Source organism: Haliotis asinina, chromosome 11, assembly GCF_037392515.1.
Source record: "Haliotis asinina isolate JCU_RB_2024 chromosome 11, JCU_Hal_asi_v2, whole genome shotgun sequence".
NCBI lineage: Eukaryota > Metazoa > Mollusca > Gastropoda > Lepetellida > Haliotidae > Haliotis > Haliotis asinina.
Genome location: NC_090290.1, coordinates 35240919 through 35309490, shown reverse-complemented (window position 1 = coordinate 35309490; position 68572 = coordinate 35240919). Strand labels below are relative to the sequence as shown.

General features: G+C 40.3%; 5 protein-coding genes across 5 annotated transcripts in view; 1 reads left to right on the top strand and 4 right to left on the bottom strand.

Annotated features, from left to right (window-relative positions):
• The window catches only part of LOC137255619 (uncharacterized), a 17907-nt gene extending 17106 nt beyond the window's left edge, over positions 1-801 (bottom strand). The window contains exon 1 of the mRNA XM_067793071.1: positions 276-801. The gene's annotated coding sequence lies outside the window, so the exon portion shown is untranslated. The remainder of the gene's footprint in view (positions 1-275) is intronic.
• A 9254-nt stretch (positions 802-10055) lies between these two features.
• On the bottom strand, positions 10056-26926 carry LOC137255994 (C-type lectin lectoxin-Lio3-like). Its single transcript, XM_067793630.1, has 4 exons — positions 26836-26926; positions 14980-15742; positions 12604-12789; positions 10056-11301 (listed from the first exon to the last, which is right to left on the bottom strand). Exons 2-4 carry the CDS (start codon positions 15284-15286, stop codon positions 11075-11077), a joined length of 720 nt encoding a protein of 239 aa, XP_067649731.1. The 5' UTR covers positions 15287-15742; positions 26836-26926; the 3' UTR covers positions 10056-11074.
• Positions 26927-32085: 5159 nt separating this feature from the next.
• Positions 32086-51536, bottom strand: LOC137255818 (protein disulfide-isomerase A4-like). The gene is made up of 11 exons (XM_067793373.1): positions 51383-51536; positions 50754-50898; positions 45060-45182; positions 44149-44231; positions 42264-42402; positions 41235-41440; positions 40369-40524; positions 38574-38722; positions 37892-38048; positions 37016-37255; positions 32086-36060 (listed from the first exon to the last, which is right to left on the bottom strand). The coding sequence occupies exons 1-11, from the start codon at positions 51489-51491 to the stop codon at positions 35654-35656; spliced, it is 1914 nt and encodes a 637-aa protein (XP_067649474.1). The 5' UTR covers positions 51492-51536; the 3' UTR covers positions 32086-35653.
• A 9777-nt stretch (positions 51537-61313) lies between these two features.
• Positions 61314-62045, bottom strand: LOC137256541 (uncharacterized). The gene is made up of 2 exons (XM_067794397.1): positions 61708-62045; positions 61314-61503 (listed from the first exon to the last, which is right to left on the bottom strand). Exons 1-2 carry the CDS (start codon positions 62043-62045, stop codon positions 61314-61316), a joined length of 528 nt encoding a protein of 175 aa, XP_067650498.1.
• A 5318-nt stretch (positions 62046-67363) lies between these two features.
• Positions 67364-68093, top strand: LOC137256514 (uncharacterized). The gene is made up of 2 exons (XM_067794356.1): positions 67364-67701; positions 67904-68093. The coding sequence occupies exons 1-2, from the start codon at positions 67364-67366 to the stop codon at positions 68091-68093; spliced, it is 528 nt and encodes a 175-aa protein (XP_067650457.1).
• The last annotated feature ends 479 nt before the right edge of the window (positions 68094-68572 follow it).

Sequence of the window (68572 nt, the reverse complement as noted above, 5' to 3'; positions counted from 1 at the left end):
TATTCTGCAAATAATCGAGTCTGGACCAGACAATCCAGTGATCAACAACATGAGCATCGATCTGCGCAATTGGGAACATGTGTCAACCAAGTCAGCGAGCCTGGCCACCCGATCCCGTTAGTCGCCTCTTACGGCAAGCACGTTCACCTTTTATGGCAAGCATGGTTTGCTGAAGGCCTATTCTACCCCGGGACCTTCACGGGTCTGTGACAATGATATATGCATACTAGCAACGACATAGACGGAGGAAGAATAGATGTAGAGAGGGTGCTTACCTGTGAATTAGCAAGACTGCAACATTATAACATGTTGCACGTCCGACATAGTTGGATGGTGATATGGAGGTGTGACACGTCACATGCATGAACGCACGTGATTTGGCAGGTAGCCAAATACGGGTGGCACGTACAACTTTCTACATATGGACGGTGGAGAAGCAGCCCTCTGGTGAAATGAAAGAGGAATAGAGGGCTGTCGTCGACGTGTAGCTAACCTGTTCCCATATCAGCATGGAGGGTCATGATTTAACGTCCTTTTTGTCAAGCATATGATCCCAGAACGACACTCGCTTTGTCCAATGTCCTGAAGTCTCCGTTCCCTGCTTGCTTTGCCGACTTGTCATGGTCATACAATTTGCGCAACTGACTCAAGTATATTAGACGCGCCAATCTTCTTGCCAGTGACTGAATTTAAGGCACAGTCGACAAATGTCTTTATGTCACAACGTACCTCACCTCCGCCTGAACATCCTGATGATACAACTAAACCCCAGCTGGCATAGAAGCAAAAGTGTCATTACTTCCTGGTTAAAGGTTCATGACAGTGTCACAGTGTTTACATTTGTTATCTCATCTGTGATAAGAGTTAATGAATATTTCATAAGGGGTTTGGGGTTGGGTAATACAGTCAGTTTGGGAGGCAGTTTGTGTGTCCTTACAATAAAACGATAAAATCAATTCATTATTAACTGCAACACTAATAACTGTATTCTTGAAACACATAGGCTTTAATGTCATTTTCGACATGGACGGTGGGGTAGCATAGTGGTTAAAGCGTTCGCTCGTCACGCCGAATAGGTGGATTCGAATCACCACCTTGGTAGAAAGCCCGTTTCTGGTGTCCCCCAAAGTGCAGGAAAACGTGAAAGGGACGTAAAACCGCACTCACTCACTCACTCATGCGCTCACTCCCTCCCTCCCTCCCTCACTCACTCACTGACACACATGAGGCAGGTCTAGATTTCCTCAGGTTCAGGCTCTGAATCTCTGGTCTCCCTTGGACTACTTTTCAGTTTATGTGGAAACATGTTTATGTGCACCGACATCTGATGTTTAACACACAACATTTCAATGGAATGTGGTCAGTGCAACCAGGTTTTCATCGTAGGTTGCACCTTGTGCATGTATGTTGAAGATTCTGAAATCGGGCCCTGTTATTCCAGGGCAGAAATTTCTGGCAGATGTTTGTGTCGACTACATAAATTTCTAGCAGAATGTTTGGTTTCACTGCCAGAATGATCTTAATTGAATAAAATTATGGACAATCTTTGGATAACGTATTATGGATTTTATTTAAATGATGATTTTTATTCTCCTTCAAGTTGGAGGGGAAATGATTCCAGAAGCAGATAGGCGCACAAATTCTACTAGGCTTTGGTTTTGCGAGGACCTAATGAAAGTAAACTTATTCTCAGTACTATTCGTTACCCTCCTCTACAGTAGAAACGTGTAACGAATGGTACTGAGAGTAAGTTTAAACTTAGACTGGCGAGGACCCTGCCCTTGATTCATGGATAGTTTGTACTGTGAGACGTAAGTAGTCAGAATGATTCTGAGTACCTGTGTATTGTTATATGGTTTTATTGTTTTCATTGCAAGAAAGAGAACAAGCCAGAAATGCTTATCGTTACTGTTGTCGTTCTGCATGATTTTGAGTTTCAGTCATTGCACCACGCCGCACAGAAGCTTGACTTTTCGTATTAACACATCACATTCCTGAATTGTATCTGATTTGAATTTCAGTGTATTTCAGCAGTAATTAATATGCTATCTTTGAAAGTCAGTTATCCGATTTTGGTTTCACATCTCCGTCAGGCATCCCTTCCCACATATGGATTATAATGATATTTTACAAATCATCTCAGCAATATGTCTTAATTTCTGTAACATCCATCGATTTTTTTATTGAAGCAAATCATCTTTTAAAAACGTCTTATAAAATTGACGAAATGTTTACTGGCTCTCGCAGCTAGCGTGTAGGCAAATGTGTAGGAAAATACACAAAACATGCATCTTTTACTGTTGTATGTAGGATACTTCGTAGTCACTTTGATTTAAGGTTAGATTTGAATATCGAAACTGTGTTGTCACAACGAATACAACAATATCTCTGTGGTATTGCACGATAATGTTTAAAATCTTGACTTGTTTTATAACAATGTCTGAAGTCAAATGTTATACTCTGATAGGTTCTTATAAGGTATGCAATGACACAATAATATCTCGGCTATGTCGTTACATTTATGAAATAAACATTTATGAAATATAATACATAGTTTCTGCCCTTTAAGATACTGAAAAGAACTATCCATGCATTTTGTGTACTCACTTGAGAACTGATCAGAGGTTCGTCTGATTAATGAGCACACATTCATCTACAATTTAGACGCAGCTTCATGTTTTTCAAGACATATTCCAAGAATATACGTTTGTGAAAACGTTCAGATAATGACGATATTGCAGTATGGTCGGATCATAGATCGATTTTATTCAGCAGTGTTGGCCAATAATGCAATTAAAGGCTGGCCTGCTTGCATGTGGTGCTAGTAACATATTAACGTTCTATTGGCATGGAATGTAAATTTCACTATATAGGTAATGGTGTGAATTTCACGTCTATATTTTTTCATCTGGCAATGTGTGACCGTACGTTAATTTTTTTCACAGACTTACTTAGCAAATAATCAATAAATGACTTGGCCATTCAGTCATGACAGTTTAAGGAGTGAAAAATGAGCGATGGGTCTTATGGGAATTCAAACATTCATTAAGACTGTAGCCGTCTAAACGGTACTCATGTGGGTATTATATTTGTAAATCTTCTATGCACGGACAATATGCTTCTACTGTTAATATATTCTTTTCATATTGTACCTATAGCTGTGCTATATTTTCTCAATGACATTAAAATGTCTTTTCCGATGTCGGAATAGAAGTAAGTCCCGCACAGAGCAGGAAATATATACATGTACTCGACTGGAACTTTGTGTTCCAATACAAAATGTTTGCAGAGCTACGACATTCGCATATGCTCCACAAACGGTGAAGATTGTCACAAACACATGGGAAGGCGAGTCAAATGTCCACCTGGAAACACAAGTGAACACTTGATACACGTAACATTATGCTATAATTGTATCTAAAATTATTTTGAGTATTGTTAATAACGCCTGCCATAACGTTCTCACTCACTCACTCAGGTTTTACTCAGCTTTTAGCAATATTCCAGGAATGTCTTTGCGGGGGACACTTCTTTTTTTTCTCGTATTTATTTGTATCTCAGGTGAGTATACGTATAAATCCACTTGTCTATTTGACCCCGGTCAACGATATCGGATAGACTTGACGCTTAAATTGCACACATAAACATAACCCTGTTTTATTATCATATGTCCTGTTTTATATACCTATCATACAGACATCAAGGTATGAAAAGAAACATTGATGGGAATTATTACAAAATCGGAAACACAGCTGACGAAAGATAAAGGATTATCAAGTAAATCTGACCAATCATTTCCATAACCATAAGAGTACTGCCGCCCTTGATTCTAACTACTTCCGGTGCCGGAGGTCACGACACCAGTCACGTGGTCTGAACAGGTCCGGTAGGTGGTCGACGTGAGGCCTTGGATCCGAGGTTATCAAGCGCCGATCAAGAAGTTCCTGAGAGATCGGGTGAAAGTCGAGCAGAAAATAGCGGCAAGATTGTTTATCCCCCGCTGTGAATGTCATCAGCATGTTGGTTTTATTGGTCTGTCGTGCTGGTGATGTGGTTGTCACTTTCATTAATCTCATCGATCTGAGAGCTGCCCATTGATGGTGGCTATTCGTGTTGTAACGCGTTCATTTCTCCTCGCGTGGGGGGTCGGGTAGCCTAATGTTTAGAGCGTCCACTCGGGTTGGATTCCCCACATGGGTACAACGTGTAAAACCCATTTCATGTATCCCCCGATATTGCAGGAATATAGGTCAAGAGAGCACAGTGGTGTAGTGATTAGCACGCTGGGCTCTCCCGCCAAGGGCCCAGGTTCGAATCCCGGTGGAGACACCAAACATTTTTGACCTTGGTCTCATCCTGTGTTGTGTCCCTGGACAAGGCACTTCGTCCACATTGCACTCAGTCCACCCAGCAGTGTATTATGGGTAACTGAGGAACCGATGTACGGACCTAGACGGTCGCGCTAAGGGCGTAGTAGCGGTTTTGAAAGTGCACTTCCGTAAAGGTAATGATGTACCGCCAGCCAGTAGCATCGCGTTGGATTCTATGTGCAAAAAATAGCATTACTCATCATCAGTTACCCGTGATTTACGTGTTATTAGGTTTGTGTATACGGATAATCTATCGCGTGTGATTATAGAAACATGGATTATTTACTAGGATTCCTAGGATAAAGATTAAATATATAAAAATATAAACGGTAACGACGAGAACCGGGACAGTTCGTAATGTGAAAATGTGTTGTTTTCTCTCATAGGGTTAGTGAATGAACTGTTCTTACTCCGTCTCTTTATGAATATTCTGGCAATATCACCAGCAACGGACTTCAGACATTTACCCATGTGGGGAATCAGAACTGGGACTTTGGTGATATAGTTATCGCTTGAATCTTCAGAATTGGTTTTCACTAACCGATACTCTCGTACACTTGGCTGATGCATGTCATCGTTTCCCTAATGCGTAGATGAATGCTCGTGATGCTGATCACTGGATTGTCTGGTACAGAATAGATTATTTACGGCTGAAAAATTGCTGAATACGGCGTGAAACAACAAACCAACAACAATACAGTCCTATGCATGTATATCGGAAGGCATTCAGTTGGACGTTAACTAAGAGCTTCGTGAGTCATGTGTTGATAGAAAGGTACTGTAATGGCAGCTGTTTCGTCTTGATATATTCCTTTACTGGATGTTTCAAGCTGCTTGATATATTCCTTTACTGGATGTTTCAAGCTGCTTGATATATTCCTCTACTGGATGTTTCAAGCTGCTTGATATATTCCTTTACTGGATGTTTCAAGCTGCTTGATATATTCCTTTACTGGATGTTTCAAGCTGCTTGATATATTCCTCTACTGGATGTTTCAAGCTGCTTGATATATTCCTTTACTGGATGTTTCAAGCTGCTTGATATATTCCTCTACTGGATGTTTCAAGCTGCTTGATATATTCCTCTACTGGATGTTTCAAGCTGCTTGATATATTCCTCTACTGGATGTTTCAAGCTGCTTGATATATTCCTTTACTGGATGTTTCAAGCTGCTTGATATATTCCTTTACTGGATGTTTCAAGCTGCTTGGTATATTCCTTTACTGGATGTTTCAAGCTGCGTCTGAATCTCTTCATCTTTATATACTGATTATCGAAACGCATGAATCCATTTCTAATGCACGATATTATCTGTACATGTCAGTAATTATTGAATTCTCTGCTGGGTAATTAGTCACATTTAATTATTATGCATATGTATTTCAGCTTAACAACTTTACTCACTGACTGGGCTCCTGGCTATCCAGACGAGTACTTACTTTCAGACACAACCAACAACAGCTGAATGAATCCCAATAAGGAAAAACTGTTATCTGTTACTTGAATGTTATAATAGGATGGCATGTCGTCGTAATGGCTCATCATTGAAACGCCCTATGAATTCTTAATCAGCTGATTGATTAGTTTGTATGATAACGTCATAATGGTCTCTGACATATTGATCTCGACATTGATCCGACCGTTAAGTATATCAACCTCCATACAATGGGAGATAATGTTGATAATTACAGCTGGCAAACCCATCTTGTTTATGTCAGAACTCCTACCCTGGAGGTATTTTCTGTAATCCTATCTTCTGGACTCAAACAAAGCATGACTACATCCTTACGATTCTTTAAAGTATTAGATTGTACGATGTGATATAGGTATATTTGATTAAATAAATCGGAGTTTTTACCATTAGTGATTGTAGTGAGAACATAATCAGATTCAGACGCAGGTTAAAACGTCCTAATGGAATAGCTAATGTGATGTTCCCTGTTATCATGAACTGACTGTTTCAACTACTTTGGTCTTTCAGTAAAGAATCGAAAAAACAAATTATGATAGAAATACTTGTAAAGTTCAAGTATAGAAATCATGAAAACAACGACGGTGACATGTAAGTGACAATCAAAAAACATAAATATTCTTTTAACGAATATGAGTGATTTTTTTAAACAACAGTTCAAATACCGAGTAAGTACTTTAATATTCACCCTTAAAGACATGTGAAAAAAGGGTAGACAAAATAGATTTCCACTGAAACACTGGTGCAAGTGTAAGTATCTTATATTTTGCCTTAAAACACCAGTGTAGAAACAGATGACATACCTCAGTTAGGTCCTGAAACATTAGAAGAAATACCTCAATTGAAACATAAACACCCCACAGCAAAAACAGTAATAATACCTGAGTTAAGGAACAGTAGTAATGCCTCAGCTGGAAAAGGAAACACCTATTGCAAAAACACTTCCGCAATTTGATAGTGAGACACTAGTTGAGAAAAAGATGAAATACCTCACTTGGACTATGAAACAGGTGTGCAATAACAAGAGTAATGCCGAATAAAGTTACATGGAACACATTTGCAGAAGAAGTAGAAATACATGGATTTGAACCGGAGACACCTGCTGCAAAAGCAAAGTGTGGAATACTTGAATTTGGAGTTGAAACACCTGTGCGAAAACAGAACAAGTACCTCGATTACAAACAGAACACCAACTGCAAAACCACTGAGTGTTGTACATGAACTTGGGGTTTGAAACGCCAATGCAAGCATTAAAAATAATTCGATTTGAATAGGAAACACGTGCTGCAAAAGCCTTGTGTGGAATACATGAATTTAGAACTGAAACGACGGTACAAAAGCAGTAGAAATACTGGCCGTTGTCAATAGTATTTCAATAGTACTTCATATGTACTTCAACAGTACTTCATATGTACTTCAACAGTACTTCAATAGTACTTCATATGTACTTCAACAGTACTTCATATGTACTTCAACAGTACTTCATATGTACTTCAACAGTACTTCAATAGTACTATAGACGTAACTGACACTGTCGTTTATGGCAAATATCAAAATTATGTCTGAACCTCAAAAGGTCAAAATATAATTGCAGGTTGCAGATATCGCTTATACAATTATCACAGATCACTTAACGTATATTGATCATGTTTCTCATGAAAGGAATAATTGTATTATCACATAAATATTGACACTTCATGTGTAGCAAACGGAAATTGTACCATTTCTCTCTCAACGCCTTAAACTTTGTTGCAAATAGACACTATTGATTTAAACAAACGCTGATTACATAATCTATCCTTTAAGACGATTATCTTCAATTATCAACAGTGTTAAATTTCCTCCTACTAATTTATCACCTATAGCGTTGTGTCTTCGTTGTCCATTTAAAGACTGATTGATGATGTTATAAAAAGTCTGTCACAGTCACCCACGACTACCTCAGCAACATGTCACCAAAACAACTGTTGTCAATGTAATCGCACTCGCTACAAGTTTGTCCTGCATAACTGGAATAAAAACTTCAGCAAGAAAATCTCTCTACAGCGTTTATCTACTCCCACCCTAGTGGAGTGTCAGGCCTCAGTGATGCTTATCTCCATCCATTTCAGTTTGTATATTGAACGAAACTTCTAGGTTTCTGGATGTTTGCCGAAAGAGGCTTTTGTTATCGTATCCCACTTGCGTAGATCGATAATCTCGATGCCAATCACTGGATTGTCTGGTCCAGACTGTTTACTTATAGGTCGCTTCCGCTAGGTAGGTAGGTAGGTAGGTAGGTAGGTAGGTAGGTAGGTAGGTAGGTAGGTAGGTAGGTAGGTAGGTAGGTAGGTAGGTAGGTAGGTCGTTGGGTAGTGGGGTACGCCAGTGGTTATAAAGGTTACAATATGTGCAGCTTTAACTTTTCCTGGTGTCCGTTGCTGTAACATAGCTGGAATATTGCTAAGCGTGGTGTAAAACAAAACTCATTCACTCTAATACTGAGAAATATGTCATGAAATATCGGTCAGTTTGTCTCATTGTTGTGACGAATATTTCTGGTGTCCCCCGCCGTAAACTTTATGAAATATTGGTGAAAGGGGCGTAGATAAATACTCACTCACTCACTCACTCATCCGAATGGTCGTTTGGTCAAAACAAGAGAGTTTGTACAAAGGAAAGGAACTGTACAGGCCATCAACAGTGATCCCTTTAATATGCTGAGCAGTATATACTTAGGCTGTGTGTCTTGGACGACATCAAAGAAAACTCTTATATCTGCAGACGGTTTTATTTTTAGACGTTGCGGTTATATTATTTTTTATTACAATAGCACATACTGTACAATGCATAATATTATTAACTTAGATAATAATAAATACATTTCATTTTTTCTAACTGCTGTTGATTCTAACTACTAAGAATAACATGCAAACGAGGCCACCGACTTTTACATTGCCCTCTATCGATTGTCTAAGCACACACGAAAGTTCCTTAGCTTATAAAATCACCAGAAAACTCGAAGTTACTCAGTGTTATACTTAGATTCCTGGTACTACAATAATATATGTACAATACATATGAATGAATACATTCTAGTTTCTTGCAAAAGAGGCGATCCACGTCAGCTGACCAGAGACCTCTACCGAACGTCGAAGTATAGACACGAAAAAACCCCAAAGTTCATAAGCAATCTTTCAAGAAATAGAGGCAATACTTAGATTCGTATTATATCATAAGAATGTGAATCAACATTAAAGTTGATGATACCAGATGTTCAGTTTAGTCTTTTCGTGGGAGTGTAAATAAAGATAATTAAAATGCATTTACTTCACGATCCCAATTAACCCTAAAAATCACTTCAACAATTCCTTGTTGACGTAACGTCTGAGAGCGGAAGGGATTTTACGTTAGCTGTGAAACTGTTACATGAATGACCTTTGGATCGCTTGTGTCGTGGTCTTCGATACACTGTTTCATCACATGATAGCGTTTCCCTAGCGTTTATCACTAAAGTAGGTGAATGAGTGAATCGAGTCAACTAAGTTGGCGTCCACATCTTTAGACACTGAACTTTGGGGGCATATGCAAAATGTAACGAATTTCAGTTAAATTAAGTCATCGAGTCTCTGGTATGTGTGTGTGTGTGTGTGTGTGTGTGTGTGTGTGTGTGTGTGTGTGTGTGTGTGTGTGTGTGTGTGTGTGTGTGTGTGTGTGTGTAGGTAGGTAGGTAGGTAGGTAGGTAGGTAGGTAGGTAGGTAGGTAGGTAGGTAGGTAGGTAGGTAGGTAGGTAGGTAGGTTGGTAGGTGGGTAATTCGTCGATACACTGGGTAGGTACGTACGTACGTAGGTAGATAGGTATGTGTGTCTGTATGTGTGTGTGTGTGTGTATGCGTGTGTGTGTATGTGTGTATGTTGCTTTTTTAAGCAAAGACCTCAGGAGCCTAACGCGAAAGAATTAAAGAAAGAATGGCGGTTGACGTAATACATAATATTATTATACATAATGGTAAATGATAAATTTCCTTTACGCAGTAGGCTATACATGACAGATATTATCTGGTTAGTAACACTGACTGTGGATGACCAGTTCCAACCTGCGATATTATCTATCACATGACTTAAAACACCTGGTGTCACAGTTCGTCATTATATACTATCCAATATAATAGACGAGAATTCGGTTTCGAAAATTTTGTATTTTCAACCATGTATAACTCGTACACAAATAGACTTTAGTTCATAAACTTTTATACTAAGTTCAGAAGAAGGTTATGTCTATACAACCAAGTGGTTACTTCTAGATAACGGAGACGTGCAGCCCAATCGTGACGACCCAGACGCCGGGTTTCCTGGCTCTCAGACAAATCTCTTTCAACCTGTTCCGTACAGTTTGACCGGATATCCTCTGAAGTCCAGGCACCCTGGCGGCTGTGCTTTCACTCGCAACAGTACGATCACGCAAATATAGTACCCGGTTGTACCAATCATGGGCTGCAGTGGTGACTCGAGGTCTGCCTGTACGGGGACGGTCAGTTGTCATGCCTGTTTGGTTGAAACGAGCTGCAAGCCATGATATGTTGCTCAGACTAACAGTCAGGCTCCTGCCAACAAATGATCCGGTAATCTCCAGCATGCATTCTTTCAATGGCGATATTACCTGTCGCACAGTCAGTACGTGACGCAGTGATTTGACCTTGAAACCCCTTCAAAACGAAAGCTTATTTCTGAACGTAATCTGGAATTTTGTTGCCAGACAGTGAAAGTTCTTGGCGGCATAATTTCAAGTGGAAGGTGATTTTCTGTTGCGTTGTGGCGATTCCTTTCTAATCCTTGTAAGAAATCTCATCAAAAATCACATTTTCAGGTAAAATTGATTCTTTAACTTGTGCAGTTGTGTAAAATCATATTATCAACACTTTTGTTACATATTTTGACGATCATTTGAACACAATAGGTAATTAATAGATTCTTTAAAATACAAATCACCTATGCCTTTCTTTTTTTGGGGGATAGCATAATATTGTATGTCATATTTTGTGTGTCTGGCAAACTGAATGCAACGTTCTTCGTTGTAGGTGCGTGTGCGTGTGCGTGTGCGTCTGTACGGACGTGTGGTGTGTGTTGGGATGGGAGATACCTTGTGCACGTAGGCGCCGTCACATCAAATTCATATATCTCGTACTCCAACTGAATAACATTTTGTTCCTAAACTTGTCTGTTGTGTCTGTCCGACCCTTTGATCAGCCGGATCTAGATGATAGAGTCAATCTGGCAGATGAAGCTCATCAACTCCGTGCACGGGATGTCGTTCCACTTGAAGTAGAAGAACCAGGCTAGAGCGAGGCACCGCTCTGTGGGGGAGCTCGGTTCGGTCGACGCCCAGTTGGTCCACGTAGCAATGTCGCCGTCACCCCATTTGTACTGACCTTGGACGTCAAGGTCGTCGGCGCCAATTGTGAAATGAGTCTCACGAACGCCTGTACAGTAAAACATACAATGAACTTTGAGTAAACAAGATTTAGATACAGTTAACTCATCAACATGACGAGGGTAACAGGAACAGGCCACATGCACCCAACCCACATAGGGAATCGAACCCGACTTTTGATGTTAACGAACAATAGCTTCCTGCACTAGGCTATGCCGCTGCATTTATATCACACTTGGGCACAGTACTCTGTCTCCGAGCCGGCCAATGCATGTTTTATGCCATTAATGAGATTATAACCTCAGGGAGACGCGCTACCCCACGGAGGTGGTCATGGTGACTGTGTTTAAAGTGTCTGTGTTTTAAAATGTACCTCCATTAATTAAAACTGGCCATATTTTTCAATACATCGTGCTGTCCGTTTTCGCACAATGACTTATGCTGAATGTGTGCAGAGATATTTTAGTTGACGACATTCGGTGCAGAACTGGTGTTTTCAGCTTCCTGAACTCATAAAACAAGTATATATGTTTTTTTTAACTCAGAAAAGGAATTGGTTAACATAGCCAATCCTTGTGTGTGTGTGTGTGTGTGTGTTTTGATTTTGTATTTTTTGTTGTTTTTATTTTTATTTTTATTTTATTTATTTATTTTTTATTTTTTTTTGTCTTTTGGGTTTTGGGGTTGTTTTTGTTCTTTTGCTTTGGTTTTGTTTTGTTTTGGTTTTTGGTTTTTGGTTTGTTTGTTTTGTTTGTTTTGTGGCTTTAAGGCGATACTGTGCCTACAGATACCTTTAATACCTCCCGCTGTTAACGGAATGCTTGTTTTTAGTGGATGAGTGAGTATCGTTTTACGACACTTTTAGCAATATTCCAGCAGCATCACATAAATGGGCTTCACATGTTGTATCCATATGGGGAATCAAACTCGTGTCTTTTTGTGACGAGCGAACGCTTTAACCACTAGGGCATCCCACATCCCCTTGTTATTTTAAGACAATATAACGTTACCGTTTAAGTATATCAGAACACATTTGGTTTTGTGTAACTTGCCAAGACATACTTTGGTCTGACACACCATTAATGGTCCTTTCCTTTGAAAATGGTGTATACACCTAATGGAAAAAGGACCCGTTTCTGTGCAAAAACTCACAAACTTTAACAGCATCATTTGATGGTAATTATATACTGATGGTAATTGTATACTGATATTTGAATAAAAATCAAGCTTTTCAAATAATTTCTTAAGTGCGTGACATTTTTCAGCTGCTTACTCTTAATAAATTGCAGTGATGAAATTATATTTTCATTTTGATGTTTATGTACACTTTGGTATGAGGATCATGGCCTACCTGATGAGGCTCTGAGGAACTCGAACATGTGGAATGATATATCTGCGTCCTTGACCTTGAGGAGAGTGCCGCCCTCTGTCTGGCACGTGACCTTGGCCTGGTCGTACGTCTGTTTCTCCATATGGACCTTGTAGCACAGGACAGGCGACCGGTGCATTACGTAGCCAGTGTAATCTAGACAGCGACCTGAGAAATAGAAATTAAATAACATCATCATCATCATCATCATCATCATCTCCATCTCCATCAATGCAATCACTAAATTCCTCTCGTACTTGAGAATAATTTGACTGGATGGCGATTTTAAGCACCGCGTCTTTCGCATTGAACTGCATACCAAAACATAAGTCTCATTAACCTATTCTGTCACTGACCTACTTTTCAGCCGATCCGAATTTTCTCGTGTGAAAGTGTAAATCGACACTTCAAACAATTCTAGTTAAACTGAATTTCGATTCCTTTTTTCATAAGAAAATGATATTTATAAATGAATTGTAATTGTAAACTTTAACAACACCGTCTTTCTATACTTTATGTCGAGGTTCAGCCAGCTTATCTTAACTATGGAATCGCAGATTGCCCCTGCATGATGAGGTCGTAAAATGAGTCACGATGCATCTGGCTCACTGGTTAACCTGATATGTATTTTTTGTGATTATTCACAGTACTCCTGTGACGCACAACGAGGTTGATGTAATATTAGTTCCGTCAGAGACCGCCAAACTTATCTAGCGGCGTAGCCTCGTTTTGAGATTTCCACGATTTCTAGGTTTCCGTTTGTCAGAGCTCGCTTTACGACAGAGCACGCCGTACATGTGTGCTAGGATTAGAAGGAGCTTAGTGTTGCAATATTCAAGTGCATAGTCTTATCAAATCATACTGCTTAATATTTATGCATCCAGTTAAATGATATAGTTTTAAAATTCTGGACTGGTTATCGCACTAAGTTGCGCAATAGGACGGAACCAAGAAAACAGGAAACGAGACTGTTGTCTAGTCTAGGTAGGCCGTGTCTAGACATAAAACCGTGGTTGCAAATGAATGCATTGCGTCTTTTAACAGATGTAATAACCTGCATGAGGGTTATGTCACCTGCGAGTATAAAAGGTGACTAATAAGATCGGGCGATCAGGCTTGCTGACTTGGTTGACACATGTCATCGGATCCCAGTTGCGCTGATCGATGATGATGTTCATCACTGGATTGTCTGGCCCAGACTCGATTATTTTCAAATCGCAGCCATATAGATGGAATACTGCTGAGTAAAACCAAACTCACTGGCTATGTCACCTTCGATGCGTGACAGGTTGGGAAGGTCCCTTTAATGAATCCGGTTGATGCACTGTATGTTACAGTAGATTTGGTGGTCAACCTCGGTGACATTGTTTACTGTGTGTCACCGTGTCACGACATTGACTGGTGCTGATCTATATCAACCACTGGACTGTCTGGTTGAAATTGTATTATTTTTAGGTCGACGTTATATACATATGGATGGGGTAGTATGGAGTGCGCTGCTCAGAACAATCGAAAGGATATCTATAATCTCAAAGTAACGTATTTTGATAACTTATTGCCCAAAAGACATTACGCACCGCAAAGTATTACACAGAAATTAACAAAACTAACAAGAAATACCACACTGAGCCACGTCACACACATACAGACCTATTCTTTCCCGGAACAAACGGCGAGACAAGTTAATGAATCGCTTTACGTTGAAAAAATCCAAAACGACTTGTTACGTAGCCAGTGAGCGTGTCTAAGTGATCACTTTGCATATTTTGTGGTATTTCCGACAAATGTATCATGAACTAAAATACATGTTATGTTTCTCATACCCTCTGCAACAATAAGCGCCATTAGAATCGATTAGTTGGAGGAAAAAATGGGTTTTCACGGTAGCAAAAATGGGTGTTCGGATGTTTTCTGTCTTTCAAATCCTTCCTATTGCCTGGAACGGATATTCTAACCCCGAATCCAGACGAAACATATTTCTGTGCCGGGTACATCTCTCTGCAATGTTTTATGCCAGTAATGAGGCATAAAATCTCCACAATTGTGTCTGGTTTGACTGTAGACGATTGTAGTTTCGATTGATTGTAGAATGTATGTCAATGGTGTAGTAACAAAGTTTCACTGTATGTGAATAGTGTGTAACAAAGTTTCAAAGTTTCACTGTATGTCAGTGGTGACGTAACAAAGCTTCACAGTGTTTGATGTGAATGGTGTTGCATTACAGTATAACTGTACGTGAATAGTGCTGTGACAAAGTTTCACTCTGATGTTAACGGTGATGCAAGAAATGTTTGCTGCGTCAGATGTGAACAGTGCTGAAGCAAGGTTTCACGATGTGAATCCGACTTTCTGTATTACCTTCAGTCATCTTGAAATACCAAAATCCGTGATGAGGCGTGGCGTCAGCAGGCGTGATGAACAAGACGGAGTGAAGCTGACATACCTTTTCTCCCTTGCTGTAAAAGAATGACCCACATTTAGGATCAGTGTAACACTTGACTGCGCACCATGTCAGGCTGAAAGCACCGGTCAAACGGTCAATCAAGTAGGTGGTCATCAGTTTGTTGTCAAACTGATTCTGGCGTAATCCAAACCCGTCTCCTTTCGCCTGACTGGCCAAACACAAGAACAGCAGAACCAATGGACAAGGAGGAGTGGACGACATTTTGAAAGTTCAACTTCGGTGGAATCTCTGGTGCTAAACGTTCAACAACACTTTACAAAATCTGTCGTTCTTGATCACATACAAGATTGTTTGAGAGGCTGATAAGTTCTGTTCCAGTGACTAAAACGTCATCTTTTTGTCAGTCATAGGCTTGCTACGTGCCTTAACCTTCTCAACATCAGTAGATTGACATCGATCTGGACGGAGCGTGACGACACAAGACCCAACGTCGACCTGTCAGTTCATCCCCAGAGAGAGAGAGCTATTTTGAAAGATATTAATGTTTCTTTTAAAACCAACAAATGGCAAAGTTTTTGCTCTTTCTCATCTAAAAATGTATCGATGGGCTTGTCGTTTCAGTTTTGTCCTGACTTGATATTGTTTCCATTCATGATGTTAGTTATGACGCAGAGTAATGGGTCTGTTGTCTCAGCGAACCGTGGAACCAACGCGGATCTGCAATGAGAAGAAAATAGATGAAAGGATGAAATGTGTTCGATATTCACTTTGATCAACGAAAACGTGTTAGCCTTATTCCGATTTATGAGCACATAGCTTCAGTGTCCATGACAGTGTAAATATTTTTGAACAGCTATGTATTCTTCCATACTGTGTTTATACAGAAAGCCGCTTCTGAGATTAGCGGTCGATGACTACCATTAATTTGTCGAGTTCCTTGTCTTACAATATTTCTTTACAGCAAACGTTCAATGCACTGAAGACACGTGTTCCATTACCCACGTGGGTTCAACATGGGAAACCCATTTCATAAACGAGTGTACAAAATATTTAAGAGATTGGTTGCAAATTATGCGATCACTGTAGATTTCAAAACAGCATGTCAAAAATATGAAAATAAAAAATATCAAGGGGAAATTCACTTATTTCTGTCTATGTTCAATGTGGCCTCCATCTCCTTCCACAACCAAGCGAGGCCGAAAGTTTCTTTCGAGCAAAAATGGTTTTACGTATTTCCTCCACCGATTTCTCCTCACATTACATAATTATCCTGTCCTTTAACGCCCGCGCTGTCATTTCTTTCTGTCGATCCTCGTCAAACTTTCACCTTTACGGAAGTCCCACATGGCAAGTCATTTTTGGACATGTCGTTTTGAATTTAACAATACTCCTATGATTTGAAAGCAGTTTCTTAGATATTTTGTCTTGCTGATAATGTCAAAAACCAGTTTGATTCTTTTGGGACACCTAATATACCTCTTAGTTATTTCACGAAATGACTGAATTGTTTAGTCGTTTCATGAAATGTTTGATTTCACAATCTGACTGTTACATATAGACAACTTCCTATTACTACGCGACGCTTAGATGACGATGCAAGCAACGTTAGCTTGAGTTAACTAGGTTCCTTCAGGATGGTAGTTGATCTTTGTCAGCTAGGGGGTTCCTGCATTCGTACTATTGAATTGAAAATACTTTGATATTGTTCTAAGCAACAGATTAAACGCCAGTTTAGAGCAACATAGAGATACAACTGCTTGTGCAGATATATAACATTACTAGTAAACAACTTGGTGTCTCCAGATAGATGATTGCTTGTATATTGTTCCCAAAACGGTTGTTAAGTGGTCGATATTATGAACACTGAAGTTCAGCTTCATTTATTTCATGATTGTACAATGTCCTTTAGAGAGTGATCACATTAACCTATGTTATGTTTAGTATAACGTTGGAAGTCGCGGTGGCAGAGTCACAGGCCCTCGCGTCTTTACGAGGATTAAAGATTTCATATTTTTTTTAAAAAATAGATGTGACCCTACCTTGAAATGCTACACAGCACAATACGTCATGATATACTATTGTGTTGTAAAATATATCAAGTCGGGGTCATCTCAGCATTATTTTTTAAAATCTTTAATCCCCGCAGAGGCTCTGTGGACCGTGGACGGAGCAGATGAGGCGGCTGACCTCTGTGCGCTGGCGATTAAGTGTCTGATTCTGAAGGTGTCGGATTGAATCTAGCACGGGACTCATCCCAACAAAGTACTATAATCTGTGTTTAAAGGTCACATACAACCAAAATACCAAACTTAATTAGAACACAGTTATCACTTATTCATGATACATAAAATTCATTGCTGATAAAGAAACAAACAAAATAATAAGCGTATAATCGCAAATCGAAAGTGCAATATATTGTACTTGCGTTTACCTCCAACGAAACGAAACGAAGCAGCCGCGATACCAAACCGAGAGCTGGTGGATGTGCCCTGAAGTGTAACGCAGTTTTTTCACTGGCCGATACACTTAGCCGGCTCTTTGTTTATAGCGTATAGGCCCGATAGGTGTTAATTGCATGTGGTCAGTGATTGACGTTGTGAATCCCATATTGTCTTTAGCAGACAGACAGGAAGACATATAAGTGTCATTAAACCAGATATTGAGTTTGCTCTGTGACAGAGTCTGTTTGTGACAGTCAACACCGGTTTATTTTCAATGTAAGGAGTATATCATTTATTTGTTTGTGTGCACACCCAAGATTAGACTACAGCTCACGAACTCATACTTTGGCCAAGCATACGGTTATCCAGCTCCGCGAACCTACTCACTGTGCATGCGTTAAGAGCTGTTGAAGTCACTTTTTCCCCAAGTGCTGGGGGGAAAATAGCGAATCGTTTGAACTCCGATGTCGCGGGCTTTTTTCATGGCTTTTTTCTCAACTTTATAGGTTAAATTGGCATTTTTGATTATTTGTTTCGGTAAGTGCATACCGAAAGGTATCTGGAAAGTTGTGTTTTACGTTGCATGTGACCTTTAATTGTAATCCCATGTAGAATATGTTTTACTTGCGTAAACTAAGCCATGTTGGGTAGCTATCGGTTAAACATACAATGGAGATATGATACAGTGGATAATCGAGGGTGCAGTCAGCACAACATCAGTGACTGAACTCACGATGGGACCACATGAACCTCCATCACCTTCATGAGTACGTATAAACAATAATATTATTTATACGACCATACGACCTGAATTCATTTGAATTCTGGCTGCCGGGGTATCATGCAATGCAATCCCCTTCAGTAGTTATAATATTGATTTATTTACCAAATACGAATATAAAATATATAATCAGTCATCTAAAACAAACGATATCCCTCTAGAGAACAGACAGTAATATCATACGCCAGAGCATAGTTGCTGGGACCCATTTAATGAATGTGATAATGGCTCAAATTGACCGTAAGTTTGTCAGTCGGTATTGATGATGCTGAGGTTCATTGATACGGTCTGAACGTCGCGTTCATGATCACTGATATTACATAGCGACGCCCACGTAAACGTGTGTACTTGCTGTCCTTCAGAGAAGAGATGTTGCTATGCCAGAACATTAAGTATGTATTTACTTAACTTCAGGAACATGTTTGCACATTTTCAGTTAACTTACAATGGGCTGTTCCATGACAAAATACAGGATGTTACAATTGTTGTATCAGGGTAAGCGCATCTGCGTATGCAAGGCCGTAGTCAACCTTTATGTAGGAAGGAGTTTGTGTGTGTGTGTCTGTGTGTGTGTGTGTCTGTCTGTGTGTGTGTGTGTGTGTCTGTCTGTGTGTGTGTGTCTCTGTGTGTGTGTTGGGGGGTGGAGGGGTGGGTTGTCGGTGGGGTGGGTTGCGTGGGTGTGTTTCGATGGGGTGGGTGGCGTGAGGGGGGTGTGGGGATGGGGGTTTTGTGTGGGTGGGTGGGGGGTGTAGATAGGGAGGGTGGCGTTTGTGTGTGGATGTGTGTGTGTGTGTTGTCGATGGGGTTGGTGGCGTGTGTGTTTGTGTTGGGTGTGTGCGTGTGTGTGTGGGGGGGGGGGGTTGTTGCATAATTATTTATTTATTGTTGCATAATTATTTAATTCATTACTCATTAAATCTCAAAGTTGATGGTTGGTTCGTTACAAGCGATCAATCATCGAAAATAATCGCTTAGCGCCATTATGGCGTAACTGCCCTAGTTGTTTCTTAATGCACAAAACATAAAGAAAAAAACATTACCTCTCAGTTGGACTGGAGCAAAACTTCAAACTTAACACTGTCGAATGCTTCTGTAAAATCAATGAATATAGAAGGTACCGTTCCATTTATTTTGAACAGAAAGTTCTATATGACAGCTTGCTGTTACAAATCTGATCTACAGTGGAACAATTTGGCTTTCACACAAATATGTTTTGATCACACCAACTTATTTTGTAACTGTGTGCCTCACACCAACCGTCCATGATGGATATTACTAGAGAAGTATCAGGGACATGGACATTGCCACTGAGGTAGACATGAGTGAGTGTAGTTTTACGCCACACTCAGCAATATTCCAGCTATATGGCGGTGGTCTGAAAATAATCGAATCTGGACCAGACGATCCAGTGATCCAGCATTGTTCTGTGCAATCGGGAACCGATGACATGTGTCAACCAAGTCGGCGAGTCTGACCACCCGATCCCGTTAGTCGTCTCTTACGACAAGCATAGTTGCCCATTATGGCAAGCACGGGTTGCCGAAGGCCTATTCCACCCTGGGCATACTGATTATACGTTTTCACTCCTGTCTTGGAAATATTTCCCATGTCAAACGTTTTTATTAAATGATATTGTTAGAATGGGAGTTTATACAGTTCTTAGTTGCTTTCATAATTTTCTGTGGGTCCAGAAAGGTCCAGGTGATTTTTCTGTTTTAGATGTTTTTACTTCTAAACATATTTCATCCTCTGAAAAAAATGTACCTTTAATTTATTTTCTACAACGTTATCTATTATATTGTTCGTAACCTACATGTAGGAATAGAACCTTGACCTTTTGGCGTGACGAGCGACCGCCTTTACCACTGGGCTACCCTACCGCCCTTGCTAAAACTATCTTCCAATTAGGGCATGGATACTGTAATGCAGATGATATGGTTTGCCTTGATAGTTTCACCCCCAAATTCATTTACAGGCTTATATTTGACTTACACTATCTTAATGAGAGGGAGGCTTGACGACAAGAAGTGGTGTAATTAGGACCAACGTTGTCCGTTAACCTATAAAGTCATGTCTGCAGTGACTGTGCAGGGGGGACAAAGGATTTGAAAATGTAAACTTATATAACATATACAGTTCCGGGTTGTTTGCAAATTAATACATGTTTCGTATTTGCATAATAACCCGGTTTTTCAAGTATAACTTCTGATTTGTTAAAGCAGACCACCAGAAGAAACGTCTTCGAACTTTCCTCATTTCTGTTTGAGTATTCTAACAATGAAAATGCATTGTCTGCAATCAAAGAAATGTGCAGTTGAAGCAGTCCTGGATGCAGCTCAATACATCCATCACATTACGTTCCATGTGACGTCCATTTGAAGTCAGCTTCAGTTCAACGTGATGTTGTTTCGGTGGGATGCAAATTTCCTGCCCCACAGAGGTTATTCCAAGACGTCTGTGTTAAAACATTAACGCCATTAGCGGCCCGTAAGCATTTCTGGGTCTTGCTTCAACCAGGAAACTATGTCTTCCTGCTGTCTGGTAAAACGCTGATGACATGAGTGTACCAGAGTTGATTACAAACAGTATTGGCGTACAGTGGGATTTCTGCTTTGGGGGGCCGTTGCAGAGCGATGGGGTCTCGCTTCAACCAGGGTGCCGTTCCACTAACCGATCTTATCTAAAATCAGTAGCAAGCTTAAGTTAGTAGCAAGTTAGACCAATTCTACAATCGTGTGAGTTCCTCTAACCGATCTTAGGCCGATCGTAGCTAAAATCGAGGCTGTTCGTGCTAGAAATAGAAAAATGCAAGTTACCTCCCTTCGTATAGTCTAGCAGACGATGGTAGTAATTTTTGAACCAAGTGTAAACGTAGAGAAGAAACCTCGACCGAAAAAGTGCATTTTTCTGGTTGACGAAGGGTTCCACCATAACTCCACTGCCGCGGTGAAGCATCCTGTGCCTAGCTATAGGCATATCATCTGATAACATATCTGCAATTTGTGAGCGGCCACGAAGAACACCCTCATAGTGTAATGCCCGCTCTTATAATAAAAGCTGCCGTTTTATTTTCTCTACGACTGAAAACAGCGATCCTTCAGTTGGTCATGAGTAACTTAGATATTGGATCTTAACTTTATGGTTGACTTGGGTAAGATGGGATGATGGAACTGTATGACGGTCGTAACGTCACGCTTAGACTGGAATTTTAGGTGTTCACGATTGGCTAAGATCGGTTAGTAGAACGGCACCTAGGAACAATTCTCTTCGTACAGAGAGGTAGAACGCTTTTGCCCACATGCGTATACCAGTGGTGATAACAAACGGTCCCAGTACAACACCTTAACGCCGTTAACGTTCTGTAAGTATTGGGGCGGTGGGGTAGCCTAATGGTTAAAGCGTTCGCTCGTCACGCCAGAAACCCGGGTTCGATTCCCCACATGGGTACAATATGTGAAGCCCATTTTCTGGTGTCCTTCGCCGTGATATTGCTGGAATATTGCTAGAAGCGGGGTAAAACTAAAACTCACTCACACTCTGTAAGTATTTCTGATTCTTGCGGTCTTTATAAAGTGAAGAGATCTTGCTTCAACCAGGACAGATTTCTCTTCCAGTGGCGGGGTTGAACGCTGTCGACCACCCGCATGTCAATGGGTAGCCCGTTCAAGCGTCTGGTATCGATTCCAAGCTTCTCTGTTCCCCTTTGTGGGACACATAAGACGCTTGTAACATGGAGTTGTATTGAAATAGTTACAAGAATGTCTATTGGTAGATCCAACAACCTCTTTAACCCTGAGTGGGTATAAGTGCATTCAGTTGTTCCAGTTTTAACTGGATGATGTAGAAATGGTCTCTGATAATGGTGTGGAATTCTGTCACGATACATCAGCAAACTAATTTCTAAGCACCACGGGGGTTGTGTGCTGGCATGCCTTTAACAATAATATTCCTCGGGTGTTATTTTTTTTAACCAGAATGCTTTCATGTTTATTTCTTGGATGAGGTTTATGTCATCGAAAAAATATCCATAGTTTCAGTGGCATGTCACAGGCATTTGTCTTCAAAAACAGAAAATGTCGATTCCATATCAGAATATACCTCCCCAGGAGACTAATAAGAACTTAGCCAGTCTGTGACACGCTCGGTCGCATACCACAGTTGCGCAGTAGGGTGTTTTTGACGTAGAGTTAATACCATTAAACCCTGAGATATACCCGTTCAATGTGGTGACCGCTGACTGATATGGTCCAACTGCTGGAAGACTGAATCGGCAGACTGGAATCACAATTCCAAGTTTTTTTTCACTGTGTGGAGATGAGATAAAGCACTTCGAATAAAAGTGCCAAGGTATGCTTCATCTTAATTTTGTTTTAGTTGTGAAATGGCTAATTAGATTTAACAACAGTTTACACTTTACTTACACGCCAAAGGTCGATCTTGTCTGGCAGCGTCGGCTATTAAGTGAACGATTTCTAATTTACCTTTGAAAGTGCACTTGTGACAGGGCTCGGTCTAAAAAATGAGAATCGTTTCCTACTCGGTACACTTTCCGCTGGAATCCGGTTAGAACCAAGGCGAATGTAAATCAGCTTATTTTTCTGGACATTAAATTTAAGTGACACTAAGTCATTCAGTACTCTCTGTAGCAGGCTGAAGAAATGGTGTTTTCTTTCCGTGGTAAATTATGGATGCATGTTAGGGCTGTCGCGTTGTGCACTAGTAAACGACTACTTTTGTGCTAAGTCCTATTGGTATTTTAGTTTCTTTGTTTTTCTTCTCATGTTGCTATTTGGTGTGTGTATTTGATAATTTCATAACATCAGATGCTAGTCCAACATCACATTACGGGCCAGGTCCAAACGTCGAGTCAATCTCCTTCACGCCTCAGGGAAATGACTATTGGAATGTGTTTTCCCTACGAAATGTGGGAAATGTGTCGTTGAATACCCCTCTTCAAAGAAACATTTTTTTGTTCTCTGTACTCTTATGCTCTTGCAAGACTTGCGCCAACGAAACCACATACAGGTTGCATAACTTTGTCTCCAGAGGGCATTTCAGTGAAGCGAAAGTGATGTTAAGTTCCCGCCATTCCTTGTTAATAAATCCCTTGTTCGGGAGAGTTCACTAAAACGCATCAGTTAGTGTTTATAGAATTTAAGATATTCATAGAAACGCAGCTTCTTCGCGGAGTTAAACTTCCAAAGACACTACACGATTTTTGCCTGCGAGTGAACTACACATGCTCCCAGATTTCAAGCGTTAGAAGTCAGTCGGTTTTCAACATCTCTCATAGATATTCATAGTTTAGTCTAGTTAATCAGTGGTGTTTAAGTTGATAGAGGAAGTTAGAGGTTAGGTTAGATTAGTTTACAATTAGTCGTGTTTTGAACACTAACCGAGTTAGAATTTAGGGATTCGTAAAATTCGTTACAATCCTAGGAATTCATCAACACAAAAGTTTACATATTTAGATAGTTTTTCACACCTTCGTTTTTCCCCATAAGTGTTACCATATTAAATTCTTCAGTTCTCAGAATTTATCGCGTTTAGTTCCTCCGTTTTACATTTTAGACAATTGGTGTTATCACTAAAAAACGTAACTCAATTACAGTGTTCGCGGTAGGTTTTGTAGAAGTGCGTGCAGAAATAAAATAATAAATATGTAGTCCAGATCTTATACGCGTAGAATTTGCATTACAATGCTGAATCATTTGAAGATTTCTTGTATTTTTTTTAAATATATATGTTGCTGTTTTAAGGTGTCTTTTAAAAATATGTGAATCAGAATTTATGCGTCCAAAACACCCACGCAAAAATATTTTGCTTGCTTTATTATTATTTTTTTTTTGCTTGAAAAAAGCGCAGGTTTTTGCGTTAACGCGAAAACTGTGAGTTGTCATGTTAAGTTGATTAGAATAATTCAGCAAATTTATGTTTTCCACAAAAATCAGAGCATCCTTTGAACCCAGCAAACACTCCCTTGCCTTGTTAGAATTAGAGTACCGCTGTTACATAAATACTACTGTCAGTCATGAATTCTTACGGCCAGCCTAACTGCTTCAAACAAAAACTATGGGAATACTAGAAAATTTGATAGTATCGTATAAATTTAGACGCTGTGAGGTCCATTATATTCTAAGGTAAATCCAACTTCTTGTGGCTTAATGGGCGCCCAAGATATAACTTGCGTTTGGGTGATAGGAAACATGGTCAAAAACGCAAGGGTGGTGAACACATCAGCAACATGTTTGATTCAAATACCCGAAGACAACAGCCTAGCACATGTCGAATGCAGACTTCTCATGTGGCAGATTTTAGGATATCCCCATACTTGTAGTTTGTAGTATATTATTACATTTGTCTGAAAAGCCTTCTACAGTGCCTGGTCACGTAAACCCATGCAGTCATCACTGTTATAGGCCGCATCGGAAGGGTTTGCACGAGTTGTCGGACTTTGAGGAATTCCTTGTCATTCGTCACGCAACGCGTTGGCAAGTTGTGCAAAGGCCTGAGCACGATGGTGACGTCTACGGACGCCTTGATTAGGTTCGTTCCATAGATGCTCGATCGTATTCTGATCTGGCGATTTGGAAGGTTTTGACGTTTACATTTGCCAGATAGTCACACAATGTGTGGAGGTGAGGTCACTGGATTTGGTCGATTGAGCGATTTGTCGTAAGATTGCCCTGAGCCAGCACTAGTTCTGATCTACCTGTGTCGGACATGCCTTCCCACACCATGACGCTTTCAACACCAAAATGTGTTCATTTGTCAAACGCAGTTTGGCGCAAAACGTTCCTATAGACCTCGATTGACACGTTGTCTCCTCACCCGCCGTTTCAGGAAGCAACGCGACTCTTCGCTGAACCAAAGTCAGTTCCCCAAGGTTCCATACCTGTAACATGTTGCACCATTGGGCTCGTCACCGTCGATGGAGCCGTGTCGGGACAGGTCGAATATTGGTCGAAATGCTCAAGTAGCCACTTCTGTCAGACGATTTCTGATGGTTTGTAAATTCTTCGTAGACCAGGCACCTGCCCCACAGTGTCCGTTGCTGCAGCAAATCGGTGACGTAGAAGAAACACCCTTCCCTGATAAGGAGTGGTCGCTGGTGAGCTTCCAGATCTGGGACGATCTTGGGTCGAATTTAAGCGGATATATCGATGCCATCATAATCAAAATGGTGCTGTAATGGACGGTGAAGTGCTGTGCAACGGCAGACTAGGACTCCCAAACATCCATTAGCGGTGACTCTGTCAGCAGCATTCAGTCGTAGTATTTGTTATCTTCTTTTTCGTCGAAAATTTCTTAATAAAGTTATGAATTTGCTCTGACCTTTTATAGCCTATGTCTCTACTCACGTGTCCGACAACATTGCACGTGCATTATGTGGGAAGCGTTGTGGATTAAACAATATTTACTTCCTCTGATCACAGATCTGTCACAGCTCATAGGACAGGGTTTGGTAAACTGGCAAAAATTGCCTAAATTAATGCCTCTTCCAAATTAATGCTTCTCCCCTCTCCAACTCTGTGTCTGCATGCACTTGCCATAACAACCTTTTACGAACACATTTGTGGGTGCGTTTCGCGCAATACACAACGACTAATAGATGATTACTGTGATTCAAACACAGGAATTGTTTTAATGACGATTGCTGTTAAAACATATCTAAATGAACTGCTGAAAACGTCTGTATTTTTCTTTGTCTTTGTCTTTTCTTTTGTAAAGAGTATACACATCTTTGCATATTGATTAATTTACAATGATGTTATTCCAATTCTTCGCGGACTATGGCTTCTTACAATTATAATATTAGAATTCGTCGCAATATGTATATGGCACCAGTACAACTCTTCCCAACTTTGAAATCTTCCAAAGGTCTTATTGCACATTTTCGTCAATTTAACATTGTCATATTGCTCATATTACAATCCTCCATAGATCCTCACTTTTTACTGTTACTACAGTATTCGTGTAAAAAAATGTAATAACAGCTCTTAGCAATTTATTACATTTGACAAAGATTGCACTTAGTAGTTGTTACAGATAGATACATATTGATATGATTTGGTTACAACTCGTCAGATTCTACGTCCTAAAATTCTTTGTTGATTATTACATTACAATGATATCATTACAAATATTCGTAAATGTGACATTATATTATCTTATTATCCTCGCAGATTAAAACATTTTACAACATTTTATAATGTATGATGATCATACACCTTCACACGTACATAAAAATACAACGGCATTTACAATTCCATGTAGATTATATATAACATTTTATGATACTCCCATTGTTTATTCTATTTAAAAGTTCATGTTTAGTCCACATGTGGTCGGTCATTTTGCTGTCAAGATATGCTGTTCTCTCGAATCGTCCTATCTATTGGTGATCTGTCGGAAACCATTCGTCTCAACTCGAAATGACAAATGTTCACGTATGTAAATTTCACTGCATCTCAAAAATATGGCACATCTTCAAATGAATGATACTCGTGTATTGAAATTTTGCGTATATAATTGAAATAACATAATTCATCGCATTATTTACTAAATAAATTTAAAATTTACCTTACCTGTTCCACCTCCTCCGTTAGAAACAACACAATGACAGTAACCGACCGCGTTTTGTTTTCTCATGTGAGACTACAGCGTGACAATCTCACCTGTCAACTTAATTACAGGTAATGGATGTAATGATAGCCGGCAATTTTCTCTACCATTTACGTTTCCACTACCAAGGGTTCAGCCCGACCAACAAGATAGCATCAGTTCACCGCAACCCGGCGTCCTGGTCATCAGGCGTGGTTGGCTCCAGGATTTACCATATTGATCAGAGTCTTGTAGTTCCTTCTGTAACGTTACCTGCAGGAATCGCGATGCCAACCACACCATTGTCAAACACATTGATGCATTGCAACAAAAGTGCCTTAAAACAGTTTTAAAGTGAATATGTCATTGTTAGCTGCGTTTCTGACTTGGTGATGGATCACATGACGACACAAGTGATCAAAGGTGGGAGAAGTCGCGAAGTTGTTTCCCCTCGGGGTGTTTGTGTGCGCACCTGATGGCGTAGACCAGATCGATAGTGACGATGTTTTTGTTGTAAGTGTTCCGTGGTACAGCGGACAGCGCTGTATTGTCCTCCCACACTGAGAGTACATTAATCAAAATGGATTAAAAAAATATCAAACAGGTGTATTGTCTTGAGTAGTTATGATCATAAACATAAATAGATTGATTGAGTGAGTGAGTGAGTTAAGTTTTTGATTGCTTTTTAGCAATATATCACGGCGGGCGACACCTGAAACAGGCTTCACACATTGCAATCATGTTGCAAACACGGGTCTCCAGCGCAACGAACGAACGTTTCAACCAATAGGCTAAAGAGCAGATACCTTGAACAGTTATTTCAAATTGTAAATAATACAGAACCTTCTAAAAATTACTTAGACCAAATACGTGTCTCACATCTTTCATTACAACACTTTTTGGAATATTAGTATTCCAAAATAATAATATTATATGTATAATACGAGTTTCGAAACTGACACATAAAAGACAAATAAACTCTTCATAAAAAGAAACTTTACATTTTGTTTTGGAGTTTTCGTACTAAGTGCGTTTAACTGATTCAAACATGAGGCCATTGCTCAAATACAGTAAAACCATCGCTTTACAAATTTCCGAAGCATGATTATCGAGCAAGTGTTTGGAAAACCACAGGGGAGCGAGCTATTAAGGCCACTTGGTCAGAGTAAAATGTCAGTATCTGGGTGACCGGGTTATTCCCACTTGTCCGACGGGGTGACGGGGCCACCATGAGCATTGATAACAGCTTGGCAGCGGCGATCCACAGAAGAAAGGAGATGCCGAATGCTGTCTTAAGGAATGTTTAATATCTTTTCTGAAGTGCTGTCCGAAGGACTTTTACTTTCCGAGGTAGCGTCGCTAAAGAGTATCCCATAGACTTTTAATGAGGGACAAATCATGTGATCCTGTCAAACACCTGAAACGTGGGGTCGAGCTTTGTCAAAGATCAACCATTGACGTTGATAACGGGAACGACGTGACGTTAAACTGATTTCCAACGTGACATCTGGTCTTGCAAGTCTGAATTTTCATTTGAAAACTGTCTGGTTCGAGATTTGGCGCAGTCTGGCGAGTTGGATTGTTGTGAATAATACAGCCGTTGTGTTTGAACGAAGACTGGATGAAGCGATACTGGGTGATGGTGGTGTTTCTAGGTCGACCTGACCTGGGTCTAGATCTGTCATTAACACTTTCAGTATTGTTGTATTGTGTCCATAGGTTTGAGATGGTCTGTCTGGACACGATGAAGTGCCTTACCACCTCATGCTGCGATGCCCGTCCTTGTAAACGGCCCATGACATAGTGTCGTTGCACTACAGCCAGGCTTTTCATTCTCTTATCGTCTATAATTGCTTAAAGCAGTACATGTGGAGAACCGTTGATGTGCCTTTAAAGCCTTTTCACAGACTTTTGCTCAAGGTGATACATAATTCCATGATGCACGTGCATTTCATGTAGGGTGCGTTTTAGCGACTGCCTACAGATGTGCGGTTACATTTTTGTTCAATGGGTTTTTTCAATTATTTTGTCGTCGGCAAACATTCCCCCACGTTGGGATTTTGTTTTGTTGGGAGTTTGTCTCAAATATTTTCTTTTAAAAAAATCTTTAAAAAATGTCTTTTTGTAAGAGTACATATTATAGTTTTCGAATTAGTTCGCTGTATTCGACACAGTACAATTTCAGGTGCTTCCAAACTATGAAGCTCCGGGCTAAAATTGGTCTTCACCAACCCATGCTCGTTGTAAGAGACCACTAACGGGGTCAGGTGGTCAGTCTCGTTTACCTGATTGACAAAAGTCATCGTATCCCAACTGCACAGATTGATGCTCATGATGTTGATCACTTGATTGTCTGGTCAGGTCTTGATTATTTACAGATGGCAGTCATAAAGCTATCATTCTGCTGAGTGCGAGGTTAAACAACAAACAAATCAGGTGCTCCTTCCAGCCACGACCAATCAATAACATTCAGTCCACAGTAATCTGTCATTAGTAATAACACTTTCTTAATCCGGGGTCTGCCGTTTAGCGTTTAATGCCTGGGCCATAAAGTACGCAACGCGTCCTTTCCAGCTTAGTGCGGCGACAGGCATTACTGGACAAGAATGGCAGTCGAGTTAATCACTTGTGGTTGTTCCGTGACAAGTTTGTAAAGAGCGGTATCACGCTGGCTGAATGTTTCGGATAAAGAACGCCATGATTAGCCAGTGAACTAGTTCATTGTATTGACGCATTTTACTCTCTGCGCAAAGTAGTCAGTCTCACAGTCCCTGAACCACATTATTTTCCCTCCCGCCCAACCGTACCTGCAATGCCAAAGTCCTGGATGAAGTCTAAACTTCCTCGGGGGACACTTAGCAGTTTGAATGGAATTATCTGTATCAGAATTAATTTCAGAGAGTGATTAAGTGTGTATTTTACTTTACATATTTTATTTTACACCGCTTTGGGGAATAGTCCAGCAACCTCACGGCGGGGGGACACCGACAATGGGCTTTACACATTATACCCATGTGGGGAATCGAACACGTGTCTTCGGAGTGACGAGAGAACTCTAGGCTACCTCACCGCGCCTGATTTCCGCGAATAAGCGTTAGGCTTCACACAAGGATCTACACTTGCGGGACGTGTTTGCGGGATGGCCCACTGACTAAAGCTTTCGCTTCCCCAGACCAGTACAGTGTGTGAAGTCCATTTGCGGTCTCCCTTGCAGGGATAATCTACAACCTGTTAAGAGTTTCCCTGTTTGCATATTGCTGGAATGGTGCAAAAAAAAACGGAGTTAAACAAAGCTCACTCTCCTTATTCAGTTTCCTTATCTGAGTGAATAACGGGGGAATTGAATCAGCGTGAGAATGGGCCAAGGAGTGGATGTATTGAAAAAGAATGAAGGTTCCACGATTGTGATAGTCAGGCTACCCGGTCGCGTTCTTCGTTCTTTGGCAATCAAGTCTCTGGAGAACAAATCAGTTTGTGATATGAGTAAATCGACAAGTTACCGGTTACAGAAAATCGTTCCGGATAAAAAATAACCACCCATATTACTTTGTCAATATATTCGCCTTCGAGTTAAATTGATCGGTGAAACTCCATCTCTGTTAAACCTGTCAAACAGACGCCTTCTTCCTGGGTCCCTTAAATACCTCGACGGCATCAATGAAACTGTCAAAGGAAGCCAGGAGAGTTGTCGGTCTGGGGAGGTAATTCAAGCCATATCCTACAGCTCCAACCACTGATAACTTCTGAATCTCCCATCTTCTGACATTAAGGGGCCATCCATAATTTATCGCCGGAGTGATGACTTTGAGGGGAGGTCACCCATTTTGTTCTGGTGAGGTATATGCAGTTCCATAAAAATCATCACTCCCACTAGCCATGAATTATAAACGGTCAATAAATGGAATTATTTGTTTCTAACAGAGACCAATGATAGTTCATATGATAGACACCATTAGTCCAGTCATATTTGCGATGCATCCAAAAGCTCCTTGTCCCTTCTGAAAGAGCAAAAACCTCAACGAAGCTTTCCTTTGAGCGTTCCTTCCCGTCCTTCCTTCTGCTGACGTAGAGCTACTAGTATTGAGTTTTGATAATCTACCTCAGTTGTAGTTTATTGTCTCAGAACTCGAGGTCATCACGTTGTTTATGGTTAGTTGGGGCGATGGCATGTGCGTTTTGACATATTGACTCTATGTTTCAAACAGTGATCTCATTCTGAGTGACATAGAAAGGCCCATGATGCTGACAAGTCAGAAGGTCCTTGGATATGTTCAGTTTAAACGACCAGACCTAGGGTCAACATCGGTACATCTACCCACGGGCAAAATGTAGCGCAAATGGGGTTGCGCAGCATAGAGAATATGACAAGGCTTCATATATGTGAGCGCTTCGCGCGCATGAAAGAAGACTGGTCATTTTCTCTATGCTGCGCCACCCATTTGCGCTACAGTTTACTCGTGTTCTACCGCGCCTTCAGCCAGTAACCTGTTTCTTTATAGATCATTGCACATTGAACAACATGTACTTTTATATCCGAGTATTTAATTCCGTGAAGTTTTTGTTGCCAATGCAGGTACTAAATAGTTTCTCAGTTCTTGCAGTTTCTGAAATTCTAGTTCCCTTTCACTCGGTTTAAAAACAGAACATGCCATCTGATAATTTGGTCCAATGCATGTCTTCCAATATTCCTTCATTCAGACCTGACATTACATCCATCATTATCATTCAAATCGTGAACGTTTGGACTTGAATGTTTATTGTGATCATAATCCATGTATTCAAGGGTCACAATCAGTTTCCTGGATCCGTCGGCTCATAGTTCTGGTCGCCCTGATGATGAACCGGTTTCGAACGACACTGGCAATCATCCTTGATTTGAACAATCCAACAATAGCTTAGAAAACTTTGCCAATGATACCTTTTAACACCTTATGATCTTAGATTCCGACCACTTTGCTAACAACCCTTGGTTTCGATCGTTACAGCAATGAACCCTGATTAAGATCATTTTGTGAACAACCCTCAGTTCGAATCACTGCAATGATACCTGATATCAGTGTGCTAACAACCCATTGTTCGGATTATCACTGCAATGACGCCTGAGTCAATGTGACCCCTGATCATAGGGCCATGTAATCTAATGAATGAAAAGTACAAAAAAAACAATAACTGCACCAACCGACCAACCATATTCATTGTTGTAGTCCCAAAACTCAACAAAAAGGGTACAAATGTTTCAAACAAAAACAATTTATTTCACATTAGTTGAAATAGACATCAACACCTTATTCAACCAAACTGATCACTAAAAATCTACATAAACAGAACTACTGTCCCAAAGCTCTAACAATAAGGCGCCAAGTCTCAATTGCCCATTTCGGATGAATTTGAACATGGTTAAACACTGCTTTCAACAGTTTTTCAGTTATACAGCATACTAACTTCACGTGGGAGAAAACTGATGGGGTCCCGACTCGGAAGGTCATCCCTGCAAGCACAGGCAGTGTGCAGGCAAGTCAGAGAATCTGAGATTCATGCTTTTAGAATGACTTAAGTTTGTTGCAAAGTAACAAGGGATTGTCAAAAGCCCTTTAGTCAGTTGCATGTTATAATGAGTACCAAAAAAAGCAATAACACTGACTTCAAATGTAAGATGGGAGGTTGTTTAACATGGTACATCATGTATGGCGGCAGTCTGAAATAATCAATTATGGGCCAGATAATCCAGTGATTGATGTTACAATTGCTATTGTCAGAGTACGATGGCAAGCCATTGATTCACTGAGCTTGAGCATCTACTTCACAGGTACGGTCCAACAGACTACCACTTAGGGCAAATGTTAAAATGGGTGTCAATTTTAGCCACTGCAGTTTACAGAACTTCACTTCTGAAATGATGATCCACCAATATAACCGTGGTCAATCTATACCTTACATCTACAGGCAATAACAAATGTTTAATCACTATTCATGTAACTACTCAAACCACCAAAATGCTTCCATATTTTCACCCTCCCTGTATTTAAGGAACTGAACATACTGCTTGTCGAGACAAAGCATGAATCTGACAACAGCTGTAAAAATAAGGGTGATGTTTCTCTCGGATCTAATGTCACCTTGGCACTTAAATTATTGTTTTTCCTTATAGGACACAGCACAAAGGATTAGTATAACACATCCAAATGAACTTCAGCTCTACATCCATCAAAGTCATGCAACACATAGTCATTTCAACAAACACACAAGCAATCATCAATGTAGAGACACCGTACATCTTTCAGCTGACAGTTCAAAGCAGAATAATTCTCATGCAGCTCTTTTTTCCCCTGGAAAGAAGAGCCAGCATATGAGGGCATCAGAAAAAAGGCAAAATGCCATTGAATTCTCAGTTTAGTTCAAGACAGAAAGATGTACCATGATATTACGAGGCATTACTGACTTACAAATGTTGCATGTCAAAAATGGAAACTGTTCAATGAATTAAGTACATAAGTTATCACAAGTGATGTGAGTGGGGATCACAAGTGACGAAGTGTCACATGAGTTTCATCACAGATCACATGATGGGTCACATGACTTACTCTAACATGATACTACAGCTGGGACAGGTCAAAATTTTCTACTTGAGTATCTCACCCCCTCCCCAGTTACCCTGCCTGTATACCTGTAACGCTAATTTCTGACATCAAAAATAAAGCTAAAGTTTCAAGTTCTTCAGTACCTTAAACATGTATTATATTCAAAAGTGACTGAAATTATTATGTCTAAATCTTTAATTATGAAAAGAGTCAACACCATCCCAGCCCTATACCACGATGAGACAAGCTCAAATAAATTTCACTACAGTGTTTCCCAGTCAGCGAGTTTTGGCTGACACGACTTTTACCAAAATGCCTGCAAAATCTCTGCAGGGGATATGAGAAATGAGTGAGTGAGTTAGTTTAGTTTTACGCCGCACGCAGCAATATTCCAGCTACATGGTGACAGTCTGTAAATAATCAAGTCTGGACCAGACAATCCAGTGATCAACAACATGAGCATCGATCTGCGCAATTGGGTACCAATGACGTGTCAACCAAGTCAGTGAGCCTGACCACCCGATTCCGTTAGTCGCCTCTTTCGACAATACCAGAAATGGGCTACACACATTGTACTCATGTGTCGAATCGAACCCAGACCTTCAGTATGACACGCCAATTCTTTAACCACTAGGCTACCCTGGGTCAGTGGTGGTGGCAGAGGAAATAAGTAAATTAGTTGTTTTTTCAACATGTCAGCTTTTCAAACATTTTGAAAAAAGTATGGAGAGGGTGTTTCACTGGAAAAGAGGGAGATTTGATCACACTTTCAATTCCAATGAATCCTTCAGTAGCAGCAGTGAGCACAAATATTTCACAAGCAGAGTGAGTAAAAGTTAAGCGTCACTGTCATCAACATTTGACCTACAGACACACACACGTAAGGTATCACTGTTACCAAGGTAACACTCATATGAAGGATTTCAACGCAAACATCACCACAGTTACCAAGATACAAGCATCACCATGGTTATCAAAGTATAAGTGTTACCAAAGTAACATCAAGGTATCAATGTTGGCATGGTTACCAAGATATCCATGTCCCCAATGGAATATTGTAACCTAAGTTACCATGATGTAAGTAAGGCACTTTCAGGAACAATCACCTGCATAATTTCAGTCATGCGACTTTCATTAGATACATACCCTCATTGAGAACTGATAGCATGAGACATCTCGTACCTCAATTTCAAACAATGTAGTTCCTGCCACAGTAATATGAAACCAATCAGACATGAATCTCTCGTAAATAAGGGTAAACAAACTGTCAACACAACAGAATCTCAGTAAGCCATTTCCTCTCTTCCCTGTCCACAGAACTTCTAAACAGCATCCACGTTACATGAATTCAACCAAATTTAAACTGCCATAGAACAAAATTTCATATGATATACACTCGTCTCACATACAACTTGGTTAAAGAACAACACAGAAGACTTTCAAAAGAGAAGACATCAGATGTGCTGGTTTACTCAAAATGTACTGATGCTGATTGTAGGAATAGATAGTTCAAATGACGTAACACAGATCTTCACGCTGAATGTTATCACATCACAGCATGACATCTTGTATTTATCTGATATGAGATAATGATACTCCACGTCTTTTGTACTAACCAGTCAAGTCATTTAATCTGAGTGAGTTTAGTTTTACGCCACTTATACAACAATATTCCAGCAATATCACGATGGGGACACCAGAAATGGTTTTCTCACACTGTACCCATGTGGGTAACTGTAACCTGGTCTTCAACTTGACAATCAAATGCCTTAACAACTAGGCTACCCCATCACCCCTCAATTCAGTTTGGAAGATACTGGTTAACTACACCTGATTTTGTCCAGTTGACAATACTACCCATCAGACATTGTCAAAGCAAACAGTACATGCATGATTTCGTCATCGGTCAAGAAAAGTCAAGAAGTAACAGGAATACTTTTTGTTTTGTACATAAAGTGTGTCTCATGTATCAATAGCACTTCAACATTTCTCACATTGTTTCATTAAGATTCTCACATCAGAATAAAACACATTCGAAGAAATTCAACCTCATTGCCAACAGTCATTAACATCAATTATGTAGCCATGGTAACAAGATAGTTCAACCCAAAACAAAAAATGTAATATTAAAAGAAACTGGTCCCTCACAAAATATGACTCTCACATTTGCAAAATGGTCATGATATGAACTCAATGAATTGAATGAATAAAAATATCTAAAATGTTACAATTCTTCTTTTGTCTTTTTACCAAGAGATGAGGCATTCTCTTCGAGATATTTACTAAAGTCTTCAACCTCACGCCCCTCCTCATACTTCACTGGTTTTGAATCTCCAGACCGAACAAAATATATTGTCGGAAATCCTTCAACCTTGAAGTCGTCCGGGACGTCATTGGCCGTGGCATCCATCTTTGCTATGACCAGCTGTTTTTCAGACTTGTACTTTTTGGCGAGCTGTTTGTACTTTGGTTCCAGAGATTTACAATGGCCACACCAGGGGGCGTAGAACTCAATAAGGACATCTTTACTGTTGTCTCGTACAATCTTGTCGAATGTCTTGCCCACAACAGTGATGACAGGTCCCTGTTTCTTTGGAACAGGTTGAGATTTGATAATTGGGTCAATTTTGCCTGAAAATAAAAACATGCTGTTTAAACATACAAGTTTTATGGTGACAGGTGTTTCACTGTACTGTCCGAAAGACAGAACATAGGGAACCAGACTGATATTTCATCACCAAGATATATACTATGTGGCATTTGGCATTCTCTGATGCCAAGTTCCCTAAAAACCTGGAAAACTTGTGATGTTTTCTACACTGGAATACCCAGTAAGAGAGAAGTACTTCACATCCTGCCCTAGAACACCCACTGTACGATAAGAACTGAGCTGGAAAGTGTAGTCTGGGTACCCGGGACAGATGGGTAATGAGCTGACCCGTCTAAATAGTTGGACTCGTTATGGTCACATGACTAATAGATTAAACAATGTAGTGTTACTCCTTCATGATTGAAATGTTGCATTATCTTTGATGGAATAAACATAATTACAGTCACTTCTTAATATAATACATGATTAATGCATTGAAAAACTGGCAAGTTTAGCCTCCGGGTTGAAGAATATATTGCCATATCTTACCAATTTGAAGTCAGGAATTAACACAACAGGGATCTGGATACAGCGATCCTATTCTCCACTGAAATATGCACTGCCAGGAAATCAAAGGGTACTGGGTACACGTTCCACCCATAGATAACCATCTTGAAGGCAAGGGCTCATTTTCTGATCTAGGGGAAGACATGCTGGGACGCTGGGAGACAAGCACAAGGATAACCACTCTGCCCTAGGAGTAGGATAACCACTCTGCCCTAGGAGTAGGATAACCACTCTGCCCTAGGAGTAGGATAACCACTCTGCCCTAGGAGTAGGATAACCACTAGGAGACAAATACTGTTTACTGAAGTTAAACCAAATGTATCTGGGGACAGTCTAGCAGTAAGAAGGGTAGGAAATGGTCTTGCTCTGATTAAACTTCCTTTCAACAGATCAGAGAGACATCTCTGTCTTCCCTGTACATGGCATTACCTTTCTTGAAGTTGTCCAGGAATTCTCGAATCTCATCAGCATCAAAATCTTCAAATGGTTCCATGCGGTACTTCTTCTGCTTTTCATCGAGAATTCCAATGTTCATCTCTTCGCCAGACTCTTCAAACTGGAAGTCCTTGATTAGTGGTTCATGGCTTTCCTCATTGGCAATCACAAAATGTATTTCATTCTTGTAGTCCTTGGCAATATCAGCAATTTTCCTTCGCCATATCTGTGTAGCTGAAATATCAAGAATTTTTTACACTTGCTGCAAAACAAAGATAGGGACTGATTGTACAGTTTATTCTGCTTTACCTTATCAAGTGAATGGGTCGGCTTGGCATAGCAGAGTACTAGAGATGTGTGTAGACTCTTTGCAGTGAGCTTAACAATCAAGGAAGTCCAGTCAGTGCTGCTGATATTAGATATTTGTAGAAAATCTGAGCAACAATTATGTTTTTTCTGAGTTTTTTTAAATAAATGCACTCAATGCAAAATTTGAAGCACCATAGAAACAAGAAGAAGAATGCATAGTCATCAATCTCCTTCGCGAAAGTTTTCTGTTAGCGTTTGGTTCCTGTTTTCCTGCACAATGTCAAGAAACACAAGACATGGGCCATGACTGTTACAAATTAAAACATGGTTTCTGTTTTGAACTCACGCCATTCAAGTTCTAAAAATAAGTATCTAATTTGGTTTCCATATCTACGACGGTTTCTGAGAAAATCTGTCTCCATCATTTCTGATGGACAGATGGTGTTCAATGTCCCCCTCTCACTTTGTGGCGGGAATGAAACACTTATACTTATCCTCACTCGTACGCCAGAGTGATATTATTGTCCTGCCATTCTTTCTTATAACACCAAGGCAACTTACCCTCTCGGCCATCGAAACTCCAGTCTACTGTGTAGAAGACAAAGCACAGTGGTTTCATTGTGCTATAGCGTCTTTCTGTGGAGCTATCGTAAGTGCCGACTAAAGGAACCTGATGGGCCTTCACAAACTCAGAGATGTCCTCAGATGTGAGCTCATCCTGCAAATAGCAATGATGATAAAGTTAAAACTGGACCAACACTTGACGCCAGGGCCAAGTTTAACTAAACTCTCATAAGTTTAACATCTCATAACTTTTCTCACAGCATTCGTACATCCCATACTGTATAACAGGAGCTACAGATGCTACAAGAAAAGTTACAAGGTCTTAGACTTATGAGTGCTTTGTGAAATTGAGCCCAGAGCCATGACTAATCACCTGCTGACATCACATATACCTTACCAACTGGATCTTACAAGATACCTTGCCCCTTTCCCACGAAGCTATCGTTGAGCTACAATTGTCCAAATCATCCATTTGTTGAACTGTGCTTTCCTAACCATGCAGAGCCATAATCCATCTGCACTATATCTACACAACACAACTAATGGAATACAATGAACTTAAATGAATCACATCTTCCAATTTAGTGATATTCTTTAATTCAAGCTGATGCCTCAGATGTCACACAAACAGTGGTTTTCACACAAGCTTCCTTGTCCATGAAAGACAACTCTTGTTTACCTTGTTCAGAATGTGCCACTTGGGTTCATACTTGGTGTAGCATCGCTCGGCATTGAAAACCACGACAGACCCTGGGTTCACCTTGTACCGATTCCTGGCCTCGCTCGACAACGTGAAGGCGAAGTTGAAGTCATCTCGCATATCATTGGCTGAAACAAAGCAAGCTGAATGTAAACAATGTCTCAATCACATAAATGTTTGCTGGGATTTTGCTAGTTTTAAATTTTCTTGTGTTTCATCATATCATGATTTGATGTCTTGAGGCAAACTGTAACTGTAAGTGAAAGTATGTACTGACTATGTGAATTGTATCATGATTATCTGTACCAATAGTCACAGTTTGTCATGACAAAATGTATTAAGACAATTCTCATTGATTGACTAAGTGTACCATGACCAAGTGTTTCAGGACTAAGTGTACCATGACCAAGTGTATCGGGACTAAGTGTACCATGACCAAGTGTATCGGGACTAAGTGTACCATGACCAAGTGTAACGGGACTAAGTGTACCATGACCAAGTGTATCGGGACTAAGTGTACCATGACCAAGTGTATCGGGACTAAGTGTACCATGACCAAGTGTATCGGGACTAAGTGTACCATGACCAAGTGTTTCAGGACTAAGTGTACCATGACCAAGTGTATCGGGACTAAGTGTACCATGACCAAGTGTATCGGGACTAAGTGTACCATGACCAAGTGTATCCGGACTAAGTGTACCATGACCAAGTGTATCCGGACTAAGTGTACCATGACCAAGTGTATCGGGACTAAGTGTACCATGACCAAGTGTATCGGGACTAAGTGTACCATGACCAAGTGTACCGGGACTAAGTGTACCATGACCAAGTCTATAGGGACTAAGTGTACCATGACCAAGTGCATCGGGACTAAGTGTACCATGACCAAGTGTATCGGGACTAAGTGTACCATGACCAAGTGTATCGGGACTAAGTGTACCATGACCAAGTGTATCGGGACTAAGTGTACCATGACCAAGTGTATCGGGACTAAGTGTACCATGACCAAGTGTATCGGGACTAAGTGTACCATGACCAAGATATCGGGACTAAGTGTACCATGACCAAGTGTATCGGGACTAAGTGTACCATGACCAAGTGTTTCAGGACTAAGTGTACCATGACCAAGTGTATCGGGACTAAGTGTACCATGAGTAGGTGTACCGGAACTAAGTGTATCTTGCGTCTGACCACCCAATCCCGGTAGTTGCCTCTTACGACAAGCATAGTTGCTTTTTATAGCAAGCATGGGTTGCTGAAGGCCTATTCTATTCTGGGACCTTCACGGGTAAGTGCACCATGACTAAGTGTATCGGGACTAAGTGTACCTTGACTGAGTGTATCAGGACTAAGTGTCTTGTGACTAGGTGTACCGGAACTAACTGTATTGTGACTATTTGTACCGGAACTAAGTGTATTGTGTTTAGGTGTACCACGACTAAGTGTGTCTTGACTAAGTGTACCATGACTAAGTGTGTCTTGACTAAGTGTACCACGACTAAGTGTGTCTTGACTAAGTGTACCATGACTAGGTGTACCACAACTAAGTGTATCGGGACAAAGTGTATTGTGACTAAGTGTATTGAGACTAAGTGTACCATGACTAAGTGTATCAGGACAGAGTGTATGGTGACTAAGTGTATCGGAACTAAGTGTATCGTGACTAAGTGTACCACGACTAAGTGTATCAGTACAAAGTGTATTGTGGTTTCATTTACAGGGCAAAAGGAATCATGACTAAGTGTACCATGACAGTACTACAACACGTTCTGACCTGCATCCTTGTATATCTGGAGTCTAGGGTCATCAGTGCTACCGAAGAAGGCCACAATGCTGATGTCATCGTCACTCATGTAGTTGCGAACTGCCTTGTCAGAATCAAGCTGCTTTGCTGCCTCGCCCTGATGCTGGATCATGTATCCCACAATGCCTGGCAGTGGAAACAACAATGTTTCAGCAATGCAGGACCTTAAGTAATACTGAGACTTTATTCACTATGAAATGAACTCTTTTGTCCATACACCTGTTCACAAGTTCCCTGGAGCTGGTCTCACACATAGGTCCATCTACAGACCTGTGCCACTTATATTCTGATGTTTGGTGTAATTTTTATAGACTTACATGTTAATTTAGTGTAGTATAAATAATTTTCATGAATTTGATTTTACTACGATCAAGTAAAATTTTACACATTAGTGGGGAATCATCTTACCTACAATCACATAATTTCTGTTTAATTTTCTGTTGCTGATTTATTGAATTGAAAGATATTAATTAACATATTTCATGTGCTGAGGACTCCTTTAGCATGGCAGCCTATGGGATTGTGCACTGTCTTACCATACACAAGCTGATAAAATATTATCAATGTGATATCATTAGTTAAATCACGAGTGCAGAGCAGAGATGATTTCACATTTGCCTGTTAAATTTTACAAAGATCCATCCTCAAGTCCCTTCATGAAAATCATTTATACTACACTGAAATAACATGCAAGTCTATGGAAATTATGTCAAGAGTCTGAAGACATCTGGCACGGGTCCGCAGTTTCTCTTCCTGATACTTGACACATTTCCTTTCATCAATAACAGGGCATGAACAGGGCATGCACAAGGCCACCCCCAGCCACTCAGCCTTACCTCTCTCCTCACGCTCTCCTTTGTACTCAGACACGCGACCTTTCCGGAATATCTTCAAAGTTGGGTATCCTGTCACTCCGTACTCCTTAGCCAGGTCAGTGCTGACTGTGGCGTCCACCTTGGCCAGGGGTATTGGGGGGTCATGCGCCTTTAGTGACTTGGCAGCCTTCTCATACTGTGGGGCTAGTCGTTTACAATGTCCGCACCTAAATCATCACAAACAAAATGTGAAAAACAGACTAGTCAAAATTCAGTACTGAATCAGTATCACAGCTACCACTGGCAAACAAGGATAAGTTGAACAAGTGCATTACGAGAAGTAGGGCAGTGCAAAACAACGAGCAAACCCGTTTGGTTTGTTGAAAGAAGAGCAGATGTAGGTTAGTGCACTTGCAGTGTATGACGATGAAACTGATTCCAAGCACAGCTGCACATGACTTGAGTGTAGTACTTGATTGCGGACAACCTGGGGCCCCTTCTCTCACAATAGCTAGTGCCCGTGGACGGCACTCGTGCATGCTAATACAAGACTATTGTCAGGTTGGTGCTCAACTTATCCTTGTTTCCCAGCAGTATATAGTATACGTCAACAAGAAAAGACAGTGGCTTACTGCATCCTGTACCAACCCAGCTTCAAACCATTCCACAAAGCGACTTTAGCATTTCGTTGATGCTCAGACGATGCTAAAGAATGGGAGTTAAAGTGACCTTACCACTATAACAGTTTTGTGGAACAGGGCCCTAGGAGAGATACAGACTGAGATCACAATAAAAGAAAGGAAAATCAAGTGATATGGGCTCTTGAAAGCTACCACTTAGCTGATAGCTGAGTATTTAATAACAAACATGGCAAAACTCAGGGCCAAACTACAAGATCTTACAGTTATAATACAAGGGGAGCAACTCCACCAAACAAAATACACTATCTTTGACAACTGATGCCAGTGCTCAAGTAGATGTTCAGGAAATGTTATGCTGATGCTGGTAAGAGGTTTGGAGTTAATCATCAGAGCAGCCTGTTCAACTCACCATGGGGCGTAGAACTCCACGAGGATGAGGTCCTCCCTGTTGACGACCTCGGTGAAGTTGTCGCTAGTCAGTGTGATGACAGCATCTGGTGGGGGCCTCCATAGAGGGTCAGCTCTCTCCTTCATGTAGTTCACAATTTCTGGAAGCAGGAATCAATTTCACTTTCATCATATTTTAAACTCTGCTTCCATGTCAGAGATGAAGTGAAATAGAGCTCAACGTTGCACTTCAACATATTTCGCTCATATGATGTCCATGCGTGTGTGTAAGGCTGCTTGTACTAGACCAGACTTATTCTGTTTTTTCAGTGCTAGCTCACTAAGATACCATCATGCAGTTAAGCATGAATACCAAGCTGACTGGTATCTATTGTATCTAATAAAGCCAAGGCCAGGCAGGGACCAACAAGTACCATATTTTAACATCTGTTGTTACAACACAGCCTTAGGGATCGAACCCGCGACCATCTACTCTCCGGGCAGACATTATAATCACTACACCATGGTAATCGCCTTCGATGTCAGAATCTGATAAACACTCATGTGAGTGAACACTGAATGGAATGGAATTCTTAAAACAAGCTGTGGTAACAAATCTATATTTACAAGTATGAGCACTAGAATATTCTGCTTTTAGCAATATTCCAGAATTATCACTACAGAACATCAAATTTGTGCTCAGAACATTGTACCCTTGAGGTGAATCAAATATGGGGTTTCTGCAGGACATGATAATGTTTACCTAAAATAGGGATGCAATAGTATGCTATGCCACAATTCGGTATGTATTGTGGTACACAGCTCTCAGTTCAGATCATCAACAAGTAAATTTGATAGGATGTATGTTTTCATGGAAAGGCACTGTCTGTTTGGTTAAAGTTCCTAGAAGAAAACTTCTTGGACAAGAAGGAAAGTGTCTTTATACAACCATGTTCGTCCAGTCAAATTAGCATGAGTCGTTGACAATAGCAGGACAGAAATGTCAGAAAGAGTAGAAATGACAGCTAGAAATAAATTTGTGAGGACAATTTCGCCATGAAAACCAAACGTACTGTATTTTCAAAGTGAATTTTGGGATACCAAACCAAATGCAAATGGTATACCATTTCAGCCCTAACCTTGAATGCTAACCCCATAACCCTTATTAAGTAAACAAATCTGAACCATGCTGTTACTGATCATACCAATATGGCCGAAACTGAACCTAACAGAAACACATTGACCCTGACATGAGAACTTGACATGCTCGTAAACTCCACATCACTATTCTAACTGTTTAATCCACCAAACTCTGAGGACTGTTACCATATGTCAAAACATTCAATGTTTTTGAACTTTTGGGGAACAAAAAGGTTTCTTTATTGTAACCAAGGAGAAAAATGGGTGAATATGATATGATTAGTTTTTATGAAGATTTGTTCAGGCTGTGCAAAATATCGCTTCAATGGGGCATTGACTTACAAGTTGTGTTCTTGGGTTCGAAGCTACTTCGAACAGTATTTCACTTCTATTACTTCATGTCTTGTTGGGGAAGAAAATCATACAGAGACTGACTGATAGATTGTATTCGGCAATATTTCAGCTATATGGCAGCAGTACTCAGCGATATTTCATCTACATGGCCATGGTATTCGGCAATATTTTACTTTTAAGGCCATGGAACTCAGCAATATTTCAGCATGGTCTGTAAACAATCAAATCTGGACCAGACAATTCAGTGATCAACAGAAAAAGCTTTGATCTACACAACTGGGATATGATGAATTGTGTCAACCAAGTCAGCAAGCCTGACCACCTGATCCTGTTTGTCTCGTGGGAAAAAAATATAAATGTTGCATTCAAACCCATACCCTACATTACACATCACATCAGAAGTGAGAAATTACCAAACTCAGTCCTTCCACCCTCGTAATCAAACGCCTGGCCATTCTTGAAGAACTTCAGAGTGGGATAGCCAGTCACTTCAAATCTGGAAAGAAAGGTGTTCATACATGAAAAACATATTCAAAAGATCATACTACTGTTTGCAAAGACTATGTGTCTTTTCAACAGTTGCTGCATGGGGACACTTTATCAGGACACAATTAGCCCTAACTGGTGCAATATAAAACTTGAGCACTCCTGCAAAGCCATGTTGCCAAAGGGAGGTAACTCATGACAACCTTACTAAATTATTCAGTTTGTTATTTTCAAATGAATTTCCAGGTACTACGATGCCCAGCTGACAACACAACTGCAATCAACCAAATACTGCTTACTAGTCAAACAGCATACCATATTTCTACCATAAACCGACTAGACAGCCCTTGAATTTACAGCTGAAAGTAAGACTGCAAAGAAGCATCCAGTCAAGGACTAATACTTATGCTAAATCAGTCTGACTACTTCCTTTTCCAAAAAAAACACAAGTGAGCAGTTTAGGCGTTAATAAAGGATATGGTAAGATTCACTGAATATGCAAGAGAATAGTAACAGCCATAGGATGTAACCAAAATGCAAACACAGCCCTCAGCAGTGTATGAAATAGCGTCTGCTCGGTGGCCTGCTGCTAGCAAGTGACACGACGGGCTATTTCATAACCAACTTTGTGGGCCAAAACATTTTCCATGGGCATATATTTCACCATGCCATTGACTGGTGTGATCGTTTAATCAGTTTTTAACACCTAATCTCAGTTTCCTGTTTTTTGATACACGGCTGGTTACATGTTAACAGGGCCAGGATCATTTTTTAGTTATCAGCCCTGTGGGCTTCCTGGCACTTTCATGAGTTTCATAAACTGATCTCAGAAACTCACCTTGTACCCAGATCCTCATTTTCTGTGGCATCCACCTTCGCAAGGGGGATTGGGGGATCATGTTCCTTCAGTGTCTTGGCGGCACTGGCATACTTCGGAGCTAGATTCTTGCAATGTCCACACCTGAAACAGTCAATTAAGACAACATACTGGTGGGTCATATGAAACTGGTCTTACAAAAATATTTCACAGATTACTGCTGTGAGTTATGTGTACTTGGCTCCACATGTTTGCAGAGGCCCAGACACACTGTACATCCGGCTAAAATACACACAGTGAATGAATTTAGTTTTACGCCGCACTCAGTAATATTCCAGCTCAGTAATATTCCAGCTATATGGCGGCTGTCTGTAAATAATCGAGACAATCCAGTGATCAACAACATGAGCATCGATCTGCGCAAGTTGGAACTGATGACATGTGTCAACCAAGTCAGTTAGCCTGACCACCCCATCCCGTTAGTCGCCTCTTGCGACTAAAATACACATAGAAAATTTGAAAAATAATCACAGCATACCAGTTATGCAATAATAAATATCGGATATGCAAAAGATTTAAAATACATCTGTATGGAACATAATTCTACAAAATCATGTGCATAATGAAAAAGACATCGATTGCTATTGGTTGTGGTGACTGACAGGTTATGTTAGTACTTTCAATGAGCAATCCTGTGAATGCAGCTAATGTATTTTGCCAAACGACCACCCATTGGTTAGCTTGAAACTATTTCCCAATCAAATCACTCACCTCATGAATGCCATTGTTGTTATCAACAAACATGGGATATCAGTGTAGTTTAAAAAGGCAACTGTCAAAGAAAACTTTTTTTGCATCTACAACCAAGGCAAGTTGTTGCAAATTCTTGCACAACTGTCAGAAAAATTATTATCTTATTATCTACAGGGATTGACTTGGGCCGCGATATCGCGATTTTCTCGCACCAGTTGCTTTAAAATCGCACTCAAATCTACCTGCAGCGATTTAAAATCGCATCCTGCTTACCTGTATGATAGGAAGTTTTTAAATCTGTTTTACTGAGAAAGGATTTGTCGTTATTTTGTCCTGTCAAAGATATTCCCGTTGCTTTCTACCTAATTTTAATCTTCGAAACATAACTTCTGGTATGGAACACCGAACATCGTTACACAGTGCTGCACAAAATGAGCTGCGCTGCAAGGAGTATGGCAAACTCTGAACCCCGCAGTACTGTGTTGTTTATGCACAGTGCGACGGTGTACAGAGTTCGCATTTGGAAGTTGTGTTCTGCAACGTCACACAAAGGGCAGCTTCTAACGAAACCATCTTATTCGATATAAAAATCTTCAAATTCTTAAAGACTACGAATGAAAACGAAGAAACAACTTGACCCATTCAACACCGTAGGCCGAAAAATTGGCCAAGACATCGCCAGTCCCCAGGAGCTGTAGGTCGAAAAAACGACCAGTCAGTAGTTGCATCAAAATGATTTATACTTTTCGGAACCTAACTAACATATGATTCATTTATCAAATCTATCACTCTTCATAATGCCTGTCAACACTTATTACATTTAAGATAGCCATATTTATCGACAAGGTTAGAATTGAAAACTATTTTCTTTTTCCGTAATGTTATTTTTAAAAAAAACTATTCTCACACACATGCTTCGGCAACGGGTCCACATCCGAGTTCTCAGTGAGCAAATCAACAATGCGTAGAGGATATAATTAAACAAATCACATAAACTGAAGAATAAAAGCAACAACAGTAATCATAAAAATTGTCTAAGAACATTATAACTTACTATTTCAAACGTTATTGTGCGATCGTGTCATGTCATTCTTTCTCGTTGGGGGGGGGGGGGGGGGGGGGGAGGGGGAGGGGAACAGTATCCATTGCTGTTATCTGATTGGCTGACTTAGGTCACTTGTCTGAATTTGACCGATCACGATCCTTACTGCAGGCTGAGGCTAAAAAGCGTCATTAGAAACCAATGTTTATCCAATAAACGCGCTTCTTACAACTATGAAAATACTCTAGGCAAGGATACCGTCATTTTGTTGATGTTCAGAGCTTTCGAATGATACCCGCCATCAAACGAATCGCCTCACATGTTCTTCATTATCAGACAAAGATTTTAAAACGGAGGTTTTTCACGCTGTTGTATCACGTTACCAAGCGAATTGCCACTGATATCGGGAAATACACGACCATACATATTACTTCTGAAATCTTTCTAGAATAATTTTCTGATCGTGTATAAATGAACATATGAAAGAAAAAGTGAAGGGGATGTCATGACTTGTTACAAACAGAAAAAACGCTCCAGGTTTTTGTTCCTCCGTGGTTCATCTAGACATACAAATGTCTATGCCTGCATTTTCATTACAAATTAACTTATTTAAGTTGTAGTCGTATTACGTGAAACATATGATAAAAATAACTTTCAGATTTACAAACAGTAAGATTAGTCCTTTCAACTGGTGTATGATATGCAGTAGCAATAATGATTTATAAGTTGATATTTTCTCTTGATAAACATAAACTTCATCTATGACCTCAGAGTTGCTAGGAACTCGGTGTCATGGCAGTTTATGCCGCTGGTTGACTGGTGTTGAAAGAGTTAAGTCGTTGACCTTGATGACAACCAGAATGCAGACACCAATGGTGATGCTAGTAGATCTACAGACTTTTAATTCATTGCAATTCAGGATTGCTTGACTTGAAATTGATTATGACAATGTTTTATTTGTCTCGTTATCTTTTTCTTCTGAACGATCATGAACAGTTAAATCTCATAAGACTTTAAAAAATCTCATGCTTTTGATCCCATGTGAGATTTTATCTCACATGTTTTCTGAGCCAGGTTTATCCCTGTATCTACCATGGCTAGTTTTCAAAACTCATGAAATTGAGATAAAGTCATGTTGTAAGAGCTATCAATCAGCAAGATCTAAGTTGTCTGTCTATCAAAAGTGTATGGGCTTCAGAAGGGACAATAGTGTAAAGATTTCTGAAGTATCACAGCAATACCGTACATCTGAATACATCTGAATACATCTGAAGTTGGCTAAAATCACTCTGTTATCCTCTGCATGAAAAATGGACTTTGTCCATCTGTCCATGCACATTAGTCTTTTCCGTGGCAGAACTTTACAACCATTCAATATTTCTTTACCGAACTTGTGTCACACAGATGGATCTTGGTGGTGTACTGTGCCTTTTGAGATTTTGGGATTTCCAGATAAAATATTTGTTACGTTTCCATTGCAACAAGTGTGAAATTGATTGAAATTGATGATAGTGCTCTTTTCTGGAGCAGAACTTAAAAACCTTCAGTACTCTCCTTCCACTTTGATATATACATGCCAAATCATTTCACAAAATCATAATTAGTGGACATATTCATGAAGAGTAATTTGCCACTACAGGAGATATTGATGACTTTGTCTTCTTGTTTTTATTAAGTTGTTTAAGATGATCTAATATGTTTTTGGTCACAAAGCAACTTCTCATGAACAAAGCTTACACGTATCAGTGAAGTTTTGGACTCGTGTTTATGTATAAATTACAGACTTTGTCAAAATGCCGACATGATCGACTTGATTGTATATGAGTGACTTTTATTAAATCATTTCACTCATATCTAAGTTGGTTCTGATAAGGTATGACTAAAAGCAGAACATACAAGCTCAGTAAACTTACTCAGTAACATATAGCTAAATGAGTTAAATGAAATACCCACTCAGCAAAGTGGGTACAGCACCAACATGAGCTCCATCCAGAGATACAGATAACTTTCAGGTCATTAAGTTATACATTCATTTGTGTTCCTCTCAATTGGGTATCATAATTTTCTTTTGAATAACCCAATAAACTGTGCCTACCTTATTCACACTCAAATGGGTATTTTACCATTTTCCATTAATCGCAACAATATACTAATGTTTATATGTTGATTTACATATTTGATCTGCAACATAAGAAATCATACCGAAGTCTGCAAATTGCCAAGATCATGAGTTGAAACAGGAGCTTTTATTATACCTCAGATATCTTATCTATTTTTGTTTGTCCACATGTAGATCGAATTTATTGAGCAATTACAAAACTTCTTGTGTACTTGAATGCAATAAACTAAGTAGGCATTAGTTTTCACATGTATATTTTTGCAATTAACACAGACACGCAGCTTATCTGTACATGTAAATATTACCTGGAGTTCTGGATTGTGATGGAAATTGGAAACTAAATCCACTATCTGAGGTCTTCTGGTGAACGATTATCAACTATAATCAAAATATATACAGTTTTAATGTAATCACCAGTTTTAAGGTTTTCTCACTTGTTTATTTTCTAATTAATGTTTTATCACTAACACTGTCATGCAAGGAAATGCATGCCTGCAAGAATAAATATTTATCAGTATACCTCAATAACTTCACAACTGATGCAAAATTTACTTATTGACACGTTACAGTAATATTTATCGCAGTGATGAACACAAAACTATGAATAAAATATACATAGCTTTAAGCTGTTGAGCACCTGAATATTCATCAAATTTAATTATTAGTTTCCTTCATTCATGTGCATTATACTAAAACAACAAAATTCTGATATATGAACACAATAAGACAAGAATCTGTATCAAAACATCGCACTAACGCAATTAAGAAGTTGTTATCCATAAAATATTGTCGTACACCTCAACTTCAAAAACACCACCCAAACAATTTAAAATTCTGATAAATCAAAAATATAGTTTTTACGATCAATAATTATTTTTAATCCTTGTTTCAAGCGATTTTTATATCATTTTCAATCACTGGAACACTAATATCAGGAGTTATGCTTACTCAGGAATCATATTTCATATTTGACACAATCTGGGCAATCTTCCACTGGACTGACTTGATGCTACACTGAGTCAAACACAATAAGAACAGAAACAAACAGACAACTGGATACCAACAGTTTTAAGTCAATTTTGGCATCAAAACAGTCATCCCATGGCCCAAAGTCACTACTTTCCAATGCTGTACTAGAATTTACTAATGCAAGTTGACATGATTTACTTTACAATTTGAAGATTATTACACAATATCACACAAGACATGGGTATGGTTTATAGCTAACTGCTTCTGAGAACCCTTGTTACCAGACATGTGGTAGCCATGGTAACTATATGGTACTCAAATTGTTAAAATCATCTCTACATTCTATGTTGCTTACAATGTTCAGAATGGGTCTTGCAATGAAGGCCACCTCAAACAAAGATAATGGCATATTCTAAACTTCCACAATACAAGGGTTACATATTGATGTTTATAATCTGCAGATTCTCTCTTTGACTTCCAAAAACGTAAAGATAACAGCCCTGTTGGTGAGATAAGATGATCCGGGATGTAACATCATAGAATGACAGAGGCGAATAAAAAAAGTGAAATGTTTTACGGGCATGCATCATTTTCATTTTGTGCGCATAACAAATTTTAATTGCCATTTAAAAACATTTTGACTTGGCAACATCCCAATCTTCCATTTGTCAACTATAAAAATAAGTGTCTGTAAGAACGAGTGTGACTTAATCTACAAAAAAAAACTTGTTTTCCTCCCAAAACTGGCATTACATTTCCGTCTCATGGAGTGCCAGTTTTGACAGGTTTGACCATATTTGTTTCCTGTTGGTAATAATCACCCATTGCTTACCAAGGAGCATAAAACTCGACTAAGATGATGTCTTCTGAATCTATAACTTTATCAAAAGTTGCACTCGTTAACACCATGACATCCTCCTCCTCAACGACACCATGTTTGTTGGTTGCCCCCTCTGTCGAAGCCGCCTCCTCATCTTCTGAAACAATATACAACAGGAATGACATTAAATTAAAGTATCAAAGATAAAAAATTAATCAATGAAATTCCTACTTAGAAACTATGAAATATTATAATCTTCCAAATGATTATGAGAAATAAATACATGAATCTCTAACAATGATTTGCATTTCTAAAAACTGCATGACGTGTACATTCATTCTAGAATAGATGACAAACTCTCACGCAAAATGCATAAATAATGCACGCATAAGTAGTGTATATTTCACACTATATCGACTTAATGAACTGAGTAAATAATTTAACCATTGCACTGTCTCTTACATCGTTACTGAATGTGGAAATACCTGCCTCTTGCAATGAGTCTCCGACTTCGTTGCATTTTAAATGATTTTAAGTTCGTTTAGGCAAGTTTGGGAGGGGGCTTTGAGACGTTCGACTGTGACCATGTAGAAAACAACCCTTGTATGCATTGTCATTATGAATTTGAATGCATAAAGTACCTGGTTCTTTAGTGGCTTCGTCTTCATCCAAGTCATCGCACTTTACAAACAGTGCAGACGTTCCCAAAAGCAGCAAGAACACAAGAGCCAACTTCTCCATCTTTGCCATGTTTGCAAATTTGACATGTGTGCCGGTGGCAGTCCTCTATGACCCGGAAGTACTACTCCGAAAATAGTTCGCCATTAAAATCACGACAAGTCCTGGTAATTACGACAAAACAAATTTGAATAACATACTTTGGTAAGAAAATGTCATATCTATTGTCAAAGCTTTAAAAAAAATGTATATCGTATGTAATTTAACAAAAGTTCAATTTCGGCGTAGTTATACGATCTATAAATAGCATCCAATGGGATGTTGACAGGTTCCCTTGCTTGGGAAATCCAGCTCAGTTGTTATCGCGCTGCCAGGGAACAGCTGAGGTCCGTAGCCCATGAATGATCTTGAACGGCCAAATAAAGATTAAGAGATACATCAAAGCTCATTGTGATTGTTGTTATTTGAGTCACCATTGTTGTTATTTGAACCGGTATAAGTACAATGGCTAATTTAACAACGGGGCACCGCTCAAACATCTAGCTGTAACATGCTTAACAGGTATATAGGTCCTTGTATAAACTCTGTACTTGCGGTAAATATACATACACTCTGATTTATATGAAAAACATATATAGATTGAAAAACACAATATTGAAAAATAAAGTTTGTTTTTGGATTAGCTTAAATATGACTGAGTATAATTTCCAATTCTATCATAATCATTAACAAAACAACTTATTTGCCACTCAAATAAGTCCTTATATCATCAACAATCCATGGGGTTCTGGCGTGGCTAAAAAGGCAATTGTCAAAGCTTTTAATTCGTATCTACAGCCGAGGTCATGTTGTTGCACATTCTCACACAACTGTCAGAAACATTACCGACGATCTCTATGGCTATAGGTTTCAAAACTAAAAAAAAGGTAAATTTTAAAGTTGTGCTGTGAATGGCCCGGGCTTCAAAGGGGACACGTACATACTGATTAGTACCAGGTTTAGGGTGTCGGTTCAGGCTGTTTATATGTATTAAAAATACACAGGCATATATATATATATATACACCTGGAAATTAATCAAGCAACACCCCAATTTTTTCTATTGGAGCAACTTTGAAGTGTTCTGACAATCAAAATATGCCGGGTTGATATAGTTTGACACTTTTTTATTCAACAGACGATCTCTGACAAACAACTTAAAGGGAAAAAGTATCAAGACTTTGCTTTATTGCAACGAAATCCAAATTCTTAAAACTGTCTTAAATTCATGAAAAAATGGACACAATTTACTATTCATCCACAGACGTTGTTGTCAGGTGTATTAACACAAATGTCACATGGAAAGAAAGAACAGTCATCTGAGAGTCTGCACACCGACTTTCATCAATATCTAGTGTGTCCTCCCTGCGCACGCACCACCGATTCCAGACGCCTCCTCATTCCTTGGATGAGTCTCCGGATCTGATTCTGGGGGATCCTGTTCCACTCCTCATGCAGGGCAGCCGTCAATTCGTTGAGATTATGGACTGGTGGGTCTCTCTGCCTCACACGACGGCCAATAAAGTCCCACAAATGTTCAATGGGGTTGAGGTCAGGGCTCATGGCAGGCCATGGAATTCTGTCAATTGCATTTTGCCGCAAAAAATCATTTACAGCATGCGCCCTGTGAGGTCTAGCATTGTCGTCCATAAATATGGGTCTCGTTGCCAGAGGATGGTTCTCAAAATGAGGTACCACAGCCCTGTCAAGAACCTCCTGTTGGTAACGAACACCGTTAAGGTTGCCACGGATGGTAATGATATCCAACTTGCAGTTCATGGAAATGCACCCCCATACCATAACGGAACCTCCCCCAAAGGCCACAGTCTCCTGGATGTTCCGTGGAGCCATTGCTGTGTTCCTCTGCCTCCAGACCCGAGTACGACCGTCCACCATGTGCAGCAAGAACCGGCTCTCATCTGAGAAATGGACCTTCCTCCAAGAGGCAATGTTCCAGTGCAAACGGTCATTACACCAGGCCAGTCGGGCTGCCTCATGGGCTGGAGACAGTCTGGGTCGCTTGATTGGCCTCCTTGCCCGGTATCCTGCAGCTTTCAGACGATTCCGAACAGTCCTGTTCGAGATGGGTCTCCCTGGAAGCCACTCCTGTCTCAACCGAGAGCTCGAGTCGAAGGACCTGCGCCGTACAAGTCTCAGTAAAGCTCTGTCCTCCCGGACTGTGGTCTTCCTGGGTCTTCCTGGGTCTTCCTGGTCTAGGCAGGTCTTTAACTTCATTAGTGGCCCGGTATTTTTTCAAAAGTTTTGAAATTATGGAATGATGTCGTCCGATTTGAGTCCCGATTTGTCTTAGAGACATACCAGCATTCCTCATGCCGATTATTTGCCAACGAGTGGCCTCTGATAATTTCCTACGTGCCATGACATTGAAATGAATGAAAAACCGAATGCAATCGACTACCTGCGCTTGTAAACACCCCAGGGAAAAAGTGCATTTTTCGAAAGTTGAGGTTAAAGCAATGCACGTGCGCTGTGCAAGCTTCACGCGCGTCATATCAACCCATGAAAAGCTCATGCTGTATGTCAATACATCAAAATTGAATAATCAATCATCAAAATTACTTCGTTAAACTTTGTTAAGTTTTTATGTGTCTTTGAATTTGGTGTTGCTTAATTAATTTCCATATGTATATATATATATATATATATAGAGAGAGAGAGAGAGAGAGAGAGAGAGAGAGAGAATAATTGGCATAGAATAATTAAAATAAATACGGGATTTATGTCCTTAATATGTCCTTAATGTCCACAGAAAACAAGAGTTTGGGGACGTTAAAAGAAATACAATGTTAAAAATAAAATGTTAAAAATAAAATCCGCCCTCCCGACCTATTTTTTTCAAAAACCAAGCGATGAGAAACAAGAATATGTTTTTATGTGGCCGTATATACCAAGACGGAGTTGTATTTAAGCAACAATAAGGCGTTTCATTTGTTTCATCCACCAAGTCATACCCTCCAGCCTTTCAACACTATGACGTCTACCATGTAGAGGTAATCGAGTCTGTGCCTGAGAATACCTGACACACGTTCAGTCAAGTCACAAAGCCTGATAACTCCGATCCGGTACAAGTCAGCTTGCACGACAAGCATTTCTTGCTGGGGAGTGGGAGGTGAGGGAGCCTGTCAGGAGGAAATAAACATTGTTACGAGTGGAGAGATCACACAGCAATGTAAAATTAGTCTTAATAATGACAGTGTATTCACATGTACAAATGTGAAAAACAAATATGGTTGTATAGGGTTACGAATCTTACTTCAATTGGTTATATGTTTATTCCTGTCCAACTCATTCCTTAGAATAATAACACATAACTCCATCAACTGTAAATCACACATCCCGCATGATATATGCAGACAGTCAGTTTAAACTTCCCGAAATGGCTAATCTCAGTTCACTCCCGACTTGAGCCTTGTAACTTGAGAGTTACCAGACCGGTTGTCTGGCTTAAAGTTTGGTGAGTTTACAGCACTGGCCAACATTAACTACAACAAAAATAAACATTCTCAAAAGAAATAATTTGTTTCCCAACGCTAGCAATCCTTTTTGAAAGGATTTCGATATCATGAGTGGATATAAATGACACACATATGTAATATAACTAATGTATGGTTTGCTTACCATCTAGGAACACAATCAAGGTTTTTACATTATGTAGGCAATGTAAAACAGTACATTTGGGGTCAATGGGGACCCCAGCCGTAAGTATTCCCTATTATCTAAATGAATTATCATATTTGGTTAATATATTAGCTACTTGTCATTAATCGCATTGCCATAACATGCACAAGGTATCGTTGTGTTGACCTCTCTTCCAAAAATATTAACTTTATTAACTTGAAAAGTTATTTTGGATCCACGCGAACCCTAGCAAAGACTGTCAAACGCGTGTAAGGTTTTCAGGTACTGTCACATGCTATACTTCAGGTTTCTTCTTGGTCAAGTATATTGCATCCTACCAGTACATTTATAGACAACAACAGATTTGATTTCAATTTTAATCTGTATTATATTTGTAACAGTTTGACACCAAGACGACAAGAAATCAAGTGCTATACACACTTGTTCAGGTTCTATAAGTGATTGTTGAAAGTGACTCCGTTCCTTCGGCTTTGGACAGTTCTGGTTTTGATGATGATGATCATCATCATCATCATCATCATATGGTTAGGTGTAATGAGCATTCGGAAAGTAAGAATCATGTGACTGGCCTGGAGTCTTATGGAAGTATTTGAGATAGTGCACGTGGGTAGGAAGAAGAGGGTAGTGACAGAAACAGCAGGATGTACGTAATGTCCTTGGAACAGATGATGAAGATAGGGTGAGAGAGTTAGTTAGTTTCACGCCGCATTCAGCAATATTCCACCTACAAGGCGGGATGAAAATAGTCCAGACGAGGAAAATGGAGGAAGAAAGCAATTAGAGGAAGAAGAGGGGAGAGGGAAGAAAAGGACGAGGAACAAGAGGGCGTGGACGATGAAGAGGACTCAGAAATGTTGTAGACACCACCCACATGACGAAGGAGACAATCATGCCATTTTTCAAGAACAACCTGGCAATTTACGACCCAAGCAAGTGCAATAAGAGCAAGTGATTAGCGGTAGAAATGGTAAAGAATGAAATATGGCTCAGTCGGCAATCCACAGAAGAGGTCCAACCATGGAATGGAACAGAACTGAACGTGAAAGAACGTGAATGTGTGCCTTGGGTGAATGTGTTGCTTGTGTGGAAGATCTGTCAGCTCATCACTTGACCTATGTTGAAAGCATCTTCCCCACTTTGCTTTCACAGACAGGCTGCAATGGGAATCCCGATTATCTGAAAACGATTAGTGCAAAGGTTTGACATGAGCATTATTGGTCAGTATGTCGTTCTTCTGAATGGAATAATTACCACCAGCCGCACAGGTAACTTTCAGTTTGCTCTGGTACGGCAAAATGAAATCGTACACAGACTTTCCAGGGCGTAATTATTCGTGTATAAGCGAATAGATTAGGACACATATATCAAACACGGCAACACCAATCCATGCTGAATCCCAAAATGATGGGTGATGGTTGCCGACGACAAAATGTTTAAAATACAATATCGTCGTCTGTCCAACAGAACGATCCAAAAAGGCCAGAAGACCTAAACAAACGTCCATTGTTATCCTTAGAGCATCCGAGACCAGACCCAAACATCGAACACTGACAAAACACTCTATAACAGTTGTATTCTTACAATTATGCACAGACAACAACACATTCATATGCGATGCATCGTTTTGCTGAATCGGTTTCCAAATGTCTTCTCATCATTTTGTAGTTTAAGCAACAGAATGGTTATATCAACAGACTCGGCGATTTTAATGCACAGGGTTAACACCGCACGTTGCACTTAATCGCCATCGGCCCTCTAAGTCTACCATGCCGCCAGTCTCAGCCAGTCTCAGCTAGCCGGGCACAGACAGTCAACTCATAGACGACGACAAAGACGAATCACTCCACAAATCCACCCTTATCTGAAAGCCGATCTTCAGCTAAGCAAACTCTCCACAAAGGACTACATACCTGTAACCAAGTCGCATGAAATTATCCCAAACCAAACTAAACCAAAGTCCCGGATGGCCATAGTCTTGTAACAGCTCATACTTTCACAACCACAATGTCTAATGAAGCTGAAAAGAGATTTTACGTATGTGTGGCCCTTAAACTTAAGACGTTTCGGGGTTTAAGGGTCCAACACACGTAAATGTACATCGACTTTGTAAGTATTAATCATTATTAACAATGTCTGATTAATCAGTATATGACTGTTTGGCTTTGTTTGAATATTAAACGGGAACGCTTTCATGTAAAAGATTCAAACTGTGGAGGATAAAACGAATTTCTGTCGCAACAAAACTGGATATATGTTCTACACCCCGTAAGCAATTCATTTGGCATGGTCACTCTGTCTTAAGATTGATCGTCTATGATGTCAGGTGATTGTGGAATCTTCATTCAGTTTCCATTCGTCTTGTTGTGTAGACCGGTAGGGATAGGGCACCCATCGCGACTCCCTCTATCAGCTTTTTAAAACAAAAGTACTGCAACGGTATCCGGGCTATGGCTGACAGCTGCTATTTGGTTTTAGTAAAAGTATGTGCATCGTTAGTTGAACGAGGTGTCTCAGAACAGCATTCATACGCCAAACTGGATACCCCTTCAAAACTCGTGGTAAAAGTAAAGCCTATGATATATTCCCCTAAACACATTGTTTTAGATAGGAACACTGCAGACACATCTGGTGCATAGTTCTTCGACTTCCTGTATCGGTTTCCCTACGTAAAGAAACACCTAACAAATATAAAGTAAGCAAGAAGAGGTAAACCTTATTGTCCCACAAGAGCCAATACAATGCATATACGAACACACAGTGTACGGACAGAACAAACTTTCAACTGTGGCTTCAATGTCAAAGACGTTCGTTGCACAAGTTATATTTCCCTTTGATCTATTGCACAGTCTCAGCCAGACACACGCATGGAAGTTGTATAAGACAAACGAACAAAAACCACAAGCAAACAAGCCATTTCTTTCAAAACCAACCTTCAACGTTACTGGTCATGTACTACGTCCATGCTTGCAATACCGTGATGTCTACGCTGCCTGCAATAACAGCTTTCTCTGGACCATCAAGTCTGTCTATTCAAGCTGAACGACAAGACACAGAGTGCAGACACCAGATCTCCACAGTCCCATATAGTGGTGGTTGTGGTGGTGTCCCATGTTGTGGTGGATGAAGGGCTGGTGTGATGTCTGGTCATGGAGTGTCCCCTGTAGTGGTAACGTTGTACCATGTACTGGAGCATGTGGTAGTAGTGTCCAATTTCGTGGTGGGTGCGGTTGTGGTGTCCTATCTAGTGGTAGATGTGATGGTGTTCCATATTGTATCGATAGTGGTTGTGTCCTATGTACTGTCTCTAGAAGCGGTGTCCCATCTAGTGGTAGATGTGATGGTGTTCCATATTGTATCGATAGTGGTTGTGTCCTATGTACTGTCTCTAGAAGCGGTGTCCCATCTAGTGGTAGATGTGATGGTGTTCCATATTGTATCGATAGTGGTTGTGTCCTATGTACTGTCTCTAGAAGTGGTGTCCCATCTAGTGTCAGTAGTGGAGGTGGTAGTGGATGTGGTTGTGGTCTACCATGTAGTGGTGGATGTGGCAGTGCCCAATGTAGTGGTGGTGCTGACCCATATTGCGGATGTGGTTGTGGTGTCCATTGTAGTGATAACGTTATCCCATATACGACGTATTGGTGGGTGTGGTGATGGCGTGCCATGTACAGGTGGTGGTCTTTCATGCGGTAGTGGTGTTCCGTGTTGTAGGGGAAGTGGTGGTGTATTGGTTGATGTGATGGTAGTGTCTCCATGATGTTCGATGTTGTGTTGGATCTTGTAGTGGTGGTGTGGAGTCCTATGTAGCTGTAGTGGTTGTGTCCTATGTAGTTGTGGTAATAGTAGTTGTGGTAGAATCTGTCATGGTGGTGCTCGGATCCTCGTAATGGTGTGTATAACTTTTCTGGTAGGGTCTCGTAAAGTGTCGGTGGTGGTGGTAGTAACTCTCATTCTCTTTCACTGATTCATCCATCCATCAGGATATTCTCAACCGAACCACGATTTGCTCCGTTGTGCTGTTTCATTAAATGTAAACCAGTTCGAAATTGTCAAATTGGTAGTTCTTGCATTGCAGCTTCGTTACTGTCATTACACACTATCTGTCTTTAACATTTTTTGTACTGGAACTTTAACTGCTTGGTTAGCACTTTTGCAAATCTGAAACAGATTTTTTTGGAGTAGATTAAAAACGGTACAAACCCGTCACAAACATATAAGCATTAGTCAGTGAGATGGCATTGAAGAACTCACCAACTGCTTCTGGCGATCTCAATTCTAAATCACTGATATGTCTGAATAGGGACATTGTGCATTCGACATCACTCGCCCTTTTCCGTTACCTCTACAAGAAGACTTTCGATGAACTTCCAGGTTGAAATATGTTTTAAGATAATTTTTGTGTATCTCGTCAGAGATATCAGAGCTAAAATAAAATATTATGATGAAGACCCTGGTTTGATTCCCCAAATGCGTTGAGTGTGTGATGCCCGCATTTCTAGTGGTCCACGACTTGATATTAGTGGGGGAAGGCGGCGTAAAACTAAACTCACTCCTTGAATAATGGGTATGAACACTGCGAGTAGGGAGAACAGCAATACATCGGAGACATATGGGGTATATTAAATGGGCATTCGGCTTGGAATAGATCACCAGCAATAATGCTCCTCAACACGAGGAGTCAACGAACGGTATCAACACTGTATCAACACCCGGTATCAACCACAGGCAAACTGTAGCGCAAGTGGGTCTGCGCAGCACAGAGAATATGACAAGTCTTCTTATATGCGAGCGAAGCCAGCAAAGGTTAAAAAACGTTGGCAATGTGCTTCCATTACTTCGGATCGAAAAATATTTTTCATATCAAAATGAAATGTCGCCACCATCAAAGGTACACTCCCATTTCTTCACTTGGTTGTGCTCTCAGATTTTCTACCCTAAGTGTAATAATTATTCACTTGAAATATGTTTTATGCAACATTTTAAGCGCCACGCGTGGTATTCAGATCGTTCTTCGCCTCCATTACCCCTGCCAGCTTCCGGTTGAACGGAGTGACGGATCAAGAATAAGCAGAAATTGAAAAGAAATACCATTTTGCCTAAGTTTATCATGAACCTTTTGGACGTTATTGCTAGAATTTTCTTAACATTGATTCTACATAAAAGCACTGCTGGAGAATGAACTAGAGGCGGTAACTGTAAGTATTCCATATGGAATAATACCCTCCTGTTCCTTCGCTCCGCTGAAACGGAAGCTGGAAGGGGTAATGGAGGCGAAGAACGGTCTGATATACCACGAGTTGCTCTTGAAATGTTGAACAAAACATATTTCACGTTATTAATTGTTCAAGTGGTGTTGGAAATGTGAGAGCACAACCCAGTGAAGAAATGGGTATATACTTTTGATGGTGGCGATGTTTTATTTTGACATGAAAAATATTTTTCGAACCGAAGCGAGGGAAGCACGTTGCCAACCTTTGCTCGCTTCGCTCACTTGTAAGAAGACCGGTCATTTTCTCTGTGGTGAGCAATCCATTTGTGTTACAGCTTGCCTGTGTATCAACGCACGGCATCGACACATCAGTACCACTGACATGCAGAAACACGTAGGAACAATGTATTTTACTTAAATTCTTTATTTCACAAATCAATAATTATACATACAAACAATAATAAACTATATTTTTCGTGGGAATTTACTATATAAAAAAAGTATTATAAAGTACAAAGTGATACTGAAAATATATATTGCATAGGTTGTGAAAGCGTTGATCAATATGGTAAAATTGTAAGCCATTTGAAAGATTACATGTGTAAACATTAAATGATACTCGGCAAACATTAACAACAACGTATAATAGTTACGAACATTTCACGAAATATAACAGTTTTCCTGTGGTCAGGTCTTCTCGTTGTCCAGTCCTTAACGGAAAGATGGACGTCACTTTCCAATGATATATTTTACATCTAAAAAGACCTAGCCATTCGAAAGAGACAGCTGTTCAGAAATATTCATCATACTGATGGGTCAACAGAAGCCAGCAGGCAGGCAGGCAGACACGAACGCACGAACACACATACACAAACAGACGCCATAATATCACCCCAGTCTCCCTCCCCCAACCCCGACCTTCAACCTCGAACCCGACCCGAAACCCGGCCCGACACCCGACCCCACCCCCACAAGCCACCCCAAAGTCTATTTCTCGACTGGTTTCTTCCGCTTCGCCGCCCGTTCTTCCTCAAGCCTCTTCACCTTCTCCTCCCACACCTGCATTTGATGTTCCGCCTTCATCTTCTTGATGAACTGGCGACGCTTCTTCTCGTCCTTGACGATTTTGTGCTTTATTTCTCTGTCCAGTTGTTTCTTTTGTACTTGTTCCACCAATCTGAGAAGACAAGGAAGTGTGTTCAGAGCCAAATCGTGTTGCATTGAGCATGCATTTCTCTTTCATTAAATGTTGTCAATTCTCTATTAACCTGTAAATATATTACAATCTAAATGTTGGGAAAGAATATCCTTGAAACGTGATGTCATAGACACTTTATGGGAAAGAGTGACATCAGTTTTATGCCATCGTGGTAGGTTTTACCTGTCAAATCTGCGTTCATCGGCTTTCTGTCTCCTCCTCTCAGCTGTGTAGAAACATCGAACTGGGATTTGTTCCAGACGTCGGGGTGGTTTACCACGGGGAACGACTCCCTCCACACCGGGGATAGAAAAGGCCACTCCGCCGCTGGACTGACGGTCGGGGACCAAGCCCTCATCTCGTAGCTGTTGAAGAATCTCCGCACTTGACAAGCGGTGTGTTGGTCGTGTCACCTGACACTTGGCGTAGTACATCTCATGAGGACAGTTAATCTTGCCCGTCAGAGCCTCTTGGGTAGATGTTTGCCTGAGAGGTGTAACCTTGGTCTGTTTACATCCCATGGCAGCACAGATACGTCTTTCACACTGCAAGACTCCGTAATAAGGACCAAGACAATGACGTGACGTCATAAATACATGACGTCACAGACAATGAACGAATGTTAGTTCATCATCTTAAGCTGGTTATCGGCTCCCGTTGCGCTCGCTAACCTACGTGTATGGCGATATACGAGACGTTGAAGAGGCTGGGGGAAGAACGGGTGGCCAAGCGGAAGAAACCAGTCGAGAAATGGCCTGTGAGGGTGGGGATGGGGTTTAGGGTCGGTTTCGGGGGTTGGGGGAGGGAGACCGGGCTGATATTATGACGTCTGTTGGTACGTGTGTTTCGTGCCTGCCTGTCTGCTTATCTGCTGGCTTCTGTTGATCCATCGGTATAATGAAATAGGGAGGATATTCATGAACAGATGTCTCGTCTGAATGACTCAGCCTTTTTTTCATGTAAAATATATCATTGGAAAGTGACGTCTATGTTTCTGTTCTGTGGGAATGGACAACGAGAAGACCTGAACACAGGAAAGAACTGTTATATATCGTGAAATGTGAGAAACGATTATACGTTGAAGGTGATGATTGACAATTATCTGACAGTGTAATATCTGTACATGTCTCCTTTTTAATCATAGTTTACAATTTTAACATAATGATCAACGGTTATTGCATAACCTATGAAGTACATATTTTCAATATCACTTCGTACGATATAGCAGTAAATTCCCAAGAAAAATATAGTTGATTATAGTTTGTATGTATAGTTATTAATTCGTAAAATAAAGACCTTAAGTAAAATGCATTGTTCCTTCGTGATCCTGCATTTCATTGGTACTGAGGTGTTGATATCGTGCGTTGACACCGGGTGTTGATACAATGTGTTGATACCGTTCGTTGATACCTCGTGTTGAGCAGCATTACTGCCGGTGATCTATTCCAAGCTGCATGCCCATTTGATAGACCCCATGTCTGCGATGGACTCTGTTCTCCCTACTCGCAGTCTTCATACTCGTTATTCAAGAAGTGAGTTTAGTTTTACGCCTCTATTTTATTCCACTAATATCACGGCAGAGACCACTAGAAATGCGTCACACACTGAACGCATTTGGACAATTGAACCCGAGTCTTCGGAGTGACGAACGGACGCTTTAACCACTACGCTACCCCACCGTCCCAACCCGGTATTGAGTTACATTGATGCTTGTTACGGATCCGCATTATGATTGTTCGTTGTTTAACGCCACTCTCAGCACTGTTTCACCTATGTGGCAGCGGTCCCTCGCATCTTGACTCATAACGTCATGGACATGAAACCTTCTTGTGCCATCTTGATCTCAATATCCACCTACTAGAATTTAAATGGAAAGGTTTCATTATTGTTATGTTTTCAGATTTTGAAAGGATTTAGCAACGCACAGTTTCCTTTTGTGACTAATGTAGGCGTTCAGTTTACCCATGAGGACCCAAGTATTTGTCTTCAGCATCCTATGCTTGGCCTATGAAGCGACTAACGGGATCAGGTGGTCGGGCTCGCTTACTTGGTTGGCACGTCATCGTATCTCAACTGCGTAGATCGATCGCGATACACGTGCTGTACATCACTGGATTGTCCGATCCAGAGACTCGGTTATTTACAGACTGCCAGCACAGAGCTGGCACCATATAGTGTGGCATTAAACAACAACTTACAAATTTATGCTATTTCCTCACTTACGAGAAAATCTGAGTGTGACTTGTCAGGAAGATACAGCCGGGCTTAGATTTCCGAAGCTCTCTTAACGCAGAGATAGCGCTAAGAGAGCTTCAGAAATCTAGCCCAGGAATGTTGCTAAAAGAATGTTGCGTACATCTGAACTCTTTCACTCACACCTTTACAGTCTGTTACCCTGTTTACACATTACGGGGCCTAAAAGAAAGACGGTACACCATGTTTGGATGACATTTGTTTACGTTCTCAATTGATTTAAGTTATTATTGATATAAACTGGATTGTTCTCGTCAGTGATGACATTGTAGTTAAGGGTCTTAGTTATTGGAGGTCACATGAGACTTTCAGCTCAACCAGTTCACCTACGTCATGATTTTTCCTGTTTGTTTTATTTTGCAATTGTTAATGTTAACACACAGGGATACTGAACTTTTCAAAATTTAGACGTTTCCCTCTTGTTTCAAAATGGAATGTTCTGGAGGGCGTTCCCATATATGCAAATTGGGGTCAGTTGTCAGGTCATTGCTCATGTAATGCTTGTCAAGCAGTAGTGATGTCATTTTTGTGTGACGACATGGCAGGAGATGATATCACAATGGTCATTGTGATTCTGTTTCAGTGTTGCTTCTGTGACCCACCCTGAAATATAGCAGGAAAATGTCAAGAGAAGTGATCACTAATTTATTCTTCCAAAACAAACATGTCGGGGAAACTTTCCAAACATCATAATGCAAAACTACATACGTGTTCATGTCCATGGACACGTGCTCAACGGATAATATATTAATAATGTTCACGCTTATGTGAACCTGGTTCAGGGCTTATAATTACATAGCAGTGACAATGTGGCCTCGTAGTAGCATAGTGAGGGAATTAGAATTCAGCACCACAATTTCTCGTGAGGACGTTCTTAGCCGTAGGTCACATGTCAGTGAGACAGGCAACCAGTTTGTGAGAACCCGTCGGACGCGAACCCACGACCTTTGGATTGTTAGCCCGACAGCCAACCGACTGAACTACGTCCACATTGTTGCACAATGTGCACATTTAGCTAGTCATTCCTGTGACGTCACAGAAATGAACGGAAATAGTCGAATTGGTGCGGACAACTATGAAGGTTACAGGTAGACCTGGTGCCTCGTGCTTTCAATCTACTGACAGTTGCCGAATGGTCCCGATACCATTTGGCACGATCGTCTTATTCCGTACTATACAAAATACCATGTTGTGTGGAATTAGCCGATATGGTTCGAACTGAAAACGGGTGTTGATGTCAGGCGTCAGACATTAATATTACGGTACATGCATGAATGACGTGATTGTATGAAAATCATTGTGTGCTTTCGTGACAGAAAAGTTTTGTAGGGAACACAGTAAGGATAATGTGGATCGCGCTGAGGAATGAGTGAGACATGAGCATGTTTGATGACGGCACGGGGGTGAGTTAGACTTCGAATCATTACTGAAAATATGTAGATCTAGAGGTGAAAATGGCTGGAGTGCAAGTTCGAGCTCGATTTCCATTAGCCCAAAATTTCTACATTAAAACATTTCATCGTTTATTTAACTTTTGACGTTTTTGGTCTCCCGGGTTCTGTGTGTGTGCGTGCGTGCGTGCGTGCGTGCGTGCGTGCGTGCGTGCGTGCGTGCGTGCGTGCGTGCGTGCGTGCGTGCGTGCGTGCGTGCGTGCGTGCGTGCGTGCGTGTGTGTGATCAAAGTATTAAAAATGCAAAAAGAAAACAAATGGTATTCATGCGTCCCGGTCCCTAACCCTAAAACCTAACACTAACCCTAACCCTAAGCCTAAGCCTAAACCCTTGAAATAGTTCTAATATATAGAATAGGTTGACCGAACGGGCAGGAAAAAGACTGACATGTCCAGTGTAATGCATTCTTACCGTTTCGAAAAATAAATAGGAATATACTCCATTTCAGTGTATAGGTGCAAATTACTGAATGACAAAGATATATATTATGTATATTAGTTTACATTTGAAATTCATTTAATCCAAAAAGTTACGTTTGAAACCCAAATATAAAATATATTTAGATTAGTTATACTGACCAGAATATTGCAAAATGTGACCAGTGTAAGGCATTCTTACCAAATATACAAAATACAGAATATTTAAATACATAATATAACACCTCGGCACCTTTTAAGACAAAGAAATATGAGCATTTTAGTTAAAAATGAATATATATTTAAAACTGGTGCTTGCGGAAAACGGTGAACTACTACTGGAAACTCGCAACATTATTGGGTTTCTGTAATGACATGGCTGGTAGAGATTGAACATCAGCGAGCGGAGCTCATATGCACTCGCTGGGCTTGACGACCTTGTTGCTATGCTGGCGTCATAGGACGTTGTTTCAAGAACGTGCTTTTGAACAAAATCACCTGCAATTACGTAAAATAGTATTATGACGTGTCTATAAAGTCTGTGGCCATGAGGGAAATATATACAACAGAATATTTCACAAGAGAAAGTCAGTATTACATTCAGTTTATCAGTTATCTGTAATAAGTGTTACTTTCTACAGAAGACAATCAAAATATAATAATGAACCCTACATTCTTTACTGAATCGTAGTATTTTTCCGTAATTAGCCTCAAAACAATTGTTTTTTGTGCTGTCACTGGCGGGAAAAGGACACAGTCAGACAGCGTCATATCCAAATCGCTACACACAATTTCATGTTACGTAATATATATATATATATACATTTGTGTTTATCAACATGTGGCGTGAAGATATACAGTACAATGGATACGATAAAGGCATAATTACCTGGAATGTAGGAGAAAATGTCAAGAGACGTGATCACTAACTTATTCTTCCTAAAGCGAACATGGCGGGGACACTTTCCAGCCAATCAGTGGTCTGGATTTCCATTGATGCAGTGCTCACAGAGTTGTTTCCCTTAGACCATGGCCAAGTGAATTTCTATCAATGTGGTTGTCCCAGAGTTATTTCCCTTAGACAGTTGTCAAAGCGAACAACGTTCCTTACAATACATATGTATCTGCCATATTCGCCAGTCACCAAACATAATCATATTCTCACACTTCTCACAAAAGCAACAACTGTGAAATACAGACCCACATTCGATTCTCCACATGGGCACAGTCTATGACCTGTCTATATATATATGTCTTTCACACCACTTACATTCTTTTTTTTCAGGACATTGATGGTAGCTATATTCGGTTTATGAAAGTTTAGTGAAACTATGAAATTTCACTTCTGTTTCTCGATTCACTTCAAAACAATACGGTCCAGATTCGATTATTTACAGACCGCCATATAGCTGGAATATTACTGAGTGCGGCGTAAAACTAAACTCACTCCCTCACACTCACTCAAAGCAACAGACTCAAGTTCGGCGGAATACGATCTCACATATATCTTTTTGAGAAGGCAAACTGGTTTCGGCCATGGTCCCATCTCGCATATCGCAATATACGTAAGTGAGCATGCGCAAAGGGAGCCGGTAACCAGCTTAAGATGATGAACTAACATTCGTTCATTGTCTGTGACGTCATGTATTTATGACGTCACGCCATTGTCTGGGTCATTACTGCGGAGTCTTGCAGTGTGAAAGACGTATCTGTGCTGCCATGGGATGTAAACAGACCAAGGTTACGCCTCTCAGGCAAACATCTACCCAAGAGGCTCTGACGGGCAAGATTAACTGTCCTCATGAGATGTACTATGCCAAGTGTCAGGTGACACGACCCACACCCCGCTTGTCAAGTGCGGAGATTCTTCAACAGCTACGAGATGAGGGCTTGGTCCCCGACCGTCAGTCCAGCGGCGGAGTGGCCTTTTCTATCCCCGGTGTGGAGGGAGTCGTTCCCCGTGGTAAACCACCCCGACGTCTGGAGCAAATCCCAGTTCGATGTTTCTACACAGCTGAGAGGAGGAGACAGAAGGCTGATGAACGCAGATTTGACAGGTAAAACCTACCACGAGGGTGTAAAACAGATGTCACTCTTTCCCCCAAACTGTCTGTGACATCACGTTTCAAGCATATTTTTCCCAACATTTAGACTGTAATATATTTACAGGTAAATACAGAATTGACAACATTAAATCAAAGAGAAATGCTTGTTCAATACAACACGATTGGCTCTGAACACACTTCCTTGTCTTCTCAGATTGGTGGAACAAGTACAGAGGAAACAACTAGACAGAGAAATAAAGCACAAACTTGTCAAGGACGAGAAGAAGCGTCGCCAGTTCATCAAGAAGATGAAGGCGGAACATCAAGTGCAGGTGTGGGAGGAAAAGGTGAAGAGGCTGGAGGAAGAACGGGCGGCGAAGCGGAAGAAACCAGTCGAGAAATAGACATTGGGGTTGCTTGTGAGGGTTGGGTGGGGTTTCGGGTAGGGTTCGGGGTTGGGGGTTGAGGATCGGGGTTGGGGGAGGGAGACTGGGATGTTATTATGACGTCTGTTTGTGCACGTGTGTGTTTGTGTCTGCCTGCCTACCTGCTGGCGTCTGTTGGTCCATCAGTATAATGAAATAGGGCGGATATTCATAAATAGCTATCTCTTCCGAATGACTCAGTCTGTTTAGATGTAAAATACATCGGGAAGTAATGTCCATGTTTCTGTTAAGGAATGGACAACGAGAAGACCTGAACACAGGAGAGACCTGTTATATTTCGTGAAATGTTTGTAACTATTATACGTTGGAGGTAATGACACTTATCATTTAATGTCTTCATATGTCCTCTTTTAAATAATTTACAATTTTAAAATAATGATCAACGGTTGAATAACATATGAAATATTTATTTTCATTATCACTTTGTACTACACAGT

Coding starts and splice junctions, on each gene's coding strand:
- LOC137255994 (XM_067793630.1), bottom strand. CDS start 15,286: ATGTCGTCCACTCCTCCTTGTCCATTGGTTCTGCTGTTCTTGTGTTTG. Junction 12,790..14,979: donor GTATTTCAAGATGACTGAAG/GTAATACAGAAA, acceptor TCTATTTCTCAG/GTCGCTGTCTAGATTACACT. Junction 11,302..12,603: donor GTTCCTCAGAGCCTCATCAG/GTAGGCCATGAT, acceptor TTTACTGTACAG/GCGTTCGTGAGACTCATTTC.
- LOC137255818 (XM_067793373.1), bottom strand. CDS start 51,491: ATGGCAAAGATGGAGAAGTTGGCTCTTGTGTTCTTGCTGCTTTTGGGA. Junction 44,232..45,059: donor AATGAGGATCTGGGTACAAG/GTGAGTTTCTGA, acceptor CTTTCTTTCCAG/ATTTGAAGTGACTGGCTATC. Junction 42,403..44,148: donor GGGTGGAAGGACTGAGTTTG/GTAATTTCTCAC, acceptor TCCTGCTTCCAG/AAATTGTGAACTACATGAAG.
- LOC137256541 (XM_067794397.1), bottom strand. CDS start 62,045: ATGGGATGTAAACAGACCAAGGTTACACCTCTCAGGCAAACATCTACC. Junction 61,504..61,707: donor GATGAACGCAGATTTGACAG/GTAAAACCTACC, acceptor TTGTCTTCTCAG/ATTGGTGGAACAAGTACAAA.
- LOC137256514 (XM_067794356.1), top strand. CDS start 67,364: ATGGGATGTAAACAGACCAAGGTTACGCCTCTCAGGCAAACATCTACC. Junction 67,702..67,903: donor GATGAACGCAGATTTGACAG/GTAAAACCTACC, acceptor TTGTCTTCTCAG/ATTGGTGGAACAAGTACAGA.